At 47.7% G+C, this 60,948-nt stretch overlaps 1 protein-coding gene and 1 pseudogene across 1 annotated transcript in view; both read right to left on the bottom strand.

Moving 5' to 3' along the window:
• Nucleotides 1-1,521: 1,521 nt before the first annotated feature.
• LOC149347343 (uncharacterized) lies at nucleotides 1,522-38,818 on the bottom strand (annotated as a pseudogene).
• A 4,404-nt stretch (nucleotides 38,819-43,222) lies between these two features.
• Nucleotides 43,223-60,948, bottom strand: part of LOC149347342 (uncharacterized) — a 20,198-nt gene continuing 2,472 nt past the window's right edge. Inside the window, exons 2-3 of the mRNA XM_089541560.1 lie at nucleotides 45,713-45,832; nucleotides 43,223-43,434 (exon numbers count right to left, since the gene is read on the bottom strand). Coding sequence (XP_089397686.1) covers nucleotides 43,223-43,434; nucleotides 45,713-45,832 — 332 coding nt within the window. The remainder of the gene's footprint in view (nucleotides 43,435-45,712; nucleotides 45,833-60,948) is intronic.

The following is a 60,948-nucleotide window of genomic DNA, read 5'->3' as shown; positions in this document are numbered from 1 at the left end:
CTTGCGTATATTTATTGACATCCTATATAACATTGCACATTGCTTTTTCATTTTGCCGACCAGAAGCCTACGGCCTTAGCCATGAACAAGGTGGAGCTTTGGGCTAGTTGGCAATACTTTTTACAGAGGTTTGCTGCAGAAACACAGGAGGAGGAAAGGACACAGAATTTATGCTTGCCGAGCTACACAATTCCCCAAGTTGGTGAAATGTTCAGGGGAATCCCCCAAGGTGGAGTAGATTTGTAATAAGGGAGTAAGTACCCATTGACGTCCACCCGAGCGCAGCCATACGGCTACGAAGGAAAGCTATACAGCTTTCTCAGAAACTTCATAGTTAAAGAAAAATTCGCCCTGGTCCAGGACGAATTTTTCTTTAACTACGAAGTTCCTGAGAAAGCTGTATAGCTTTCCTTTGTAGCCGTATGGCTGCGCTCGGGTGGATGTCAATGAGTAATTACTCCCTTATTATAAATCTACTCCACCGTGGGGTATTCCCCTGAACATTTGACCAACACAGTTCCCATTTCGAGTTATTGATCAATTCGCTCTCACCCTACCATAAGCTTGCCGTCCCGGTTAGCTCAATTGGTAGAGCGACTGCTCCGGTAATGCGGTGGTCCCGAGTTGGAACCCGGGACTAGGACGAATTTTTATTTAACTACGAAGTTTCTGAGAAAGCTGTATAGCTTTCCTTTGCAGCCGTATGGCTGCGGTCGGGTGGATGTCAATGAGTAATTACTCCCTTTTTACAATTCCCCAAGTTACAGCTCACCTAACAGTTGCGCGCATGCCAGTGCTTTTTGATCCGCACTTGGTGTTTTGCGCTGCTTTCTTTTGCAACATTTCATTTTTTGCTCGCAGTGCAAAGCGCAGCCTACACAGCAAAAATTCACGCATAACTTTGTTGGCAATATTGTGACATGCAGGGAAAACAGCGAACGTGGGCTCGACGGCGGCAATGAGGGTTCCAACTTGGTCAAGGTTGGCTCTTCTCATGACGAGAGCCTCATCATTCTCTCTGAAGCATCTTTCTACGCACTCAACGAGGTGCATAACATTTTCCGACGGTGTGCAAAGTGATTGCTTGTCCGGAAGGTAGCTCTGAAGTGCCAAAAACCGGTTTTCATTATTTGCAGGCTTAGCCAATAAAGCTGTGCAGCTCTCACAGAGCTTGTGTTTTTTCATGATGTTCCGTGCCACATAGCCTGCGAGATACTGTAGAGACTGCTGTTCTTCAGGCTCAAAATCTTCTGCTTGCTCTGGCATAGTTATATTCCCTAGTTCTTCAGCCAAGTGAGGTCGGGAGGAAAGAAAATCTGTCAGTTGAACAGAGTCATCAATGTCGTATGAGCCATGCCTGCTACTTTTGAAGAATTGTGCCAGTACAATGACTCTTAAGGTATACTTGAATTCTCGAGCTCTGGGCACGGGCGACTTAATTCTTATCGTGCTAAAAAGGTTCTCGAGTGCATCCTGGCTGAGGCGACTTAACAGCAAAAACTTCAGGTTCTTGCTCTGAACTTAAAGCTGGCGTAGGTTCAATGCTGTTGTAGTCGTTCTTTTTATGCCGGCCTGGACAGGCTTCCATGCTGCATTTTTCTTGCCTATGTCAATGATGCTGAGGTCCCTGAAGACCTCCATGAAATCAGTCAGGAAGGTCACAGCTTCCTTTCCCTTTTCAGGGCATAGGTCACTCAATGCCATGGTTGGCGTTCGAGATGTCATGATGGAGAACCACTTGAACACCTGGTCCACAAACCACGTTGTAAGGGCATGCTTATCCATTTTCTTCTGCTCGACCAGAAGCCATAGGGCAGATGCCACTGCATGGTTGAAGACGGCATATGCCATGCCTACACTCATTTTTTCATAGTGGTTTGGATTTAAATGCTTCGAATTCATGCGTGGAGCAAGTTTCAGGCTGTGCTTCTCGTCTATCTCGCACAGTTGCTCAAGGTACTTGACAGACACCTGCAGAAGAATCAAATGATCATTGTCATTTCATATGTATAGGCTGATGTAGCATATCGCATGCTTACTGGTGCCTCCCTCTCATGTAATGCCCTCACAAAAAGACTGTTTGTTGAGTTATATGAATTAATAAATAAAACTGTACAACCGTATTTGTATTTATTTCAGCTGAATCCTATACATGAATCACATTGAAGTAAACAATCTTCATTGCAGATGAAAACGGCACAATATTTTTGAAATAAATAAAACCCGATGTGCCTGCTGCGTGGTGAGCAGCAAAATAAGACTGTGTGAGAGTGTTATACAGTGACTAACCTCATTGGATGGCAGCTTGTTCTTCCGCACCGTGTCGTCGCCTAGAAGGATTTTTCGTTGCCGAACCAGGTGCCCGCTCAAGTTCTTCAGCAGGTGGGGTGCATCCGCAAGGAAATGGAGGCTACGGTCGTTTCCACATGAATGGGGGCAGGTAGTCCTTGGATGACCCTACTTTGTGGCCATGATTCCGCGCAGCCTCCAGATGGCTTGATTTCCTCCACCCATGCCTGAAGTAACGCAGCCCATTGATAGACCAATGCTTTCACAGCGCCTGATGATGTCAAATATCAGGTGTATTACCTTTGCTGCGTCAAAGTATTCAGCTGAAATGAAAATGAAAGGCTGAAACCTTTTGTTTTTACGCATTCCACTCATTGCTATATGCATACTGATGCTGCATATTGACACGAGGATTGGACGTAGAAGAGGAAAAAGATCGCAGCCGCAAGAAGTAGACGACGCTGAAGTGGAGGTCCGTTTTTCTGGTGCCCTCGTTCAGCCGCTGCAGTTACTTTTCAGTGTAGCAACTGTTACACATCTGGTGGAGCAGTGCGGGGTACGCTTCCCGACCTGCGTACACCTACGAGATAAAGACGGAACTCACACCGGTCCATCAGCGCCCAAGCCGCCGCCTCCGCGGTGAGTCGCCTGAGTTCGGGCCTCTTGCCAACCCGACGAGGATGACGCAGCCTCGACCGGCGGTCCCACCGGAAATGGCCACAGACAGTAGGTCCCCGGCGCCCATCCTCTACCACACGCCGCGAACACCGCCATCTTTTCACGGTGACGTGTACGAAGATGCGGAAGACTGGCTAGACACCTTCGAGCGGGTCGCCCGCTACAACGGCTGGAGCGACGACCGTAAGCTGCATAACGTGTATTTTGCGCTCGAGGACTCCGCTAGGACATGGTACGAGAACCACGAGAGCAACCTGTCCACCTGGGAGGCATTTCGCCAAAATTTCCTAGCTACATTCCCCAACGCAGACCGCCGGGAGAAAGCTGAAGCTGCGCTTCGCTCCCGTAACCAGCGGACTAACGAAAGCGTCCGCATGTATGTGGAGGACATGACACGCCTCTTCAAGCGTGCTGACCCATCCATGGCGGAGGAGACGAAGCTTCGCCACCTCATGCGCGGGGTCAAGCAGGAGCTTTTCGCCGGTCTTGTGCGCAGTCCACCGCGTACTGTTGCCGAATTCCTCACGGAAGCGACTACAATGGAGACGACGCTCCTGCAACGAGCCCGGCAGTACAATCGGGATGTAAGCACGCTTGGGCCCGCTGTTTCTTCGATGCCGCTAGGGAGTGATGCGGCCGTTTTACGGGACCTAATCAGGTCGATCGTCAGGGAGGAATTACAAGCCCTCCAGCTGCCTCCCAGCGCGCCGTCTGTTACATCGCTGTCTGAAGTCGTCCGGGACGAGGTGCGCCTAGCAGCACAGCAGCAACAACTGCCTGAGATCCCAAGACAGACTGAGGTCAGACCTACCTATGCATCTGTCCTCTGCCGGGCCCCAACGTCAGGCTACGACGTGAATACCGCGACTCACGCAGCGCAGCCGTCTGGTCTTTCCCGTGTGCCTGATCGACCAGCTTACCAGCGGCCACGGAAGTGTGATGTGTGGCGTGCACCGGACCGGCGGCCCCTTTGCTACCACTGTGGTGAGGCGGGACATCTTTACAGGGCCTGCCCGTACCGCCGAGTGGGTCTGCGTGGTTTCGCGCCCGACGACCCTTGCCCCCGGAATGGCGAACGACCATTCGAAATTGAAGCTCATCTGTCGGCCCGTCAGAGGCCTGGGACATACGGTCGCTACGATCCTAGGTCGTCATCTCCGCTGCGTTACCGTTCCCCAAGTCCTCGCCGAGACGCCGGCTACCCTGAGCGGCGTTCTCCCAGTCCACATCGGGAAAACTAATTCCAGCGGTCTCCGGAGGCAAGGCCGCTGCTGTCGGGAAAACTGAAGATCCTCCGCCGCCGATATACCGATACGCTGATTCCTCACCGGGGCAGGGTAGCGACAGCATCCGACGCGCTACTTCTGATTTGTGTGTGACGATTGACGGAACTGACACCATCGCTTTACTTGATACTGGTGCTGACTATTCAGTGATGAGCCACACTCTCGCCCAGGAATTGAGCAAAGTTTTGACACCATGGTTGGGCCCTAGCATTCGCACAGCTGGAGGTCACCTCATTAGCCCGGCCGGAAGGTGCACAGCCCGAGTCTGCATCCGCGGTTTCGTCTACGTGGGTGAATTCGTCGTCTTGAGCGAGTGTTCGAGAGATTTGATTCTGGGCCTCGACTTTCTACAGGCAAACGGTGCTGTGATCGATCTACACGAGGCGCGAGTCAGATTTTCGACGAAGCAAGCCGTGGCGCAGAGTGACACAGAAGGCCCAGGAGTCAACGCTCTGCGTATAGTCGAAGACGGCGTAATGCTGCCACCACGGTCCAGTGTACTGGTGTTAGTGAGGAACGACTCGTTTCACGACTACGAAGGTATTGCGGACAGTCACCCTTCGCTGTTGCTCGAGAAGGGTGTGGCTATCGCGCGCGGTCTTGTCGAACTGAATGACGGCTGTGCGACAGTTTTTCTGACGAATTTCACGAATGAAATTCAGCACCTCGCCAAGGGAACGGCCGTCGCCTTTCTCGACGACGTGGATAGGTTGCCGAATCTGTGCCCCGTACAGGTGAATCTTCACGACGATGCCGCACCAAGTAACGCCCTTCAGAAGGTTAAAATCAACCCGGAGTTGTCACCTCATCAGAAGAACCTTCTGTCTTCGCTGCTACTTGATTTTAAAGATTGCTTCGCGGCGAGCTCCAAGGTCGGACGTACGCCGGTAGCCAAGCATCGCATTGTCACCGATTCGACCACGCCACCAGTTTGTCAGCGTCCATACCGCGTTTCGCCTAAAGAGCGCGAAGCTATTAGAACGCAAGTCGATGAAATGCTTGCAGACGATGTTATACAGCCGTCAACAAGTCCGTGGGCGTCGCCGGTGGTCCTGGTGAAAAAGAAAGACAACACGTTGCGATTCTGTGTTGATTACAGGAAACTGAATAATGTTACCAAAAAGGACGTATACCCACTCCCGAGGATCGATGATGCCCTCGACCGACTCCGGGACGCCAGGTTCTTCTCTTCCTTAGATCTGAAAAGCGGATATTGGCAGATCGAGGTGGACGAGCGAGACCGCGAGAAAACGGCTTTCGTGACACCCGACGGTCTGTACGAATTTAAGGTGCTCCCATTTGGACTTTGCTCCGCTCCGGCCACATTTCAACGCATGATGGACACTGTTTTAGCTGGTTTGAAGTGGCAGTCGTGCCTTGTGTACCTGGACGACGTGGTCATCTTTTCGTCTAGCTTCGAACAACACTTGCAGCGATTGCGCATTGTCCTTCAAGCCCTCCAGTCTGCACAACTAACTATCAAGCCAGAGAAATGCCATTTCGCCTTCGAGGAGCTCCGTTTCTTAGGACATGTTGTTAGCGCACAAGGTGTTCTTCCAGACCCCGACAAGACTTCCGCCGTCTCCCGTTTCCCACGCCCAACCGACAAGAAGGCCCTCCGACGTTTTTTGGGCCTCTGCTCGTATTACCGCCGCTTTGTTAAAGATTTTTCTCGCCTAGCTGAGCCATTGACTGCCTTGACTCGAGATGATACACCCTTCGTATGGGGAAGTGCCCAAGACGCAGCCTTCGAGGAACTCCGCTGCCGCCTTCAAAGTCCACCAATACTAGCTCATTTCGACGAGAATGCAGAGACTGATGTCCACACTGACGCCAGCAATGTCGGCCTCGGAGCGATCCTCGTACAGTGGCAGGACGGCGCAGAGCGAGTAATCGCTTATGCGAGCCGCACACTTTCTCGATCGGAACGGAACTATTCGACGACAGAAAAGGAGTGCCTTGCCGTCATCTGGGCTCTGAGTAAGTTTCGACCTTACATCTACGGCCGACCGTTTCGTGTTGTCAGCGATCATCACTCGCTATGCTGGCTAGCCAGCATTCAAGACCCTTCCGGCCGGTTGGCTAGATGGAGCCTCCGTTTACAGGAGTACGACGTTACGGTCGTCTATAAATCGGGTCGGCAGCACCAAGACGCGGACTGTTTATCACGAGCGCCCGTGGAACCGGCTACGCAAGACATCACCGAAGATTGCCCTACTCTTTGTGCCATTAGCATCTCCCGTATGGCGCAGCTTCAACGAGCAGATTCTGAGTTGGCGCCACTCGTTAAGTATCTGGAGGGTTTGAATGCTCATGTACCTCGTGTGTTTCGCCGTGGACTACAGTCCTTCATTCTGCGGCGTGGAGTCCTCTACAAGCGCAACTTCGACAGCAACAAGGAGACGTTTCTGCTTGTTGTGCCATCCCAGTTACGCTCCGAAATCTTAAGCGCTTGTCATGATGAACCATCCGCCGGCCACTTGGGGGTCAGTCGCACACTGGCAAAGATTCGGCTTAAGTATTACTGGCCCAATTTACTACAATCCGTGCGTAGATACGTAACAACATGCCGGGATTGCCAACGGCGCAAATCTCCTCCTCTAAAGCCAGCAGGCTTTCTGCAGCCCATAGCACCACCAAAGACCCCTTTTCAGCAAATTGGCATAGACCTCCTCGGCCCTTTTCCGAAGTCGTCCAGAGGAAAACGGTGGATTGCGGTCGCGACAGATTATTTGACCCGATACGCTGAGACCGCGTCACTTGCAAACGGTACTGCTGCTGAAGTCGCCGACTTCTTCGTCCACAACATCGTCCTGCGTCATGGCGCTCCTGCAGCTATCATTACTGACCGTGGAACTGCATTTACGGCCCGCTTCACTCAGGCTGTACTCAAGCTCACGCACACCAGCCATAGACGTACAACGGCCTACCACCCGCAGACAAACGGCTTGGTGGAACGCCTCAACAGGACCTTGACCGACATGCTTTCCATGTATATTGATATCGAGCACAAGACATGGGACGAAATTCTTCCATACGCAACATTCGCGTATAATACCGCGCAGCAAGAGACGACGCAGTTCACTCCGTTCGAATTAGTCTTCGGTCGACAGGTTACCACCCCCCTGGATGCTATGCTACCCGTGGACCCCCCTGACAGTGAGAGTGAACTTGATGTCGACGTCGCCACCTATGTTCAGCGTGCGGAAGAAGCGCGGCAACTGGCCAGACACCGCATTCATCGTCAGCAGCAGATCGATGCTGACCGCTACAACCTTGGACGCCGCCACGTTACCTACAACCCAGGCGACTATGTGTGGGTTTGGACGCCCGTTCGTCGCCGCGGGCTGTCCGAAAAGTTACTGCGCCGCTACTTCGGCCCTTACCTTGTTGTCCGCCGCCTCAGCGACGTAACGTACGAAGTTGCACCAGCCTCGCCAGCTCGTTCATCGCACAACGGCAAGCGCAGCGACGTTGTGCATGTGGTGCGAATGAAGCCGTACTACGAGCGACCCCCCGAGTGACTTTCCGGCTGCATGTAGTCATATTCCGTGATGTCAGACTCGTGGTGCAACTCTTGAACACTTTTTCTTCGGTATGACGGTACCACCGCATCGGGGCGATGCTCCTGAAGAGGGGGCAGTGACACGAGGATTGGACGTAGAAGAGGAAAAATATCGCAGCCGCAAGAAGTAGACGACGCTGAAGTGGAGGTCCGTTTTTCTGGTGCCCTCGTTCAGCCGCTGCAGTTACTTTTCAGTGTAGCAACTGTTACAATATATTGCATTTTGCTGCCATCAGTGGTGCCTTTCACCCGCTTCACACTTGGCTGGCACATACGCACAGCGGCAACATGGCAGGGCACAAGGCCAAGTCGATAACAGCTTTCTTGAAGCCTCAATTGCTACAATTTTCATGCTACCTTCTTTCACTCGAGAGCTACTTAGGAGGTTTAGCAAGCAAGGAAACCAGCAACGGCAGCATGTCACCAGTAGTCATGCCAAGGATGCTGCTTTAGTTCGTTATTGTGCAAGACATCACTTCATATACCTATGTAGCATCCTACAGTACTTTATTTCGGCTTTATTGTGTGAGTTGTCCTTGCCAGTAACACTAAGTGGTTTAATAAGGGGGCTTCTTAACCAACTGCACTTTCTGTAAGTCTTCCCCCCTGCATCAGCCCGCTATCATTCGCGAAAAAGTAGGCAGCTCAGTAAAGATTCCCGAAGGCACGTTGCCAGTCGATCGACGTTACGCATCGCCGGAACGCTGGGATGGGAGCTGTTACGGAAACGCCGTACCAACTCCCGGTTAGAAATGCTGTATAAAATCTTTCACCGAAAAATAAAAATAGATAAAGAAAATTATTTACTTCCACCGCATTTCAGGTCAAACAGACTTGACCATGGGTGGAAGACTAGAGAAATTAAATGCAAAACTAACACTTATCAAAACGCATTTTTCCCATCTACCATTCATGACTGGAATCGCCTGCCCCATGAAATTGTTGAGTGCCGTTCAGAGTCTATGTTCCGCGCGTTGCTGTCGGATGTATGAGTGCGCAGTTGGCTTTTTTTTTTTTCGTCATGTCTTTTTGTTGTTTCATATTTCATTCATTTTGTACTTGCTGTGTCATGCCTTGTTCTATTGCTTTTTTTCTTCTTCCTCTTTTTTTCCGACCTAATCTCCTGTTATGTATCCTCATCCCCCCTGCAATAATGCCTTCGGGCGCTGCAGGTATTTCCAATAAATAAATAAATAAATAAATTGTTGTGTCCCCTTATTGCTTTTGTGTGTGTGCGCCCTCGCACCCTCCTCCTAACGACCACTCGCATCCTCCTCCTAACGACCACTCGCATCCTCCTCCTAACGACCACTTGCCCCTCGTCGCACGCTGTCGCCAGATGCCCCCCATGGTGCGCCCCCGCATCCTCCTCCTGTTTTGGGAAGCCACTCCCTCCCGTGGACGCTTCTCCGCTCCCTCCTTTCTTCGGGCGGCCAGTTCGGCTCCTGCCTCGGTCGACGCTGGTCGCACCCTCATCGGCTTAAAACAAACGAAGTCTTAAAGTACCGTGTGCGTCTTTCGCTGCATTCAACACAGCGACCGGACACGACAGTGGCGACGAGAAAGTGGATTCGACCCGCGCTACGCAACGCTATTGACAAGCCATGGCTACGCGAGGGTTTCCCAATCAGATACCAGAGTTCAACGGCTCATCGTGGTCATCGTGGGTTGGACGCCTTCAGTTCTACTTTGAAGCTAACAACATCACAGACCCAGCCTTGAAGAGGGCCAACCTGCTGACGCTGTGCGGGGAGCAGACCTACGATACTGTCTGCGCCCTTATTCAGCCAAGCACACCAGCGGCAGTGTCTTACGACGACATCGTAAAAGCGCTGCAAAAGCACTACGACCCAAGGCCATCCGAGGTCTACAGCCGGGCTCGCTTCCAACGACGAGATCAACTGGGAGGAGAAACTGTGAGCGCCTACGTAGCCGCGCTCAAGAAGCTCGCTGCCGACTGCAATTTTGGAACGCTGTCGACAACAGCTACCGGGCAGGAGGGAGACGCAGCTTCTTCTGCTAACACCACCATGCTTCCCTTGGACGTGATGTTACGCGACAGATTTGTGTGCGGACTGAGTGACGAGTCACTGCAGCAGCGCCTGTTCGCTGAGAAGGACCTCACATTCAGCAAAGCTTACGACATCGCCGTTCGAGCGGAGAGCGCCGGTCACCAGCAGAGAGGGATTCGCCGGAACACCGAGCCGGTACACCAGACAAGCAACCAGGTGCGCAAGCCTTCTGTTGTTGTTAAATCGGTCAAAAAGGCACAACGCTGCTGGCGGTGTGACGACCAACACAACCCCCAGGGATGTCGATTCCAGTCAGCCACGTGTAATTTTTGCCACAAGCGAGGACATATCGAAAGAGCATGCATTACGAAACGGAGACTTGCCAAGATAAAGTCACCTTCCCAGCCTAATCACAGCGTCAACGCCTCAGAGAATACGCCGCTATCTGATCTCCATGGAACAACATCAGCAACACCATCTGTGTTGTACGACCTGAACACCATGAATCTCGGCACGCGACCGAAGATTTTTACAGAAGTAAGCGTACATCACCAGCTGATTAAGTTCGAGGTGGACTCCGGCGCAGCCTGTACTCTGATCAGTGAGGACACGTTCCGAACTTCATGGCCATCTGACGCACCCGCCCTGCAACAAGACGACACGCACCTGCGAACGTGCTTAAGGGAAATAAATAGCGCACAAGAGAAGACGGGACAAGCGAGGAGACACAGACAAGCGTAGGGTAGGGCGCCATAGGTGGGTAGGGCGCCATAGGTGGCGTGAGTATTCAAGCCTTCTTGTCCACTCCACTGAGGCCTACTGGCAACAGGCACTGGTCGCCCTTCGTCACCTGGTTCCCCCGAAGAAGACCAAGGAATCCAGTTACAAGATCCACACAATTGGTAAGGTGGATTTACCGGATGAAGTTAGCCGGACTTTGCGCTTTGGTCCCAAGTACGCTGTCGAGCCAAAGAAAGACGCTGCGGAACTACTGGCCTGTGTTCGTAAGGTGGCTAGGCGAGCGGACGCTGATGAGAAGGACGCTTGTGTGTCGCAAGGTGTCTGTGTGCTAGAGCGCTGTAAACTGGAGCGTCCTAAAGTTCGGTTTCAACGTTTGTCGACCCTCCTCAAAGACAACTCGTTATGTGTGCTCCCCGCCGACAAGGAAGGGGGTTTTGCTGTGCTTGGACACGATTTGTTTCGTGTTAAGGCGTCTGAGGCTGTACAGACTGTGTTCAAGTTAGCGCTTGTCTGTGTCTCCTCGCTTGTCCCGTCTTCTCTTGTGCGCTATTTATTTCCCTTAAGTATGTCATACCAACATGCCCAAGCCTCGTCTCTGCGAACGTGGTCAGGACAGAATCTGCCACTATTGGGCTCTGCCAACGTGCAGGTTAACTACAACGGCCAGACCCATACGCTACCTCTGCTTGTTGTGAAGGGCACAGGATCAAGCCTTCTAGGGAGAAACTGGTTTTCTCCACTAGGCGTGATGATATGCGGCATACACCAGACGCCGAGCCAGAACATGGTTGAGCAACTGCAAGAGAAATACGAAAGAGTATTCTCGGAAGAGATTCCAGGAAACGAAGGGCCCCCGGTCAGACTGGAGTTGTTGGACAACGCGCAACCCAAATTTCTGAAGGCCAGGCCGGTGCCGTTTGCTCTCCGAGATTCAGTTGAAAAAGAGTTGGACAAACTGGAGCAGCAAGGTGTCATCGAGCCGACGCAGCATTCAGAATGGGCCACACCACTTGTCGTAGTTCGCAAGAAGAACGGAACCATACGCCTCTGCGGAGACTACCGGAGCACCGTCAATCTTGCGACTAAAGCGTCCTGTTACCCGCTACCGACACCTGAAGAAGTATTCAGTGTACTGCGTGGCGCAAGAGTCTTCAGCACATTGGACCTCACCCAGGCGTATCAGCAGCTGAAGGTGAGCGAGTCAACTGCTGAATTATTGGCAATTAACACACTGAAAGGCTTGTACAAAGTCAAGCGACTGCCTTTTGGCGTAGCTGCAGCCCCGGCCATATTTCAAAAATTCATGGAGACAGTGCTTCAGGGCATCCCAGGAGTTTGTGTCTACCTTGACGATGTCATCATCAGTGGCACTTCTTCTGAAGAGCATGCAGCGCGCCTAGAGCTCGTTCTCGAAAGGCTAGCAAACGCTAATTTATGCATAAGCAAATCGAAATGCTGTTTTGCGGTGCCAGAGGTGCAATTTCTGGGACACCGAATTGATGCGGAAGGCATTCACCCTACCGAGGACAAAGTGCGAGCGATCACAGAAGCACGAGCTCCAACAAACAAGCAGGAGCTACAGGCTTTTCTCGGACTCTTGACGTTCTACGACCGGTTCTTGGAACAAAGAGCTACCGTGGCCAACGACTTATACCAACTCCTTCGGAAAGATGTGACATGGACATGGTCGCCACGCCATCAGCGGTCATTCGATGCCCTGAAAGACCTGATTCGAAGATGTACAGTCCTCCGCCACTACGACGAAAGGAAGCCTCTGCTTTTGGCTTGCGACGCATCACCGTACGGAGTCGGCGCGGTTCTATCGCAAACTGACGAGCAAGGAAGGGAAGCTCCCATCGCCTTCGCCTCACGTACGTTGTCGCAAGCAGAACGCAACTACGCGCAACTTGACAAAGAAGGGCTAGCCATCGTCTACGCGGCGACACATTTTCACCAGTACATTGCCGGCCGGAAGGTGACCTTTATAACCGATCACCGACCGCTATTGGGCATTCTGGGACCACAAAGGCCTATGCCACCAACTTTGTCTCCGCGAATGACACGTTGGTGCATCAAACTCTCAGCGTACGACTACGCTCTGGTCTACCGCAATGGGAGTAAACATCAAAACGCCGATGCGCTAAGCCGTCTGCCACTAGACGCAACTGTTGACGAACCATTTCCACCAGGAGACGTTCTGATGTTCGAAGCACTGCCAGAACCTCCGCTTACAGCAGGCACAGTTGCAGCATCTACGCAGAAGTGCGCAGCTCTCCGGCTAGTTTACACAGCTGTTCAACAAGGCAACGTGCATAAACTCAAAGGGGACAACTTCGACGCTTACCGCAGGCGAGCTACAGAGTTGAGCACCCATCGCGGCTGCATCATATTTGGGTCCCGAGTTGTGATGCCGAGAGAACTACGCGCACAAGCTATGTCTCTCATCCACGCCGGACATCGGGGCATCGTTGCAATGAAAAAGTGTGCCAGAAGCTACATGTGGTGGCCTGGCATTGACAACGACATCGAAACAGTGGTGCGAGAATGCAAGCCTTGCCAGAGCAGCCGGAGCGCCCCGCCGAAAGCTCCTGTCCCAGAATGGGAAAAGCCAGACACACCATGGCACACACTGCACATTGATTTTGCAGGACCAATTGAGGGCTGCACTTTCCTTGTGGTCGTAGATGCCTACACAAAGTGGCTTGAGATAAGGCAAATGGGACAGACGACTTCGGCAGCAGTCATTGACAACCTCCGATCACTATTTGCAACGTTCGGCCTGCCGCGCAAGGTAGTGTCGGACAACGGAACACCGTTTGTGTCTGCGGAGATCCTCAAGTTTTATCGCGACAACGGGATCTCATCAGTTACATCGGCCCCCTACCACCCAGCGACAGACGGACAAGCCGAGCGCTACGTAGCCGAGCTAAAACGCGCCCTTGAAAGAGATCAGACAGGCTCGCTGCAGCGCCGCCTTGCGCGCTTTCTCTTCAAGCAGCACACGACGGTTCAGAGCACAACAGGCGAGACCCCCTCGAAAATGATGTTCGAGCGTGAAATGCGAACCCAGCTCACAGCCATCCTCCCCGAGCCAAAGGCAGAGACGTTCCGGGAAGAAAAAGCAATTCCGCGCTGCGGCACGCTTAATGAGGGGCAGCGCGTCCTCGCCCGACAGTTTCTGAAAAAGCCACGCTGGGAGGAAGCTACAATTGTCAGACGCATAGGCCTGCGCTCTTGGCTCGTCAACATACATGGCACAGTAGCACGCCGACATCTCAACCAGCTGCGTAGATTTACGACGCCGTCTGAGAGCTGTCCGCCAGCGGAGAGAACACGTGCACCATCTTCCCACATAGCCTGGCACCTCTTCCCGGAAGAAGAGACTTCGCCCAGGACAGACCTAGGAGACACAGCGAACAACAGCCAGCCTACAAGTGTTTCTCCCCCGAGCGCACAAAGCCAGCGCGCCTCCACGCGTGAGCGCCGACCCCCTGCACGATACCAGGCAACTTTCTAAGGGGGAAGGAAGTGTTGTGTCCCCTTATTGCTTTTGTGTGTGTGCGCCCTCGCACCCTCCTCCTAACGACCACTCGCATCCTCCTCCTAACGACCACTCGCATCCTCCTCCTAACGACCACTTGCCCCTCGTCGCACGCTGTCGCCAGATGCCCCCCCATGGTGCGCCCCCGCATCCTCCTCCTGTTTTGGGAAGCCACTCCCTCCCGTGGACGCTTCTCCGCTCCCTCCTTTCTTCGGGCGGCCAGTTCGGCTCCTGCCTCGGTCGACGCTGGTCGCACCCTCATCGGCTTAAAACAAACGAAGTCTTAAAGTACCATGTGCGTCTTTCGCTGCATTCAACACAGCGACCGGACACGACATAAATAATTCTTTAGGAACCAGCCAAACAATCTCTGCAGTTGTGCACATATGAAAAATGAAAACATAGTGTTGTTCCCAACATTACGTGCAAAAATTCACTTAATACTGTAACTTCCAACTGGTACTTACCTGTGAAATTATACGTTATGGTCTGCTTCCATCTTGATGCAATTCCACCAAGCATAAAAACAAAGCATGTGCTGCCAGTACAGGCTCTGCACTTGGGTCCGAGGACGGGAGAGTGGAGCGGCCTGAAGAATATTTTAGGAATGTTATTTGGGGCATAGCAGTACACAGTTGTCAAGTTTACATTAGGTAGTAAGCATGCACTGTACTTTATTAGCATAGGAAAGCGCCAAAATAAAAGCAAAACAAACGATGATGTGTGGGGCTTAGTAGCACCTATGTATATAAGCCCGTCATGCTCCAAGCTCTAAGGAATTAAGTTAGACATCACTTTTATAACTTTTTTATAAGGTATAAGAGATTTCTTCCAAAACTACACAGATAGGGTTTGCCAAGATAAAAGCTTGGGCAAGTTGCTGGTTGAGCATTTTAAAACAGCACAAAAAAGACATGGACAGCGCCCGTGTGTACGTCTCTTCCTGTTGTCCATGTCTTTTTTTGTGCCATTTTAAAATAAAAGTATAAGGTATCGGAAGGCTGCTTGAATGTCTTTCTGTGTGTACCATTAACACACATTTAGTCATTAACCTTAAGATATTGAAATTAGCCCAGTTAAAAAATTAGTTTCATCTAATTTTTGCTTCCACACTGCTAAATTAAGGACCGCATGTCAGTGCTCATTACTGCATTCATTTTAGCTGCACTATCTGGTATGTAAAAAGCAGACCGCATTTGTTTTCGACGAAGCCTTACCGATGACAGAGCGTGTTGTAATATCATAATCCAAACCAGGTGTCAGTTGGATTTCATCCAGCATTAAGACTGCATAACGCTCTGCAGGGTTGAATGTCGACACTTTTGACGCTAACGGTGCAAATACTTCCTCAAGAATAACTAGAATGGCAAGAAAAGATCATTTTATTATGTTTGATAGCTTTATCATTAGCCCAATGGTATTGTAGAATGTATAGCTACAATATATCTTTGCTAACAGACATGCATGCTGGAATGATCACTGCTACTTTTCTTTCAAATTCAAAAGTACTAGCTTTATCCCAGAAAAAAACAACCTGTCCTGCCTTGATAAAATCTTTCCATAAAAATCAGTGCAAGCATTCTGCTGCAGCCGGATATTTGTAGCTATGCTTGCTATGCGATCATCAGTAAAGCCAATAGCTAATCCTGAGTTGCACCTGCAATTTTGAGAATGTTTACTATAGAGCTAGCATTGTTGCATACCTGGGGTAAACTTGATATCTTCAATATGTTTTTGATACGTGCGTTCAGCAGGAAGTGGCCAGCCGTTGTCTCCGAGGTACTCGTATCCTCTTCCCCCACAGGCAAGTCTGACCTTCAGAGACTCCTGAATTGTCTTCTGAGTCCAGGATGACCTTCTCATTGTTCCCTTCTGCAGAACACGCAGCTGGTCTTCTGCAAGCAGTCCACTAAATGATTTTCTGAGGGCGTCGCACTCCACTTCCGCCCTTGCACGCCTTTTCCTTCCCAAGTTAAGTTGGCGCTTTAGTATTTCAACTTCACTGAACATGTTGGGAGATACGTCCTCTTCACCTTCGTGAAAATCAGAGGCTTTGGGTGCTTCTGTTGGCTCATCAGTAGACTCAGTGTGATCCTGTGGCTGTTTTGATGCGTTCGGACCACCTGCTTTGCTGCCAGCAGCTGCAAAAGTTTTCATAGCAATTTGTTGGTTTCCACCATTTTTTGTATCCATATATGAACCACATTACTTTAAAGTGCTACATTTAATGGCAGTGCCAATGAAAGAAAGTGATGCTTCTGTGTTTGAGCATACTGGCTCATCAGCTCGCCCGTGACACACTTTTCCGGGCACCGTTGATCCCCTGGCCCAAGCCCTCAGAGGACGGTGGGAGACTCAACCTTCGCCGCACCATAAAAGAGGTCTACCTCGAGCTCCGCCTCAACAAACGCCTTTACCCTCCCCCTCATCCATCACTCACAGTGCCGGAGGCTCGCCTTCTTCGGCACGTTCAAATGAATGCAGTCATCACCACGTCTCGCCTCTTTCTCTATGGCTATCGATCGGACCCTTCCTGTCCCAACTGCCCCTGTATCTATGCGGACCTTGCCCATTGCTTCTTCTATTGCCCGTCTGCTCAGCAGTCGGGTTCCTACCCCCCACATTCTTTATCCATCATCACCTGGCTCGACTGGCCTGGCGTTGAAGGGGAGGAAGAACAGCGACTTCTGGTCGCCCAGGCGGTCGGCATGCTCGGCCTGTAAATTTTGGCCGAATAAAGGTCTTCTACTACTACTATTATCAGACCATGATTCAAATCATAAAAGCTACAAGGTCATTGCCAGTATACATTCAGGTACAAAATTGTCTATTTTGCATTATTTGTGGCTACATAACTAACCGACAAAGCAATACTGGAGTGTATCTATGAAAAAAAAAATTGATTTGTGGAAAATTACCTATTAGCAAGCCTTCCTCTTCAGGTTCAACCTCCCCTTCGAGAAAGATGCCTGGTGGTGAACACAGCGCTCGTGTTGTCGTGTTTGTTCCGTCCTCGTGTTTTTTCCGCGCTGTTTTACCATGGATAGTGAAAGGCGGGCTAATGGTGCCTGTCTGATTTTTTTTGGTGCACGGTGCGCAAAAATGCTTGGCACTGCTTTGTTCTTTAGCTTCTTCTTCCCATCCACTCTAGGCTTCTCGAAGTCTTCATCACAAAAGTGGTCCTGCAAATGTTTGCTGTACAGTTAGAAGAGTGATGCTGGTCACCCGAATGCTGGGCTGCCCAAGGAGGCTCCCAGGGCTTTTTCGAGTGAAGCCCTGTTTCAAACATGTGGAACAAGAAAAAACATGGAAGATAGCTGCAATAATAAGCTGAAACACCCAAATAAAGAGGGGAATAAAAAGAATACGTTATAAAGGTTTCTAAGTTTACGCAGTGACACTTGAAATAGCTCATTTGGGATGTAAACACGCATGTGGCCGCCATCACGCAACTTCAAGGATTGCTAACATTTGACCCATTTCTATTTTTCTACCAGTCCCAACACAACTGCACAGAAAGCGGCCGTTATGTGGACGCAAGACATGCCCGACCATGCTTTTATTGACTGTGATCGTCACGGTCCGCGAAAAACAAGTGCTATGGGTCGAATTACTCGAGGCGCGGAAAGATCGTGCGAGTGCTTGCTTGGTGTACGTTACGACGCAGAATTCTCGCGCGACAAATGTGCCTTTGCGTGCCACAAGCACGGAATAGTCGGAAGAGCCGCGTGTGTTGAGTAACAAGCGCGTACATGTGTACCCGCGTTAAGCGGGCAACCCGCGAACGATCCCTGCACGACATGCGCGACGGTCTTGCTATGAACTACTATTTTTTTAGCATCCTATCGCTAACACCGTGCGCACTGCGCTTACATACCTTCTAAAACAGCACCAAAAGCACGAGCAAGGTGCACTTACCTCGCACAAGCGTGTGTTTTTTGAAGGCTTAAAGTTCTCCCGGCCGATTGTGCGCAACCACGCAGAACGACGCTCTCGGTCATTTTTCCCGGTCGGAATCGAGAAAAAAGTCTTTCCGGACTCGGTTCGGTTGCTGCATCTGAAGGCGCAGCAGCCAGGAATGATTTCTTTAGTATCAAACATGAGAGCGACAGCTGCAACACGAGAAATGTCGGGAACTTGCGCTCTTATCAGCCGGCCCGACCGGCGCTTGGAAGGTATATGGCACCCCAAGATCACGTTGTACGGTTGGGCCAATGACCGTGTCGGCGGCGCGGGGAAAAGAAATGCGGTACTCTGAAATTTTTTTCCAGTAACTCTAGTTTCGCGTGGCCTAGAAGCCGTCGAATAAACAGGAGAACCATGGCGGCAACGCTTACGCATAGGCTCGCAGACACCCCCAGACTTCACAGTTCCGGTCGGGCACAGGCATCTAAAGTTTTCGCAGATGGCCTGGCCGCCGCACGAACCGTCCTCGGAAGAGCAATCTGCGAGCATGTTCAACAGCACTTTGTTTAAGGGTACGCATATCAATTTTTTTTTTGTATGGAGCATTTCTCTCTGAAGAAAATATTAAAGTTTTATGGTGACGGGAGTCCACCACCCAGGGGCACAGCTAAATAATTGAGAGAAACTTCTTACACGGCTAATTAGTCTTTACAAAAAAGAGCAATTCGGCAGCCGCGATAGCAACAAACCTCGTTAGGGGTAGTCGCATACCCAACAATTCTAGACAAAAGTATTTTTGAGCGGGAAAACATTGATGAACGCAATTTTTTATTAGAATGTAAGATTTCACTACAACAATCAATATATCCGTGCTCGTGGCGTATCCTCTTTTTGTCGTCCCGTTTCCTGCGCTAGCTGTTTTAACCGATCATCGGATGGCAGTCTTGATATTTTTTTCTATTAACGTTTCAGCGGTCGTCAAAAGCGCTCCCCATTTAGTTCTTTATGGAAGTTTTAACAGTGCAATGAGATAAATGGAAGCATTTTAACAAAAAGCTTTTGCTGCATATCGGAAGAACGGACCCTTACCTTCAATATTTTCTTGACAGCATCTAACAGTCTTCCAATTTTCAAAACTTTTCTCCGAGAACGTTGGACATGGCGTACGTAATGCTCGCTGCTTCCGGCCGTGCCTTGTTTAAATATGGCACAAAATATTTGACACAGAGCACGGTAATCGTCTAAGACACTCTCGAACCACATAGAACAAAATTTGTGCGGCAACGAACGTGCTACGTATATCTGGTAGCACGCCCGTCGGAAACAAAGCGATAATGCGCCTTTCCGGCGGCCTTCAGTAAAGAATATTCACGGGAGGCACTTAATACTGCGGACATGCTTCGAAAGCGAAAGCGAGAATTTTTTATGTGTAAGACACACCTACTCATTTGAATACAGCAGGACGGCAACGCATACAATAGGTTCACCTTTATTTGCCAAGAAGAAATGCAGTTTCGTGGCCTACGATTGTGTGCTCATCTCGCGATGTGAGAGTTCTTTGTTCAAATCCCCGCACCTTCGGAAGAAATTTTTGTTTGCTGACGACGCAATTATTGTTTTCTGGAACACTTTTGTTGCGAAAGCGACACTACTGAAGCCCAGCTCGGCTCGTCGCGTATGCTCGTGGCGGTGCGGCTACCAAACGAATTGGAAAAACAGCGCAATCAAAGACGAGACACAAGAGAAGGACAAAACACCAGCGCTGACTAACAACCAAATGGTTTATTGCTACAGGCAAGGCAGCATATATATGAAATGGCACGAGTAAAAACACAAAATAAGCATGAGAGAAAGATACCGCACAACCACACAACTCGATTAAAAAAAGGCACGTCACTGATTAAGATACGCAAGTTCCTTTGAGAGTAGATTTATGGATGGGCTGCTGATACAGGTGTTACCGAGCTTTCTGATATGGCAAGCCTCCGAAATGAGCCTTGTAGTCTCATCTTTATAACGGGCGATGATAGTGGTCCGATTGAGGTGCGCTTCGCAATCGGACCACTATCATCGCCCGTTATAAAGATGAGACTACAAGGCTCATTTCGGAGGCTTGCCATATCAGAAAGCTCGGTAACACCTGTATCAGCAGCCCATCCATAAATCTACTCTCAAAGGAACTTGCGTATCTTAATCAGTGACGTGCCTTTTTTTAATCGAGTTGTGTGGTTGTGCGGTATCTTTCTCTCATGCTTATTTTGTGTTTTTACTCGTGCCATTTCATATATATGCTGCCTTGCCTGTAGCAATAAACCATTTGGTTGTTAGTCAGCGCTGGTGTTTTGTCCTTCTCTTGTGTCTCGTCTTTGATTGCGCTGTTTTTCCAATTCGTAAAACATGTACCAACCAGCCCGTATTTGCCCTCTTCTACCAAACGACCATGAGTCGCCGTTGCCTAGCAAGCGCTTCAGATGCGCTCCAACCCCAGTTACTACCCGAGCTTACGTAAAACTAGGATAAGTTTGGTCAAGTTCAGAGCAGCGTCGTGCCAGTTGCGCGAGAGTTTGGTAGTGGAGAGCAACATGGGTCGCCCAATCCCTACTGGTGGCTGTGATGGCAACAGCCACCTGCCAATGCAGTGGCGCATCTCTTATACGCTGCCACTGCGCCAGGAGGGGTAGAGGACTCCCAGGGATCTGTTAATGTAAAGTATAGAGTGACCTTCCGCATATATGGAAATTAACCCATTACGCTATCGTGTCATACGCATAAGGCGGAGCTAAAGTGCCCCCTCGAATTGAAGAATGGACACCTGCTTTTGCACGTGTCCTCAGTTTAACTACGTTAAACCCCCACCTATTTTTTTCAGCAGGCTGACAAGGACTCCGGGTTTCGTTGATTATGGGCCATGTAAGGGTTCCGACTTGATAACGTGTCTTTTAAAGAACCATTGGCTAAAACGCTAAAAAGCTAAGAGGCGAAAAAGAACAGAATTGTTTCATACTAAACACTGAATATGAGAAAGTGTACCACTAATATGGAGAAGACAAAGCGTCGTTTAGATCGCGTAAAAAGAACTTAGGTGCACAACATGCACATCAGAGCAGCCACGGTGCCACTGAGATACTGTGACTTCGTGAGGGACCACTGCATAGTAAAGTCGACGATTCTAGGAATGAATTTTCACGGACGGAAGTAGACGCGACAAATTATTTCACTCAGAAAACGGGAGCGAATGAGGTTCCAGATACATACACCTCACCTGGCTTCTATTCCATGTGGTGTCGGTGTAGGTTGTAGCGTCGGACGCCGCTGTGCTGCCCGCGCTAACCATCGGGAATTTTATGCACATTGAAGAGAGGGGGTGACTTCGAGGTTGTCCTCATTGATGACGTTTTGCGGCCTAGCATCGAGAGTCATCGGTGCATCCCTGCCGGAATCGAACCTAAAAGGTGTTTTCTTAGTGGTGCCCTGCACTGAGTTTATGTAGGCAAAGACGACATAAAAGACGACGACATCGCACGTTGCGCGCAGATATATAGCAAGCATGTCGGTTGTAGTTTTGTTTCAGTGTTTTTACAGCCAATTAGTCCGTGGATGATACGCAGTCGTCTTCCTGTGGCACGTTAAATCCTGCTTCAGGATTGCCTGTACGAGTGCTCGGTGGTAAACGCAGTTCCTCTGTCCGTAACAGGAACTTAGGCGGCACTTTGGGCAAGATGGACGATTCCAAGGAACCATTTGGTGACTTCTACGGCGCTACCGGAAATCGAGGCTTTCGCTTTCGCATAACGTGTCAAGTCGTACTATTATTCACCTGCTAAGGGATATCGACGTGTGCGAGGAGGCGAGTCCATGCCGATCAGCTGGAAAGGTCTGGTTGGTGCTAGAAGTGGCCGTACAATTCCTGCTGGTCTTGTTCGAAGTGTTTTGTTGAGTTGGCAGTCCGGACAACACCTGACGTAGTGTGAGACGTGTGCAACGATGGCTGCAGTTATGCTCATCCTCAATTCGATGAAGAATGCGCCCAAAGCCAAGGTGCCCAGCTATTGGCTCGCCGTGAGAGCTCTGTACAGTTGCATCGCGGAGGTTCGCAGGAAGATAAGAAGGCAGGCCGTCTTGTTAAGTACCAAGTTTTCCTTCACGTGGTCGCCGTTCCAAAGAAAAAAATAAGGTAACGCACGTTTTGAGTGCTCCTCGGGAGATGGAGACGTGCCCTCCAGGAATTCGAAGAGGCGCTGCAGCTAAGGGTCTTGATAGTTTTCGTCCTAGAAAGGTGACTTCACCACCCCATTCTGGCGACTTGTCGCCAGGAGCTCGGGAAAGGCAGTCTACATCTTCCAGACTTGTAGATTTTGGTGATTTTCACTTAATGTAGGTACAGGTTTGACTGCGCAAAGCGGTTGGAATGGGCTTTTTTAACTGGCCACCCAACACAGTGCGTCATGACTACAGAGAACTTTGAATGGACCTCCATGCAGGTAGGGGCGGAATTTCAACGGGGCTTATGTAATCGCGAGGCACATCACGGCCCTCGAATAGTAAGGCGCGCTTTTCGACGGGGAAGGGCTAGCGTAGGCGAATATTTTTTGTACATAACCGTTTTCCTGCAGGACGATCGAGGCTAAGCCCACTCTGCATGCTTCAGTATGAATTGCTGGTCTCAGCGTCTTCGTTAAAGTGTACATGGACCGGGAGCGGAATGTAAACGACACAAAACCTCGTTGAAAGTTCCCGCTTGTTGCGCTGCCGATTTTAATTTCACGTCAGCCTTTTTTAGCTGGTAAGACGTTTGGTGTTGCGTGAACAGTTCTTGGTAAAGTGTCTGTATTGCGCACACCAGCGCACAAACCTTCTGACGGCTTTCTTACTGTCAGGTTCCGGGAAGTGGACTCCAACTTCACAGCAAGTCTGTAAGGAAGACTTGATGGCGGCCAGTACAGCCTTCCGCTGATGCTGGTGTTTGTCAAATTGTGTCGCGAAATGTACGACGTTGTCGAGGTACACAGCACACGAAAACAGCGCACACTTCCCGAAGGACGCAGAAAGGGGAGACGAGATGCAGGAAACATGTGTGCTGGGCCTTTGAGCCTCGAGCCAAAAAAAACCCTTCTGTCCTTTCATTCAGCTCACTCGAAACTAGTTAAGCGAAGTGTTGTTAAATCTTGGGTCTATAACGCAGTAAAAAAATCATGCAATCATAAGCTTGAAGATATTTTTTAAACCAGACGCGCCGATTTGTGTAGGCTGGTTACCCTCTCACGCTCTTGTCATCGTTGGCCGAGGCCTTATTGACAAAAAAAGAACCACGTTAAAGGGAAAAGGGACAGGGATAAGGAGATAGCCTTGATTCCTTACTTACATTGGATCTCACATTCACTGAGAAAGATAAGAAAAAAAGTAGGAATAGATGTAGTATTTCCAGCCCCAGATCGTCTGTCAAGCCTGTGCAAGCTGGTAAATCAGATGGGTCGCAGATACGTTGGCTGCACCACGAATCGTCGCGATAGGTTTACTTCCTGTGCTCAAAGCGTAGTCTGCTCAATTCCCTCTCTTGAGGTCATGCTTATGTAGGACAAAGCGGCAGATGCTTTAACAAAAGACTGTCAGAACACAAATACAATGTAAGCACACGAATCTCAGGCCATCTGGGCGTCCACTTCCGCGATTGTAAATGCACTCCTCACTGGAATGTCACAAGCGTGCAGAACAGGTGCAGTCACCAAATCACGCGAGAGATAATTGAAGCAAAAAAAATCGCAAGCCTTAAAGACCACTGTGTCAGCACCCCATCCGTAGCCCTTCTGGTTAAGGAATTTCGTTTCCTTGCGACAGCTCAGCATTCACGATTTCCCGCTCTTTTCCTGCTGTGATTGTCTATGTTTCATGTCTTATCCCTCTTGTTGTTTTTGACGCCTTGAGTATATTTACCGATGTGTCAGAGCAATAAAATTTCAGTTGTTAGTCAGCGCCTGTGTCTCGTCTCCCCTTCCTGCGTCCTTCGTGAAGTTTGCGCTGTTATCGTGTGATAGAAAAGCAAATAGCTCGTGATGTGTTCTTCGAGATACACAAGGCAGGTTTTCCCAATCAGTCCTGCCAACACCGTGTCCATTACTCGTTGAAATGTTGCTAGTGCAAAACAAAGTCCGAAAGGGATTATTTTGAAATCCTATAACCCCTCCTGCATGATTAAGGCTGTCTTTTTGCGGTTTCGTCTGTGGACCTCAGTATGCCAGCCCCCCTCTTCAGATCCATGGACGCTGTACTTGGTGTGGCAGAGTTGATCTAGCGTATCTATTGTCGATTCGGGGTAAGGGGTACACGTCTTTTTGTTATGTTGTTCATTAGTCGGTAATCGAGGCAGAACCGCAGTGTGCACTTTTTCTCATAAGACGAACCGGTCCTCCCCATCGGTTCTGGATGAACCGGTCCTGGATGAACCGGTCCTGGATGAGGTCGCCACGAAGCATTTCGACTTAATCCCTGGTGGCTGACCCTCGCATGCACGGTAAGGCCTTTGACGTATAGGTGGGCCATGCTTGACGGTTAGGAGCGATTCTTTGCTATCGATGTTTGTCAAGCCTGTTGAGACGACGGCAATCACTATCGGCAGTTTGGAAGATGATTGGGGACTGTCTTTTCTTTTCTGAGGCAGGCCTGGATGATGTCGTAGGTTGTCGTGTGTCTTACTTTAACCTTAAGATGATCGATGGAAGAGTGCAAAGGCGTCTGAAACGTCTCACAGTTTGGCTAAGAAATAAATCATTGTGCCGCATTATCGGTCGATATTCTTCACTGACGTTTGCAAAAGAGGGGAATCTTCCTGCGATGCCACTCCCTCCGTTTTAGAGGCTCTGCGTATTCTCTTATATAGCACTGTCGATGTTCTTGACACCCTGAACTCCTAGACAGACCACGACGATTGACCGCCGTGGGACGCTCAGTTCTTAAAGTACACTGAAAACCGTTTTACTTTGGGATGTCGTGAGCAGAAATAGGACTCCATTCTGTGAAAACGGGACTGACTTAAACTGTAAGTCGCTGATTGTTCGATGCTTAGAAAGAAAGTCCATGCCTTCGATCACATCTCCTGTACAGTGATGGATGACTGGAAAGGCCGCCGGATAGTTGTGTCTGTTGGCCCCTGGTGGGGTGCATCATTCCGTCTGTGTAGTAAGGTAGCTTCCAGCGGTGCGGATTTGCTAGTCATCCCATACGATCACCACATTCATGAGCTACGCGTCGAATTCTCCGATGATCCTGCAGTACTCTTCTCCCGACTCACCAAGGGCTGCAGTTTACAGCCGGCGATAGACACTTCAAAGTCGGTAGTTCCCGTTCTCGTATTTTGATTTGCAGTTAAGCCTCGGCTTTGTGGGGCGCTTTGAATGCCGGTGGGGCAGCTCGTTCTCGTTTTTTTTGGTTTCGGCGCCATGTCGAACTTGGTTTACGTTGTCGTCGAGCTGGTCTTCGTGGTTGGTGTTATCGTAGACGCGGTAGTGAAATTCGGTGTTCTTAATTATGACTAGGATCCTCAAGTCAATGCCGCAACGCTTCACTTTTATCCGTTGATAAACCAAATACAGCACGGCAATGTGCTTGGCTACTCCTGTAGAAAGGTCATTTCACTTGCTGCCTTTGCAGACTAGCCGTATAATGTGTATTTTTCGGTTCAATGGTTTTGGACTCGTTTGGTTGATCACGTTTAACGTACAAAGCGACTGAAGCAATGAAGAAAACCGCTGGAGAAAGCTGCAGAAAATTTCTCCTGTAGTGCTTTCCTTGCACTTACAACGCGAGGTGAAATGGCTTCTCTCATTTGGCCGCCCTCGAAATGAAACTGGTGCAGCCAGGACGGAACTTGCGTCATTCGAGTCAACAGCCGCACACCGCAACCACAAAGCCACCGCAGCGGCTCAGGATCAGTGGGTTCGAGAAATGTTGTTACTTGTGATTTTCAGTAAACATACCATCTAAATAACAGTGATTAGCATGCTTTGCTCCGTAACAATTTCTTCCAATCACCAGAAAAATTTGTTTCCGCGCCGGAATCACCCATTCCAAGTTAAACGCATTTCATGCCGCACTCTTGTTGCGAAAATGTCTAACATTTCTCAGTGCTTCTATCGCTTTTTGTCATTCTGATGTATTGTTATTTTGTTCTGTACCAGGGAGCCGCCACGGTGCCTCAGTGGTTATGACGCTCGGCTGCTGACCCGAAAGACGCGGGTTCAATCCTGGCCACGGTGTTTGGATTTCGACGGAGGCGAAATTCTGGAGGCCTGTGTACTGTGCGAGGTCAGTGCACGTTAACGAACCCCTGGTGTCGAGATTTCCGGAGCCCTTCACTCCGGCGTCCCTCATAGCCAGAGTCGCTTTAGGACGTTAAACCCCCGAAACCATAAACCGAAGCGTTTTGTACCAGGCGGTGCATTGTTCCTCTCTTGCACGTTTTATTCTGTTATTCTGTTATTTCTACTATAGCAGAACGGCAGATTGGGCGAGTTGGTGTTCCATGGTGACAAGTACATTCAGCGCCAAGTCAGCGCCGTGTTTGTCGTCTCCTCTTTTTTCTGGTCCTGTTGTTTAGAGCTGCTTGATTGTACTTGTCATCATTTCTACTACTGTTATTTGTTATATATGTACATATTGTACCTTTGTGCTTAGCGTATACCGAAGCTCCCCCCGATGTAATACCTTCGACTGAGTGCCTTTGCCCGTTAAAAGGCAAGACCTACGATTTGAATTGAATACCTTCTGCCTCATAAAAACTTACAGCACTTTTATTTTTGTTGTTTTCGTTCTAGGTTTCAACGAAAATGGTCAAATTCAAACTTGTTAAACATAGTGAGCCCTAGGAAAGAAACGGCTCGGCTTTCCCATGCGCATGGACACTTGACCTTAAGCCACAGGGAAGCGGCAGGAATAATCCGGGAAATGCTTCAATATAAAACGAAAACCAACAGGAAAATTTCTACATTATTTGTATGTAGTGAAGTGTTCACAGACCGGTTCGCGAGAACAACATTAGCTTAAGAAAATGTTTTGCTAGGCTGCTTAGAGAAATGACCGGTGCCGCGTCCCCATGGCTTAAGTCGAATGCTCAAGTTCCAACGAAACTATAAAGCTTAAAGATATTTGAGGTAAAGAAACTAAATATTTCGAGGACTGCAATGAAATTTGTTATCGTAGCTAAGCATATTAGCAGAATTATTTTTACTGGCGATATCGATGATGCATTGAGGGACCTACGGTACTGTATCTGTATCGGACGCCAATTGCAGTTCTGTGTCAAGTGCAGGTATTGGAAATACAAGTATCGAGCTAAGCCTCGGGTGTGGAACTTCTAAGGGGCCCACGTACGTTGGTCCTCTGAATATCACCGGGTTTTCCGCTGACCGCGCCTCTTAACGACATTGCGCTAAAATAAGAAAAAAAGGCTGCTTTCAGTGAAAAAAAAAAATTCTGGAGCATCAAAGAAACCAAATGCATTGCAGGTATTGGCGTTAAGGGATCGTTTTCACAAGCACTCAGCGATTATGTCAATTACTTTTTCTTAGAAGATTCCTGAGAGACACCGCGCTGCAATCCACTTCCACTAAACCAATGGACACTGAAACTTCCTGGGACGTCCCACAGGTGTCCTAAACGTCCACAGGAGGTCCTAGGAAGTTTCAGTGCCCATTGGGTAAGTGACTACGGAGCCTTTGATAATCTCAGCGTTATTATCGAATTCACGAATAGGTTTTCTCGACCTGTTTGTAGAAAATAGTGTTTTAAGCTTCACATTTCTCGGCATGCAAATCCTTGCGCACGTTCCACGTAGTCACTCCGTTTGATGCGGTAAGTGGACGGCAGTGCTGTGTGCCACGTGGTGCGGTGCTGTGGCCAAAAAATTTAGGGGGCACTTTGACGATCTAAACTGCGCGAAGCGAATGCTTTCCACGCAATTTTGCCTGCACGGCAGCAGGCACAAACGAGACGGCTATGGGGCGACTTGGACCGGCTACCCGTGACTAAGTAGTCATGACTAACTAGTGATGATTGGTTAATGAGTAACTAGCCATGATTGGTTGTTGGCTAACTAGTCGTGATTGTTTAATGACTAAATAGTCATGACTAGTTAATAACTAGTGCTGAATATGTTAGTCATGCCTTACCAGTCATGACTAACTTGTATTGACTGGTTAATGACTAACTAGTTATGAGTGGTTAATGACTAATCACTAATAACCAGTCATGATTGGCCATACATGGCCGTTTAATGACTAACCAGTCATCTAACCAAGCATACTTATCCATAGCTGACTAGTTGTGGCTCGTTAATGACTAGTTGGTCATGACTTGTGAGTAGTAATGACTAGTTACGACTTTCACGTGAGTTGCAACAAACAGACGGACAGACTCATGGCGACAAGTATGAGTACTTAAAGGCTTTCGCCTCATACATGCTAGCCGTTAGCGCTTACCGGTGGGGTAAGAGCAGTGTTGTCCCATGAGGTAAGCACCTTCCTTGCAGATGCATCTTTTTAGGGTGCAGCTGCTCGTGTCTCCGTTTGGGCTGAGGTATTCTTTGCACGTCGCGTCGTTATCGCACTCTGCGAGGGAAAGACGTGGCCGGCAGTGTATTACTCGTTAGGATTGCCCGAGACCTTTTTCGAGAGTGTGTTTTTTCAGGATGCATGAAAGGACACGCACAGAGATTGCGAAGAGCGATCTGTACTAAGGGAGCAACCCTTTGCAACCCCTTCCTGCGCAGCATGTGGTTGAAAAGGTCGCTCATGTTCTTTTTTCATTTTTCCGTCAGATCTCGGCTCTATTATGCGTGATTCACATACCTCAAACACACACGAGGAGACAAAAAGATGATTGAGAGCATTCCCTTCGCACTGCGGAGTTCGTAATCCTCATGTAGCTACGAAGTGAATTCTTCAATATACGATCTGTAGCAATCTGTGTTCTGTAGCAGCAAAAGAAAATATAGCTTTGTCATTAAGCCGTTTGACATTAAGCCTCGCTTCTCAAGACTTATCATTTGAAAACTAAAGCGACCTCCTTGTAAATGACAGAAACAACATTGGTTTTAGTTTTATTTCCAGCTTTGCGGAACAGCTCTAATGACGACTGATAGAATATTTCCTTTGGATTCTGTAGAGGGTATATTCTTTTTCACGTACCTGCAGCTGGGCAGCAGAGTAGAATATGGTTCAGTTAAAGGGAAAGTGCATATGTTTTAGAAATCGACGAGCTTAAGAGGATCGAATGTGTCAAACTTGAAGGTAAAGCATGCGAAGTGTTTTTTGCCTAGCACTTGAAATAGTGAAGTGATCGCCGATTAAAATCCGGACGTCCTTCAAGCTTCTCCGCAGCGCACAACGCCAAGTGGGGCGCGCATGATGACGTCATCAAAGGTATCGGTACATTTCCAACACAAAAACGCCTGCTTTGAAGCGAAATCCAACGCCACCGGAGGCATACCATGCCGAAAGTTGTTTTGCAGCATCTAACGCATCAGGGCAGGGTGCGGCTGACGACAGCGGTAATTTGAAATCATACCTTCCGTGACATCATGCTGAATTTCTCTGCACTCCTCCGGTGCATTGAAGAGAAGCGCAAAATTCAATCGTCGTTTATGTCACTATTTTAAATGCTAGTGCAAAAACACTTGGCATGCTTTACCAACATCCTATATAGATTTGAATCCTTGAATATCGCGAAATTCTCAAAAAAGTGCTGCAGTTTCCCTTCAAGCATTAATTATCAATATATTCACCGCAGTCCTGTCGCATGACATCAATGCTCTGACGCGATATGAAATTCAACGGCCACCCTTAAACAGCAAAAAGGGAAAGGAATATTGTGCAACAGAAGAAACAACTGGCCCCAAGGGCAAGTATTGTATACTGTCACCTAGTGGTGACTGCAGTCGGGCGAACAGGAAAATAGCGAGAATGTCTTCGAAACGAAACTCTTTATTTGGGCTGACTTGCGCCCGCAAAGAACTGAATTACTCGGCGGCGGCGTAGCAACAAGCGTGCTCAGCGGTCGTCGAACAGAATGCCCGCCGCTGTCGGCCGTGCTTTTTAAAGCTGAGAGCGAGCATTCGAGATAAAGCTTGGAAAGTTACTAGAACATTCTGGTGCAAAGTAGAATCGGTTCCGCCTGGATGCGATCAATCGAGATAAATCTAGGCGCGTCTTGCGTCACAAACGAAGCGATAAGGCGGCGTGTCGGCAACCTTGAAGCATGAACAAACAAACACTACAAACAACACTTGTTGCTGCGCTAGTCGGTGCATTATTCTTCGTACAAAAGTTAGCGCAAAACACAAGACACTCACAAGAAAGGTGGACAGGACAGCGCGCTGCTCAAGACTGAACTTCGGTCCTTCTGCCAAGACCTTGAAGACTTCCTCCTGTACTTCAACATCACAACCAAGACTGAACTTCGGTCCTTCTGCAAAGACCTTGAAGACTTCCTCCTGTACTTCATCATTACACTCAAGACTGAACTTCGGTCCTTCTGCCAAGACCTTGAAGACTTTCTCCTGTACTTCAACATCATATCACAACTGAACTTCGCTCCTTCTGCCAAGACCTTGAAGACTTCCTCCTGTACTTCAACATCACAAAGCGCGTTGTCCTGTCCACCTTTCTTGTGAGTGTCTTGTGTTTTTCGCTAACTTTTGTACGAAGAATACTACAAACAAACGCTACAAAGATTCGCGGCAATATGCAACATCATAGATCTCGAAGCATCTGCAGGAAGCGGGGACTCACTTATCGGGCAGAAGTGCCTCTGCTCCTCGAACCTGGTCCCCCTCGGGCACCTGCAACGTCCGTTGGGTGGATTGCTGCACTTGTTCTTGAACTTGCGGCAGTCCCAGTCCGTCGAGCAAGGGGTATCACCGTTCACTGGGTGTAATAAGAATCGCATAAATCCGGCTTGAATGCCTTGTGCCACATTCCGACTTGCTCATGTACCCTTGAGTTGGAGGACCGAAGCCGTACGCGGCAACGTACGCGGCAACGTACGCGGCAACCCGCTCGGATTCCAGTTCTGCAGGACGCAAAAATTCTCTTGCAAACGCCCCATTGACAACCCCCGGCGCTCCGCCGCAAGTCAACGGCGCCCTAACGCTTCCTTGACAAATCTCGATGCTGCGCCGCATGGCAGCGGCATCCTATGGGGAAGTATCAGCGAGCGCTACGGCAGACATGCCCAAACATGCATCAAGATGCGAGACAACGAGGCGCCCGTTACCCTTACCTCTGCAAGTCGCCGCGCGCGGCAAATTTCAAGTGGGTGCCCGCGCGGTCGCTGCCATCAAGTACTGCCTTTGGATTCGACCGTTTCATTGACAACAGTTTCTCGGGCTTTATAGGGCCCAGCGCTGCCGCTTGGAGGGCGAGACAGATCCCCCGTGTGTCGAGTGCTACGCACGAGTGGAGTCGGATGGTGTGGCGCGTTGGAGACTCGGACATCGCTGTGCGAGAACAGTTGCGTTTTCTGGTAGCTCTCGGCCCCCGTGCCAGTCTTGTTCTATACAACGCCCTGTATATAGTGTATAAAACGTTTTTCTTAGTCTCACCGACGCCTGACTCGGAGTCTTCGATACCGCCAGGACAGCTGGCAGCGCTCAGTCATGAAACGGGTGGCGAACGCTACAGGACCACGTCTGGGGCACAACAAAGGTCTCGGTTTTTGAACATCGTGTCCAGCCATCAGGCTCGCAACGATGCTCTCATCGCCTTTGGTGCATTACAGTACGGTCGCAATTATTACAGAAGCGAACGATTTCGCGTTGGCGGGCCAAAGTGAACAACTTCCCCTGCTGTGTTGCTCAGCTCGGTCCGTATTCTAGAACCTTCAGATTCTAATATGTTCATTTCGCGGCCGTCTGGTCCTTTGTCATCGCTCACTCAGATATACCCTCGGCTTTCAAGTGTCTGTTGAAGGCGACTCAGCCATTGGGTGGTACACGACCGGACATCGTCATTGGCTGCCATTGAGTGCGATATGCAGCCAATGGTGAAGTGCATTGCAGCGTTCGGTCAACAGCTGCGAAGGGCAGCTAAAGCTGTTGTGGCCACATATCAAATCAAATCAAATCAAATCAAAGTTTATTTCCCATCTAGCACTACAGATGGAGGAATCGTAGAAAAAAGCTGCCCTTGGGCAGCTTGACGAGTCTACAATCCTAATTATTGACAGGGAGGCAACACAAGAGTTTATACAATTTAAAAAAACAAGCACATCAAGGAAGCACCGGAGAATACACGAAACAGCAATATGTATACATAATGAAACTTAAACCATGTTATTTAAAAACAAATTATGTAGTTCACGACGGAAAAAGAAAACAAATCGAGGTTAATGTGGGTATACCTATTTAGAAGAGATGGAAGTGTGTACTGAAGGCATTCCCTACCAAGATTTAATCGAGGTGTTGGCACTGTCCATTCTTCGCCACGTCTTGCTGGATAGACTGATTCTTTTTTTCCTTAGTTTTGCTAAATTTTTAAGATTTGTTACATTCTTCTTGATTTAGGGGAAACCCCCGAGGTGGAGTAGATTTTTAATAAGGGAGTATTTACTGATTGACATCCACCAAGCGCAGCGATACGGCTGCAGAGGAAAACATAAGAGTAGAGCAAAACCAGGACGACGGACGAAAGGGAAGAGAACACACACCAACACACACACACCAGAGGAAAGCTACACCGTCCTGGTTAGGTCAGTTGGTGGAGCGAGTACCCCGCTGAAGGGGTGTTCCCGGGTTCGAAGCTCACACCAGGACGAACTTTTCTCTGACTGCGAAACTTCTAAGAAAGCGGTGTAGTTATCCTCTGCAGCCGTATGGCTGCGCTTGGGTGGATGTTACGGAGTAATCACTCCCTTATTACAAAATCTACTCCACATTAGGGGATTTACTTAAACATTTGACCAACACTGTGCCCACTTCGCGTTATTGATCAGTTCGCTCTCACCCTACCATAAGCTTGCGACTGCCCCGCTGAAGCGGAGGTCCCGGGTTTGAACGCTGGATCAGGACAAATTCTTCAACTGCGAAGTTTCTGGGAAAGTTGTGCAGCTTTCCTTTGCAGCCTTACGGCTGCGCTCGGGTGAATATCAGTGAGTAATTATTCCCTTACTACTAAGGCTCTGATCCGGTTGCCAACCAGCCACTGGCAAGGTCGCATTCCATAGACACCTGAAAGCCGACGGCATATCTGAGTGTTAGTTGACAGAGCACCAGATAGATGTGAAATGGATGTTTAAAAATCAAGAGCTTATAGAACACGGCCCTGGTCTTCAAATGAACATGCACATTTGTAGACAAAACAAGCCAACTATACTGATGTATTTTGCGCCGTTTCTTTGCAGGAGATGAACTTATGCAGTAAATTTTATCCCGCGTGGGCTAAGCCTGCAGTTATCACCTAATAATTATTTTAACTGTATCGAGCGCCCATAAGTACTTGAGCGTGGTTTTTTTTTAAAGTCTGCAACAGCAACTTCATGGTGTCTATGCATGTGGATTGCGCGGAAAGGTAGACATTTACGCGTAAAGTTACATTAAATACGTTAAAATAGGTTTGGTTTGGTTTATGGGGTTTAACGTCCCAAAGCGACTAAGGGTATGAGAGACGCCGTAGTGGAAGGCTTCGGAAATTTCGACCACCTGGGGCTCTTTAACTTGGAGTGACATCGCACAGTACACGAGAAAAAAAAAAACTCACATTCAAGAAACAACTGTTCAGCCTTATTTTAGGGCCGATTACACTATGCTGAAGTTGAAGGCCAATAACATAAAAGGCAAGCTCAGTTCTTAAAAAGCCGGAATGAGCATTGCGGTTTTAGATACCGAACGTCAAAACATTCTTCTGAAAACATACAAAAATGGCGTTGTTGGTGTGCACACTAATCAAAATGCGCAGCTTGAATGTTTGATGCTGAAAACACATACGTATAATGTGGTTTATGAAGAAAAGAATGTCAACATTATTTCCGTTAGGAAATCTCATGCAGCGACGCCATACCATTATTTCTCAGCCTACGGAAGACACTTTAAATTCTGTTCAAATAGATCTTTAAGCATTCCTTATCTGGAAACATGTCACCAATTCAAAAAATTTTGAAAATGCAGTTCACTTTTTATATCGGTGGCATTCAAATACCCAATATGGCCCTTTTCTCTTAAGAAAAATTGAAGAGTTGAATAGTTATCTGTAAATATTTATCTATCATTCTATTGCACCCTGTCACAAAAAATAATGCCCAGCTTACAGTGCAGTTCACTGCATAGACCTTGCCAACGCATATTGCGTGACATTAGAAACAATCATTGCTATCGTATAATTACAAAATCCTGGTACATACAAATAAGTTTTATTGCGAAAGCAACAGTACGCGAGTCGCCGAGCCATTTTGCGGAGCTGACGAAAGGCCATACTGCGCATGCGCGAGGAGCCGCGACGTCACACGGCGCACAGCTGGCGAGCCGCCGCCGTCGCTGCGCGGGTGACTCAGGGGTGCCGCCGCCGCGCTCGCCAGTTGCGCATGCGCAGTAGCGGCGCATAGCTACCGCGCCGGGGCAGCGGCCGGGGCCGCCGCCGCTGCCATGCGCTCTCCATCGCCTCTCTCTCTCTCTCTCCTCGTTGCTTTCATAATGTTCCACGTTTAACCAGAGCTAAACTACTGCCAATTTTTTAGTGGCTCTATTACTCTCTCCGGTGTTTGCTAACCAGTTCCCACACGCTTCTTGTAATTTCATTGCTCACATTGTAATTTCATTGCTCACAATCGCGTAATGTTTTCAAAGATAACTGCTCCGTTTTTCGTCTATGCAGGTCGCAAAGATCATCTTGGAGGGAGTGGCAACGCCGCCTTGTGTCGGCTGTGCTTCTAAGATAATTTCGAACTGCGTGTCACTATCATAATACTGCTCTTTCGACGATAGTTTCAGCGACGGTTGCTGCGAGAAACTTTTGCACATACAAGCACGATTGAGAAGCAGAACCATGTCGAAGCAAATAGCAGTGGGCGAGTTTGTAAGCGTTCATATTTGCAGCGAGGGGCTCACCGGTGATTTCAAATTTGGCGCCGAAGAAATTCTCCAATGTCGGGCCTGCTCCGCCTAGGGTAGTCTACACAGCTTCTTAACAATCTGCGGTATTCATTTACTTATTTAGGATATCATCAAGTGCCCTCAGTTTGAGGGTATTACATGAGGGGTAAAACAAATACATGACAATGTATACAAAGGGCAAGCAGAAATGGGGATGAACTCCACAAGACAAACAAAAATGCAAGCATATTAAAAAAAAAATAGCATAGATATTTCCAAAGAAAAAATGATAAGCCGAAACAGCGAAAAAAAAATAATATATGTGGGCAGAAGATACGGTCTCGGTAACTTGGCCTAATATAGGGTGCTGGTCCCACGTCGGGCTCTTGTCATATAGACTAATCGGTCCCTCACTTTGACAATGTTGGCCATCCAGCTATTTTTCTAGACCATATGACGTCAGGCCAAAATAAGATGGCCGCATGTGCTCCTGATGAAGGCCTCACACAAGGTCAGTAGATTATTTCACATGGGCGGGTCGAATAAGCCTAATTCTAGGCCGATTGTACGGGAAGATGGGGAGAATGCATGGTAAGTCGTTACTGGTACTTGGTATTCACACTATATTCGTGATTCTCAAAGCTCAGTTTCTGGAAAAATTAAGGTGAATCATAGCGTTAAAGGGAACGTAAAATGGTTTTTTGACAATTCAAGGTTTTTCGAGAATTAGAATCAATGAAGCTACTTGGTAACGCGTGCAAAGTAGTTTTGCGCTAGCGTTAAAAATGGCGACGCAATCACCGATTAAAACCACAAAAATTTTTAGGCTTCTGCTCACGGCGTTGGATAACTGCGGGGAAACTCGCGGTGACGTAAAAACTGGCGAAATTTCAGATGTCCACTGCCTTCGTCTACATGCTGCCGTGTGTTTTCTGATGCCGCAAGCAATGCTTGATGAGCTTCGACGGCATCCTTTTTCATCCTTGAAGCAACCGCTTCTTCGCTGGACACTTAGAGCCGCCGTAGGTGACGTCAGCACTAGTGCCTCTGCCTGTCGCTGTGCCCTGGAGAGAACCCTGAACGCCCATGCCCCTTTAGTCGGTGATTAGATCACCGTTTCAAATCCTAGCGCAAAAAGATTTCGCATGTTTTACCTGCAAGTTTCAAGCATTCGGCTCGCTTAAACTCATTGAATTTTAAAAACCCTTCAGTTTCCCTTGAACATCGAGTCCGCTACTCTGGGCTAACACCTCCATAGGGCATTTAATTAAGATGCGCCAAACTCTGTACTGGGTACCAAACTATGTATCCGAGATTTCCTAAGAATAGTCGACACACTAGGAGCTATGATCGAATACATCGATTTCGTTCAATCATTACATCTTCGTTTATCACAATTGGCTCTGCTATGCTAAGACTGCCGACACCAATACACTCCCGTTTTCAAAGGAAATGAGTGCTGTTGCCCGGCGATGTGAACTACTGTTGTGTTCTCAGCCGCGGCTAAGTCAACCTTAGTAGTTCCATCTTCAAGAGTTAGTCGGCGGCTCTGTCATATTGCATGAACATATGATGTCCACCCTTGTACAAAGACAAATCGATAACTTCCATTGTTCGGATCCGTTAGTACAAACACACATGAAGCGCCACCTAAAAGACTGCCGGCAATGTGCATGGGTTGGGGTGGGCCATCGGCAAAGCATGAAGGCAGCCAACATATTGCATATCAGTAAATAAAAAAATTTAGACGACCATTCAAATTCAAGACGAAAATTGAAGCCCATTTTATTCACTATTCGGTCTGTTGTTGGAGAGCGACGTGATCCAGAGTTTCAATTGACTTTCGTAGAAGGCTCCCAATAACCGAGTACACTACAGTTCCTTGACTGTTTTGGATGCTGAACTTCTGATCACCTGAACACCAGCTGCAAATGGCTGTGTAAAAGTGGTATTTAATTATTAGTTAGGACTTACAGGGCACGAATTGCGACCAATCACATCATTAATTTGACCGCTACCTGCCACGGTGCGAAGCTTCTTACAGTACAATGTGCAGGTTGTGAATAGACCACTAAGTCGGATGACCGAGATGGCCTACCTCTCTCCCAGTTTGCTTCTCTTGGGATTTCAACGCTATAGCGTTAAAGACCCCGTCCGCCACAAAATCGGGTGTCGGTGTTGTGAGCAGAGCACAAAATTGCGGAGACTTTTTGCTGACGCGACTCAGCCGTGTAATGCTCTCGCCGAGGTGCAGTCGTCGTCACGGGCGCATCCTTGGGAAGTTACGTACTCGTGCGCTAAATTCTGAATCCTGTACAATTATCTTGAAGCGTTCATTAAGCAATTACACGGGCTGTTTGCTATGCAAGCAGCAGAAAAAAGTGAGCAGTAGATAACGTAATCAGCAGCCACGGGACCCGCAGAAGTCTCGTAACGCGGCTGTGTGGGCGGACCGAAGTGACGACGGGTATTTGTCGCCGCGAACAGCGAAACACCGTGTCGTGTCAGCTAAGGGCCACCGACACAGACGTCCGCCGAGCATCGGCGTCGGCGTTGTGCGGCAAGGCGAAAAAAATTGCGAAGACACTTTGGCAACTAAAGTGTTGAGAGGCGTAAGAAGAGGACACTATGCCGTGACGGCTTCCGGTGGATGTGACGTCACACTGTTGCCGTGGCTGTATCGATACCCAAATTATACACCTTTCGGGGATCTTAACTGTTACTTACGCTTAATTACACATTTTAAAATCTAATTTGACACAAATCCTACGTTTTTCCGACCATTCTATGACAATTTTCACTATGCCGTGACGACATCCGGTGGAGGTGACGTCGAACTGTTCCCGTGACTATATCGACGTCCGCGCTATTTCGGCGCAATTTCGACATTTCCGCCTATAATTAATTAACCAATTACTCTACAGTCATCAAACTTAGCTTCTAGGTTCATTTTTTCCTCTTCTATCTGAAGCAACCATTGGTTTTGTATCTTTTTTAGTTCCCGAGTTGAACGCGTGTGTCTTGCTTTGTTAACGGCCGGACGACAGTGTGAGCAATTCAAAGCTGTCGCCTTTATACAATGCGGAAACCGCGTTGGCATACGCGGTATGCGGACTGAAATCGGCCCAATTCAGCGGCTCGGTTTCTGAACTCGGTGTCGTCCCTTGCTCGCTTGGCTTTTCTCAGCGTATCACAGCACCGACCATGTTTGCCGGCATTTCGTGCACGAGAGCAGACGACAACGAAGCACTCCGTGTGTCGCAACTTCTGGGGCCCACGTGAGGGTTGCTGTTCTTCCCTGATCATGACGTCACAGCACACCACGGCACTCGGAAACAGAAACCGAAATCGTATCCCGCATACGCAGGTCAATACGCACCGTTTGACACAAAGAACACGCCAGCGAAAGCTTTGGTGTGTCCTCCTCTCAATGTGGCCCTTAAGCGTCCCCTCCATTGTGTTTTTTTCGCGGATTTTTTGCTCTCGGTCAACGACGCCGAAGAGGCCCATGGCGACGCCGGTTTTTTCTTCCTAAGAAGCTGCTTAACACTATGACGTTAAAAGCCAAGATGTGCAAGAAAAGGCGAATGCAAAGTGCAGGACTTGGGCCAGGGTGGGTGCAGACTTACCGGAGTACGGCGTCACAAGCACTGTGGCGTTGATGGACACCGTACCATTGGCGAGTGTGAACATGACTGATAGCCGGACGCTCCCGTCACCGAAGTCCATTCGTGAGCTGGCTAGTTCGTACCTCATTTGCCTGAAGGAGAGGGGTAATCAGCCGATAATCAGGTCTTCGACCACAAGTTGAACAGCCTGCCACGTGGCTCTACGATTCGTCGACTGTTCTACACGGCGATGGCCGCTGGGGCGCGGTCAAAATTAGAGTTACAGTATAAGTATTTAGGATTACGCGTTCGCTTTCCCCGAGCCTCTCGCACTTCTATTGGCCACGCGCAAAGACATGGGTGAAAAACATACATGAATTGCGGAGAAGCCAACGCCTTTGCATTGTTTAGCATCTGACCGCTGCTGACAGTAAATTCGTGCGCCTATTGTTCTCGTGCTTAGCGGCATTTGTTTTTGTCCCAGAGCGCAAGTCCATAAAGAACGGTGTTTTCTTGTCAATGACACGTAATTTTTTTCCCCAATTAATCGCTAATTGGGAACAAGAAAACGTTTGTGAGTTGTGGCGTTTACAACATACTGCGCCACCCACACACATGACGAGTATTTGTTCGTAACTCATTGATGTAGGTTTCGGTGCATCCGACGCATTACTAGGAAGTCACATTCAACGCAATAGTAATAAACCTAGAACAACGAAAGTTCGACAGCCATAAACAAACGGACTGAGCCTGCACTCGCTCTAACCACTGCACCAAGTCAGTCTCCTACATGTAAGGGTTGCGGCTTTCCCTAATATTTTGGATGCTTGCTGCGGTAACTGGGCAGAACGACGCGCAACTCTAGGCACTTATACAGTTACTCTAGTTAATATAAGGTATCCATTGTGACCGGCGACAGATGCACATCACGTTCTTATTTCCGTGTAGTCGAACGCCAGCCATTGCAAAGGTGCTCAAAGTTCGGTAAAGCGACGATGCTTGTTAACGGACACTTGCTTGAGACGACTTGGGGTCGGGAAATTGTAATGTGTTCTATTTAAGTTTGCACCTTCCAATCCATAGGCCAAATTTTGCGGTTTTGTACAAGCTCGAGTTCAGGTTTTGAGTCTAGGCTGCATCGCACCAAGAAATGCGGTGCTCTTCTTTGCACACTGTCATAGTCACTGAGGTATATTCCTGCACTCATTACTGAATTACGAATTAAAAAAAGAATATATGTTTGAATACATAAGCATGAGAATAGGTACCTTATTTCAGCATTTTGTAGGCGCAGAGATGCAAAACGCAAAATTCGGCTGACGTACTTAGGACTGCTTACGTGTGGGAATGAAAAAGCATTAGTATCCCTGTGGGCCCTGAACCCTCCACACACGCCACCCCCCACACACACACGCGCGCGTATGAAACCACCTGGAACGCTGTCGAACCGAACGGTTGCATCAAAATATTGATACGAAAATTGTTTCTTTAGGAAAGGAATTCGCGGTGTAATTACCTCACATTTTGGTGCACACCTCAACCAGGAGGAGGTGAAAAGTCTGAGAAGCCATACAATTGAAGGCGCCTATGCCATCGGTTCGAATCCCTGTCGTAGGCTAGCCTCCAACTTGACTAGCACATGTAAGCTATTCGGAACGAGAAATCATATGGCGCCACCCAGAACGCGGCATGCCCAACGGTTGCGTCACAATTTTGGTATGAATTTTGCCGGCAAAACTGGTGCTGCATTGATGTCGGGCAGTGAAAGCATTTTTTGGTTTTACTGGTTTTATTCGGGGTTTAAGGTCCCAAAGCAACTCACGCTATGAAGGACGCCGTAGTGAAGGGCTCCGGAAATTTAGACCACCTGGGGTTTTTTAACGTGCGCTGACATCGCACAGGACACGGACCTCTGAAATTTCGCCTCCAAGTATGTATCGACGAACGACATGTATATGATTGTCTGAAATGGCCATGCTTGGCTTGCTGTGTGTGTCATACGGCCGCTCGATGACGTCAAAGCATCGTTCATGCCATAGCTGGTATTCCTGTACCATCTGCGAGTACGCACGCTAACACACGCCGCCGCCTTTTCTCGCAAAAGGGCTAGTCATGGTTTTCCGTTATAAATAACAACGAAATAACAGGTATTCGGAGCCAAAGTGTTTTCCTTTTGAGAGCGTTAGCTCTCGTTCATCACGTTTCTCGGTTTCTTGTGGTCTGCTACCACCTCCCTTCGGCGTGAAATTTTCCAAGTCGGAGGAATTCAAGATGGTGGACCCCATAGTAAATCGATAGAGCAACCCAATTAGTGATTGATTGCTGCCGTCATTAGTATATCGAATTGGTGATTGGGGATGTCACTGATTTTTTGACGTCATAGTGAAACTAGTGAAATGACTATGTTTAATCGCTTTTAACTCAATAATTAATGAGGCATCATAAAACGAGTTAGATATTTGGAATCCTCTGTACGAGTAGAGCAGGTTAGGCAGCAACATTAACTAATGAATTTAATATTTAGTTACGGTTATGCTAATATTTAATTGGTTATAATTAATTAACAGATAACGTCAAGGTCTAATGGATATTCGTAATGGGCTCGATGAGTAGGATATGTTAGACACCAATATTGTCTAATGAGGTTAATATTTACTTACGGTTAGGCTTAACATGACGGACATGTCGTAAGCACTCGGCAGCTCACAATTTCATACCTCATGGCGACCGGGCACCTACCGTCTTGAGGTAAGATAAAATTGGCCCCCAAAGAGTCGAAAAATTCTTTGGGCCCAAATTGGCCAAAAATATCCCACCTCAAGGCGGTAGGCGCTCGCTGGCCGTAAGATATGGAAAGTTGATTAATCACCAGGCAATACATCATATGGATGGTAGATGGCGCAAACGAACAGCCAACGCTCGTTAATTCGACGTGTTCCAGACGGCGGCGGCATTTTTTTTCAGGAAAACACCCTTATAAAACTAAAACTAAAATGTTTGTTCTGCTTAGCCCTGACTGACTCTAGTACTGCTCAGCACTGAGATATATACAAAGAGGGAGTGGAAGCAGAGATGGTAACCTGAAAGGTTTCCGGTTGGTTACCCTGCGTTGGGAAAGGGAATGAGGGCACAACGCTTTCAACAAATCTTTCCTTCCCATCGCCATAGAGGAATGAAACAGTCTTCCTGAAACCGTTGTCATCGAAACTAATCCCACCCCATTTAGGCAGCTAATTACAGACCACTTGATCCAACTATAACTACTTCCCTCGCGATGATCTGCCTGCAATTTGAACTGCTTGTGTTATTGCGACACCCCCCCCCCCACAAGTGTTTTCCCACTTATTTAATTTCCGTACTTTTTAATGTGTAATTTATATACTACTGCTTTGCCATTTATATTCTGTTCTATTTGAATTACCTGACGCTAATTTCACGTCAAACTTGTTATTCTTGTTATTTTTTGTTCTTTTGCTATGCTTTTTTATGTTTACATGCCTTTGTATGACCGCTTCACATCATTGTATCCCCCCCCCCCTTATGTAATGTCCCAGACGGGATCTTTAAGGGTTCAATAAATAATGATGTTGATGAAGTAAAAAAGGAAGCCAACTTACGTGGTGCTGATGTTGATAAAAAAAAGAAGAAGGGAATATATACCTCCTGAGAGGGTTCAAGAGGCAGCATGCTTCGCTTGTAAAACTGGAGCTTAAGAGAAGCGATAACTTTTTGCGCATTTTTCTTAACGAGCGAAAACATTTGGTGCTGTGCACACGAGTGGCCATCGCATTACATTTCGTTAACGCCACACACCTCGATAATGAAATGCATGAATGCGGTCAGCAGCTAGTATCGCATTACACCAATCTACCAACTCCTGTGTTAAGTGCAAAATATACCAGAGTTTTTATTTTGTGTTTGAAAAATGACTCTATAAGGAGGCGAGACAGGAAGTTTACGGAGGCGCGTTATTAGCCGTAAGAGAGGTCGTATTAAGAAAGAATTGCCGCCGCAGCCGGGACCGAACCTGCGTCTTTTCGTGTCAGCTGTTATAAAAATGGTCTATAGACGGTCTATAGATTTCTTGACTATTGACATCCTATAGATATTGCTTTCCCTCTATTCATAGTCCATAGACTGTCTATAGACAAAAGTCTACTAAAAATGTATGGCCATAAATCTATAGATTGCCTATAGACTGTCTATGGAATTTGTATTGCCTATACACTGTTCTTTAGGATTTCTTTATATATAGACAGTCTATAGACTTTATACACAAAGGACTGTAGACACTCTATGACTGTCTAAAACTTTTTTTGTAAGGGAGCAGACGAGCTCCATAACCACTGGCCTACCGTGGCAGGTAACACATTTTTACTATACTCTTTCATCAATCTATTTAAAGCAGTTCCCCTATTTAAAGCAGTTCCCCTGTCTCTGAATGCGGGACTTTTCAAAAGCCCGAAAACGAGCTTCTCTGGTTGGAGTTATGTAACCGCTTTTCGAGTGAACGCTTCAGGAGATCCTACTTTTTAATCACAAGCGGCGGAATGCGCTTCCCCTTGATGGGGTCGAGGTACTCGAACTTGAGCTGGCCATTGAGTTCTTCCTGGGTGAGAATTACGGTTGCAGCGAAACGGCTCTGGTCGGACACCACCATGCGGAGGACGACGTTGGGCGCGCTCGAATTGACGATGTCGTAGGTGTCGCCGTCTTCTAGCTTGAAGCCCTTGCTTCCTGCGACAGGCCGACAACAGATGACAAGCCGAGTTACTCTCGGGGAACTATTAACGGGAGCACAAATGCGATAATCCCCAGGAACAGCAAGGTTCCATGGTGAACTTGTTATCCCAGCGAAATTTCTGTTATTCATTTTTTTTTCTTGGCGCAATTAACTACGCTTTCCGTCACTTTGCAACCATTCATTCCTTTCATTAGAATACTAGTTATCACTTCGGTCACTGAGTCGTTGTGATACGTGACTTAAGCGCAAGCATTGCTGTGCGGTCTTCTAGGCATGCGCTCCGATTGCTCCTATATAGCACTTTTCCTCGCTTATGGCGTCAGGACTATTTAATGGACGCCTGTCGGCTCGATCCAGGCGGATGTACTCACAGGTGTGTACCCGAAGTTACTTGATATGCTTCTGGCCCTGCTGCAATTTTCATTATCAACAGTCATATGATAAACAGTGCTGTTAAAGCCTCCGGCTCCTCCCGCCTTTCCTCACTCTTTTCAAGATGCCCTTTTTCAAAAAGCACGTATTCGTCCTGCCCATTTATGTATCATTTCAGTCATATCGCCGGATATAATAACATGGTCAGCCCCTCAAAAAGCTCTAAGAGCACCCATGGAATACAAAGGCGTAAAATACACAAACTGGCATAACCTGAACGAGATCCGTAGAACACATAGAACAAATAGAAGTAATTTCTCATAAGCCTCATGAAACCTATGGCAAAAGACGCACAAGCACTCATATTGCTTTCACTGGACAATGGAAGCAGTGGCGAGTTGGCACATCGCAACAACAGCAGCATCTTGGGCTTGTTGGTTTTCCATCTTGATGCTAAGAGCGCAGAACGTAAACGGGACACAAAAAGAAAAGCGTACACAACGAGCGCTGCTTTTTAAGCATGAAATGCTTAAAAAGCTCCCGTTGTCGGCAGCGTGGTGACGTCACGCCGAGACCGAGAACCAACATCCAGGCACTGAAACGAGAATATCCGGGCACTGCACGAGACGTGACGAGATTCAAAAAGACTCTCTAAGCCCTCCTACGGGGCCGGCATACAAGCGCCGGTTGCTCTCCAAACGAGTCACAAAAAATAACTGCTGCCAGTGTCTTCTCAATGTTCATCAAGATATCACTCGAGCTGTGCATTTGATAATGCACGGAATTATAATTTCCGATTTCTAATAACGCGTGAAAAAAGCACATACATGCCACGATACACTTCGTTGTCATACGTGATCTGTTAGGGGCCTTGAGAGAAGGCCGCTTAGAGAAAGAGGGGAGCTCCAGGGCGAGAAGGGCTTTCGGCGGAAAACTGCTTTCGCGCCCTCCCCAAGGATGGCGCTACGTTCCTACACTCACACATGTAAAAGAAGCGTTTTGCGGAAAGCGATCGCTTTGCGAGTGATACGCCACAGAAGAAGACTGCTCACCCATGACCTGCCGACAACGAACACTAGACCCATTAGTTTGACTAGTACCATCTACAAGCAATGTGTTATGCCCGTAAACATTTCATGCTTACTCTACTCTCGGTTACGGGAGAGGCAGATATTCTTTTGTGCGCTTTTAATCTCCTGTCCCGTCTACGTTCTGCGAGTTAACAACAGGACATCTCAACTGAATCCTGTCAGCAGCAATGTACATAAGGCACGACAAAAGCAACCGCTGTGACCTGCAGATTCATCTCGTGAGTTTCGCAAGTGCATTTCATATTTCACGCTGACTGCATTTAGTGCAGATGCGGGAACAGGCCCAGAGGAGCATTAAACCGGATTTCTTTATCCTCGGAGGTCACCTCGATCGTTTTGTATGTTTACTCTTGTAAAAAAGCGCGAACTACGACGGGCAAGAACAAGAAAGACACGGGACGAGCACTGACTCGAAACTAAGTTTTTAATAGCAGCACCTGGCCACCTGGCGCTTACAAAGAAAAAAAAATATAAAGTACTTCACATGTTACACTAAAAGCGATAAAGCAGCAGGCAGAGATGTGCGCGATGCTCAAAGACCAGCAACAAAAGCTATTTCTTTGTGAACGATACTAACTGATGGTTTGTGACGCAATTTTGTTCATTTGCGATATCGAAGGCCTCCATCAATTCCCGCTGACGAAGTATAAGTATACAAAAGATGCCCAATTTCACGCATGCGCCGTTCCTTTGGTTGCACTCCGCTGTTCTTTTACGTCTAAGCTACAAGGCGGTGGTCGTCTGATTGGTCTGGCAAATGTTCTAGGGTCTGTGAGCTCTACTTTAGCGGGAAGTTGTTCTCGCATACCTTTGGGTGTTAGGACGGCTGCGAGGAGTACACGGAAAATGAGACAGCCGAACTCGCGTGGGAAGTGTCCAATCTTCCGGCTGGTCCCAATGGCGGGGGTCTCATTGTGACCAGGAGACCCTGCGATGAGAATGTCATCGTATGGTCGGTCCACCGCTCGGATTATTCAAGTCAAAAACAAACCTTCCGAGTGCTTAAAGTTTCGAGAGAGTCTTTCCCGTTGTGCAAGGCTATGGGTAGTACCCTGGCATTGTCTGCTCATCTAGGCATCTCGGTGTATCATAATTTCCGGTATTATCTCCACGAACTAACACTAGCGCCGTTTCTATTGCCGCGCTGTGACGTCACTTTAAGAATACCGTCAACGCGGCTGGTGGCGTCGCCTGCCGTTTTAGGTCCTTATCACGTGTGATAGTGGGTAATCGTGCGATCATACTGCTGAGAGCCGCAGAGAAAGTCGCACCGAGAAGCTTATGTCAGCTCCTGCTACTACACAAACTCTTTCAAAATGTAGAAAGGCGGGATAATTACGTTAAAGTGGGGAAGCCACTGGGAACATCGGTACTCCCAGCGGCGCAATTTAAAGGTTGTAACATTCTGTGCCTGGTTGACCAGATGTTAGGTGGGTCCTCTATCGACGATTTTCCGTGCTGTTGGCTGGCGATTCTATTTCCAAGCTTCTAACAAGGGCAGAAAGTTGTTGCCGAAAGTTGCTACATTAGGCAACATTGTGTGTTCCAGCGATACGAGGTAACGTCATCAAGGATCGACGAGGCGACGGCGTAAATCTAGAAGAGCTTCCTTTGACGTTCACTTCCTGTACGCTAATGCTTGTCTGGAGCATTTATTTGAAGCACACACTTAACTGAAGTCGGCGGTACACTGTAAAAAAATTTGCTCAAGTTTACGTAGAAACCTGGAGGCAATGCGTTGCCGAGCACTTTCCGCAATTCATAAACGGACACTTTAAGAAACACGGCCAGTCCTTAAGAAGGACTCTGTGCTCTTAATCACGGATATTACGCAGAGTTTAGTGCGTACACCAACAGTAAAAAATGGTTTGACGTCTTCCTACGTTTAACCTCTTTCGGACCCTTCTCTGTGTACTCGTACGTAAACTGTGTACTCGTACGTAAGCCAACCATATAAAAATTGTTTATGTATTCTTACGTTTAACCTCTCTTGGACCCTTTTCTGTGTACTCAAGTGATGCGGCTTGTCGCCAATGGCTTGAACAAAACTTTAAAGTAAGACGACCATACTGGCAAGCCCTCTGAAGTCATACTGACACTGCTGATGCATGGTGCGGCCAGAATGATGGCGTGGAGTGTAAAGTTTAATATAAGCTGTCAACCGCATCCAGATTCTTAATAATTGTGTGACTGATCAACGTGTCTTGACTCACGTTCAATCATGTACAGTAGCAGTCCAGGTGCAGAAGAAATGAAGTACTATTACACACAAGCTCTTCCTTTATGCATGTTGAGCATTGTGCACATACAAAGCATGTGGCTTAGAATGAAAGAAGAGTGTTTGGATGAGTAAAGGCACATACGTTTTATTTTCATGACAAATTGCATACATTGTACTTCTGCATATTGCTGTCAGATTCATCTGAAAAGCATTAGAAAGACCTCACTTAGCAAACACAATCAAACTATTCACTATTGACCAACTGGCTTTTGTAGGGTCTTGCAAAAAATATTTAATGAGAACCAAACCATTACGTTTCATTGACCAAATTCATTTTTTCTTTACAGGAAAGAAAGTAAAATCCACAGGACCAGGAAAAAACACACAATGCGCTTACCTGGACAACACTGTGTGCATGAATGCCCTGAGCTGCCGAAAAGAAGGTAGCTCACGATGGGTGCCAAAAACAATTCAATGCAGATACCTTCTTGCTGTCCATAGTACTCACTGCAAACCTTAGTGAGCAAGGAACAATGCCAACATCTTAGTATGGCCGAAAACTTGCCCACAAGCAATGTGCAAGTGCACTTCCCCAAATCTTATGCTCGCTCACAGCTTCAATTATCTCAGCACGGGCAAGAAAATGTACAGGTCTCCGATTTCGAATGAAAATGCAGTCATAAATACCGGTCACTGCCCATTGAGTATTCCAATAAGTGTGCAGTACGCCTTACGAGGAGCGCATCCTCATGCTTTCAGAAGGGGCTCTTTGCAGGAATCTAACCAAATGCCGTTGCCATGTGGACCTTATCGAAATGACCCAAAAAGATGAAGTGTCCTCATGCGTCTGGTGCAAAAAAGGGCTAAAACATGAGTCTTTCTGCTTCTTCATCAGCTGTGAAATGTTCTTTATTCCTGCTGCTTCGCACAGCCTCACAGTCTCTTTTTTTGTCTTTTTGCAAAACCGTTCTATATCAGCAAAACATCTGCCTCACAAACATTTCAGCGCCCATGAAGAAGCAGAAATACCCACGTCTTAGGTATTTTTTCACAAACTACATAAGGAAGGCTCGCCTTTCTGGGCCATTATTTCGAAAAGGTCCATGTGGCAACAAACTTTGGGACATTTTCTGCAAAGAGCACTAAGTTCTGAAGCCTTAGAATTCATTCCTCATGAGATGCCTGTTGATATGACAGGATACCTCAATGATCTGCTACTGGGGCCTGTGAGTGCACTGGCACTAAAATCAAGGATTTATACCTTTCGTCGCCACGTGCTGCAACAATGTATGTTGTGAGCAAAAGCATTAAAGGTATCGAAGGACTGTGCTTCCAGCTTGCTTGCAGAGGGAAGCGCAAGAGTCTGGCCATGCTCAGCTGTAACCTTTGCTGCTTGTTCATTGAGTTCTGCAGTGAGTACTAAGGACAAAAAGAAGGCACCTGCATCAGCTAGTCTTTGACACCCATCCTGCGTGACCTTCTTCTCGTGCAACATAGCAGGCAACTCCATAAGTTCCTTCATGCACATGGTGTCATTCGAGTCAGTGTGTTGCTTCAGCTATTTCTTCCTGGTCGTGTGGTTTGTGCTATTTTCTAGAAATTCTTTAAGAAATTAAAACCTCATCCTCCACTTCTTGAAGACAAATTGCTAGACAGGGCTGTTCCACACGTTGTGCAGCAGCCTGGCTATTTTCTCATACGTCAGAGGCACTCAGCTATCAAGCAATGGTTACTGTATTCAGCAGTGGAGTGTACAAGCGAGATATCATTATTTTCAAGTTCTCGCAGTGGCATCTCATGCAAGATTATCGAAATTCTCCTCAATTTGTGCTGATATTTTCAAGGATACGCACTCTTATTAGGTGAAAAACAAAAGCTGGTCACATACGAAACAGCAGAAGCAGAGCACCAAGGTACTCACCAATTGCTTGAAGAGCTGTCTGCCAGTTCTCGTGCCATCCCAAATATGGGTACTTTTGAGTGCACTCCTGTCAATGTCTTCATCACGTCAAGCCACTCCAGAATTTCGGTCGAAAGATTTCCCTCTAAAAAAAAGGAGTTTGTTTTGTTAGACTGGTCATATGTAATTTTACTTTGCACTAGGTACATGGCATTTTACTGCCCTAGACTAAACAATACCAATGATGAATCACCTTTCGAATTTTGTCATATATGATCACAAAATTTGGTGTATGTGATACACTCTTATAAATTCTGATCAAAATAAAGCTGACATAGTTAAGTATCACTTCTAGAAATGTGGTATCAAGGAAGGAGGCTAACCAGATAACCTGCATGAATGTTTTTTAGATGGATGCAAGAGTCGGAACTCTAGCATACAAAATGTAGAGGGTCATCCACTCTTACTGCGAACACATGACCGCTCTTTTCAGACAGCCACTGCAAGTGACACAGCTGCTCATTGCAGCAGTGTGGCGCTGGAGAAGGAGCTGAATGTGGTGTTTCGCCTCATCTGCCAATTCGTTTCGATGGCCTTCCAATGAGCCTTTCAAAGAGCACAGCCATGGGCTCGCGTGTTCGCACTAAGAGTGAACGAACCTGTACAATATGGCAGGTTTCATCTTCTAAGATGTAACTTCATGCTCCAATCACGATCTAATTATGCATAAATATTTTCAACCTTCCATTCTGCATAAAGGAAAAATTCCTATGGGCTCTGTTCACCAGCCTCTGCAAGTACACGCAAACTGTGCATGTTTTACATTCAGTTTTGATAGCTTTGCTCTCTATATGACGTCTTGTAGTATAAAACAAAAAAATGAAATTTTTCAGTGGTCGAAATTTCCGGAGCCCTTCACTACCGCGTCTCTCATAGCCTCAGTCGCTTTGGGACGTTAAACCCCAACAAATCAAATCAAACAAAACAAATCAAATTAATTTTTCATATTGCCTGAGCTACTGAGGAGGTACAGAATATAAATGCAAAATGCCTTTTGTCCCTGCATAAAATTGTTAATACAGATACAGCTGTTCATAACTGAAAGAACTATTGTGCACAACTGGGCTATTTGGTATTAATTCGCTGAACCCAGAAAATGTGTGTAAAATATGGGAAGTCCTAGTTCTCTCTCGTTCTTGTGTTCATTTTTTGCTACTCGTTTCAACAAACCAAGGCTGAAAAAGCATTAAAAGATGGACATGCAAAATAGTATAAGTGCAGCAATTCATACGCCTTTACAATGTGGCCATATATCATTATGACATGTTACAGCCAGAGTACCATATCTATTCACCATGCCGGAGCACTTAAAAAAGGTGAAAGAAGTACTAAACGAAGGTTTGCTAATTCCCTAAGCACGTCGCAGAAAAAATGAGGCTGGGTGTGATGTCTCACCTCTGTAGAAATCCAAGTCATTACATTTGCTTCCCCCATGATGAACGCTCACCACATAATAAGGCGAAAGAAGGTTTGTCATTTCCAAGAAAAGGTCATGGATCCATAAATAGTGCTTCCTGCTCATAAGACAGAGCGGCACTCATTGGACATTCTAGCTGCAACGCAAAAAGCAGTACGTTTGAGTGGACGAAACTAGAAAGAAAGCATAAAATATCTATGGCCAGATGTCTGAACTGAAAGAAATTGAGGGTATTGTAATAGTGAATATGTTAATATATCGCATGCAAGATATGCATGACATTCAACTCAGCCACCATTGGCTTAGCTACTATCTTGCACATTATTATCACAAAAATACTGATATAGTACTGTCAGCATTAGTAGTAGCAGTGAAGATTTCATGGAAATAAAGGAAGGGACTTAGTGTTGGCTGTCATTTTCACAGCAGGCACCTGACCAACAGCCAGTGCAAAGGCAACGGGAGAAATGGCCGAAGAGATGACCAGGAGGAAGGAAGATAGCATAGGAGGACATGGAGGACATAGGATACAATAGGAAGGCAAGGCTTGCATAAAGCAAAATTAAGACATTAGCAAAGATGTGCAAGACCAACCACATCACTGTACAGAGTGGAAGACTTTCATTTACCATATTTAACTCACAATGTGCTCTCATATATCCTTGTAGTAAAATTGGCGATTATTAATACCATAACTCAAGGAGTGAAACCAATACAGGGGTGAAGGGCAGTGAATTAGCCATGGGCGTGATGCTTGTGCCTTCCTAGCGGGAGACAGATTGACGATTCAGTTGAATATCAGGTCTCAGATACTAATAGTTCAATATTGGCAGCTGCGCATTGTTTCACGCACCCGTCTAAAGCATATGTGCAGCATTTTTCACAAGACAGTGCATGCTTCAGTTGGGGTATCTGCTGGGTAGTGTACAGTCAGGCTGGAATGAAATATGAGCCACGCGGATGAACGAAACAAATTATTTTGCCTGTGCGCTTTCAACTGCAGTATACAGCTAGCCTAATTCATGTTTCAGGGTAAAGAATCTACCGAAGTACTAATTTCCAAGCCTTTTCTAAATGAATACCTCGCTGTAAAGTAGAAAAGTATGACATGTGTGTTTGCATTTCATTCCGCCCTGACTGTACATGCAGAACATGTCTGTAATAAGTATTATTACCAGTGATGGCTGTTACTTCCAACACTAAGCAAATAAGTGAAACCTCCAAGCCCTCCTTGAAGGAAAGAGTCTATGCAGACAAGATGCTAAACACGCTTTGAAGTATGCAGATTCGATATTCAGCACGGCAAATACTGCTACATTAATAGCGAGCACTTCAGGTCAATACACGGTGCCTTTGAAACTTCTTGCCTAAAATTTGCTCGCGGAAATGCAGAACACATGCAAAAGTGCAATCTGTAGGCACAACAAGTCATGCTGTGCAAGCAAGAAGAAAAAAAAAATGAAGGCAATGCTGTGATACTCTTTCAGTCATTCAGGAGTAAAAATGGTAATGCATGCTGGCAGATGTTGCTACTTTAACAATGAAAAATAGCGGCTTCTGCTCACTTACAACAAACGCTTTCTCTGAACAAACAATGAAATAAGCAATGCCAGTCATGCAGCCTCTCGTCATTCCTTTTGCGAAGACAGCCTTTAATGCTGGAATGCAAGCCTCCCCGCCAGTGCAGCGACACAAATACGCGGAGGTTCGAAGGCCAACGATATAAGAGTTAATTTACCACGTCGTCATTATAACGTAAACGATTCACACGCGCTCTGCACCAGGCCGCCAGTCAACGCCAACTCTTGGATCACGGTACATGATAGTTTGCACCCAGTGTGCGACGCTGCCAAAAAACACGAGTAAGCAGTGTATCCAAGTGAGCGCAAAGCAGATGTAGTCAAGCACATGCAGCAGCCGATGAGCAACCTAGATTATGAAAACGGGCGCACTAAGGCGCGCGTGAAACGGAAAGGAGCGCGAAAGGCGCGCAGGCCAAAGGTCCCTCCTGAAAACGATAATCTACGGCGATAATCGAGGCGACGATGGCTGAAGCAGGCAGAAGCTCGAACTGGCACGCTAAGCACAGCACGGACAAAATCCGACGACGCAGAAGAGTGCGCTGAGAACATGTCGAGAAGAGAGAAGAAGAACCGCGGCAGAGGCATGGGGAGGGAGGCGAGCGCTTCGAGAGACGTACCGCCATGGCCGACGTTCTGTCGGGCAGCCGCACACCCGACAGGAAGAAGAGCCACTCGGGCCACTACAGGAGCTGCGGTGAAACGTTGTCGGCGAAGACGCGCGCAAAAACAGTTGAGGGTTACTCTGGTTGCGCGTGGAACGACCAAAGTGGCGCAATGGCTGGCGTACGCCGGCGTGCACCACAACGCCCGAAAACAATTACCGTCCACCGCCAGCCAAACATATTCAGTGCTTGGCTTAGCTTGGCTTGCTCAACGAACGCGACAGTCGACAATAGAGGAAGTCGCATGGTACGGTCAACCTTGGAATGCAGGGGAAGGTAGGAAGAAAAAAATAGACCGCGGACATTCACGCCGAGGTTGAGAGGAGGATGCCCTCTCCCGAACGGCACGGTCGGCGTGCTCTCTGGTTGGAAAGGTTCCTTTACACAATGGGCGCATTCCTCCCTTCTCAACAGCCTCTAACCCTGCGAAAAAAACTTTACCCAAGGAAAAGCAGAAAGGAACTGGACGCACACCCTCCAAGTAGTTACATGCTACTCACTGCGAGACGCCTCAAAGAGCAGTTGTAGTGAGCAATTCTCTGCGTACTGCTTTCTTGTTTTCCAATGCGTTAATTAAATCAGTTTGTTAAAGTTTTGTCGTATTTATAATTGACCTAAAGCGAACGAAACATCTTTGCTTCACGAACAAAACGGGTCGTTTTTCGAAGGTTGCTGGAAGCGGCTGCAAAATAAAGTTGTTTCTCTCTCTCCGGAAGCTGCTGCACTCTGCTCGGTGATCTACGCGACGCATTAGGGCATTCCGTAGTAAGCACTAAATGAACGCGAGATTCTTGTGGGCTAGTGACAACGCTTTTGCATACCTGGGACCTGGAATGTCGTTTACGCAGGAACACCCCGCTGTGCGCGCTTGAGACAGCACCTGTCTTCGCAGCGAAAGGTGAAATACGACTCCGGCACAACAAATCGTTTGATGCAGAGCACTGAAATTACACTTACCTTTCACACATCGGTCTTCCGTGCGTCAAAGCGTACTTGCGCCACTGCGTCTACAAGAACGCAAATTGTCGTTGAAAAGAGAAGCAAAGTGGAGCCGCCACCACAGCAGCGCACTCAGTGGCGTAGGGGTATAAAGGTGACCCCAAGGCACCGACCGAGTTCAAAGCGAGTATCTCTAAAATTTCGGGGGAGGAGGGGGGAGTGGGATGAAGGGTGTATGAGCACCAGCACAACTTGCTTGGCTGCGCACATGCCCCTGGCCTCCCCCCTTTCGTTCCCAGATATCGCAAGTGTAGCAGACATGCAATTTTTTTTCTGCACCAATTTTGCAAAGAAAGGGTGCTGCGTAAGCGCATTTTCACATCTGCTGTCAGACCGTAACGCTTGGCACACCCTGGAAATGCGGCACCGTGCAAAAAAAGGCGGTCAGTTAACAAAAAGGCTTCAAGTTATAATTATCGATTTCAGAGGCAATATTGCATTTGCAAAATAGAATTGAAATTTAATTGAATGTGTTGTAACCCAAACACCACTTTTCAAAAGTCTTAGTAGGTGCTACGGCCTGGAGTATTTCGGCTCTGTGGGCAGCCCTGAACCGAAGCGAATATTAAAAAACCGCGCCAGTGACTTCTCTCCGCTCATTTGCAGCATTTGTCAAATGCTATAAAAAAGAATTTAACAGCAATGTCATTAACGTTTGACCAAAACCAAAACGTAACGCTGCTGTGATGGTTCCCGTATTAGCTGGGACGGCTCAGGGGCCCACAGAAACCGTCAGACAGATATTGCCCCCTTTCCAATAACAAATTATTATTGATCATGCAGGCATGAAAGTCAGCAGCGGCGTCAAATCATGACAACCTTTGCTCTGTTTCTGTTGTCGTTAATTAAGTTATTAATGCGTTTGGCGGTAACACAAGGCCGAAGGAGTCAACCGCTGTGTGGTGTTAAGCTTTGCTGCCTAACAGAATGTTCAAGTTTTCTTCCCTGCAACGCCTACGGGCGAATAATGACGATTCCTCCGTTATTGAACTGAAGTACGGTCTCCTCCTCCGTGTTTTCTAAAAATGCAAATCGTCCTTTTTTTCCACGTAGTAAGTCTCCGTTAAGTCACGGAATTTTTTTACAGTGTATGCAGCTGTTCAAATGAAGCACATAGCTACGTGGCCTGTGTAATAGGCATCCTCAGCTTCTTAGAGGGGCGGCTTGCCCACACTTGTTGACGTAGCGAATGATGCGCTGCACAGTAGTAGAGGTGACTAGAAAAAGGAAAAAAATTGGCCGTGGTCTAGCTCTGGTTAAACCTGGAGTGACGCGAGAGCTCCGCCGAGCCGCCTGCTTATACAATTGCGACACCTCTCCCCCTCTCCACTCCCCCTTCCCCGCTCTACAAACGCATGCGCGCCGATGTTGCAGAACGGTATGGCCGGCGCGCCGCGCCACTTGCAGCAGCAGCTGCTCCGCACCGCGTGACCAAAGAAGAGCTGGCGTAGTGTAGCTCTCGCTACAAAATGATTCGTAAATCGCTATTATCATCTAACCACACCGCTGTTACTGGCTTTGGCACAGCCGGCAGCGCTGAACGGAGTTCCTAAAAGGTTCGTCAGCTACTGAAACGTAAAAGTGCATTCCCGTTTCGGACGTTACGTTCTGTGTACAGAGTATAACATTGATGCGCATGCGGGAAACAAGATCACTCTCACAGCTTGAACTTAAATAGTGGGATCAATAAAAATGCGCGCAGCATCTGTCAGAGCGCCAAACGGACCTAAGGCTAAACCACAGAAACGCGATTTTTTTTTGATGACCACGTGTCAGCATGAAATAAACTTAATCAGGTACTGAACATAAAATCTATAAAGAAATGGAGGGGCATAAAAAAGCAGCCAAACTGCATTAAAACGCCAAGATTTTCGAACCATGACGTCAGTGCAGGAAACTTCACGAACGACGGTGAATTTGCCGCGACGTGTTCCATTGTTAGTGTTTCGAAAGCGACAATGATTGACAATCAGTGCAGTTTTGATGGCGTAAAGTGCTACCGCTGATGTTCTCGTGATCCGTAAACTACCAATGGGAAAAAACAACATGGAATCAAACACAAAAATACACAGCAGAATGAAAAGTGCAGCGGAATTCGGGAAGGGAGTCCATCCCGTCACGCCACGCTGCGTAACCGTGGAAGGGCACCGCTCATACTTCTAGGCTGTAACGTGGCACAGCACTCAATTCACGCGGCAGCTCACACTGCAAACGACGTCGATATATGAAATTAGGTCGGGCATTTCATGCCATTTTGGTTGATACTGAGAGAGAAAATTCTGTATAGCCCGCGAAAATAGATATCGCTCATAAAGAGCTGCAACGCGAGAAAATTGACAGGAGCTGGCTTCCACGGCTTTTTCGTTAACTGCAGTCACTAGAAAAACTGGGGGAACATGCGTTCCAGGAATCGACCACGGCCCCTCGCAATAATGAACCTTGCTGTCGCTATTTTCACAGCATTTTATTCGACCACGACCAGACGGGCAGTTTCCTGTATTTTTTTGAATTTTAATTCATTATTACTTTCATCACAATTAACAGCCACACTTTTCTGCAGCGACAGGAAGTGTGCATCGAGTCGAGCGTGATACCGATATTATGCAACATTTATTTGTCCAGCATTGACCGCACCTTGTTTGGTGCACTGGACAGCGAAAAGGTCGGTAGTTTTAAACACGTTGACTATTCTCATGACATCTTGAAGAGATGGAGCCATTCTATACATGACGATGTCATTGCAGCACTTCATTGAGAGTAACTCCATAGGTTTATATGAGTTGCCTATCGATAATGTTCTGCAGTTCCTGGACTTTAACTTTACCTTCCTCACATGTACACGTGTGTTGGTGCTTATGCCCCGCATAAGTCAACTGTAGCCACATCATTGCACTCGCTCTCAAACTATTAGAAGGGTTAATGATTGCTAATCAGAATATCGAGAAAGCTCTAAATAAATCTTGTACACATGCAGTGCAAGCCAGCTTCGATATGAAGATTTCAAGATTGAGAGAAGCTAGTTTTCCTGACGTGTTTTTGCTTGGAGCTGTTGAAACGCTGAAAAAGAAGTTAAAGCGGCTTTGAAAGTAAACATTGATATAGCTAGCAAAGCCAACAGGCCAATAGCAATTACCTCCACAGAAGTTAAAGCGGCTTTGAAAGTAAATAGTGATATAGCTAGCAAAGCCAACAGGCCAATAGCAATTACGTCCACAGGACTGTACACAATTTTAAGAGGCTACAGAACAAGCACGATGTCCCACTGGTATTCTCGGCACCTCACTTTGGTTCCCGCCTTGAATAACATATTACCAAAAAAGCAGCAACGTGCCTGCATCGTGAAGCACAAGAACCCCTATGCGGACTGCGAAGTTGCCGTTGTGAATCTGATCCTACTGACAAGTGGGATCAGAGCGAGGGGCAAAACGCAGAGCGCAGAGTGAGCGAGGGGCAGAGCGACGGGCAAAACGGAGCAGGTGAAGGAAGAAAAACCCGTAAAAAGGGTGAGAACAAACAAGAGCAACAGAAAAAAAAAATGTAGAGAGGATACGCGTACTTAAGCTCGACCTTGATGTTAAGGTGAGGCAGCATTAATGGGTACCTTCAGTGGCCCGGGGTTCTGTTCACGTTTTAGTTGGCAGGTATGGTCATCCTCTATTTTACATTCGTAGATCGCGGAGGGAGAGCTCATGCCACTGACGGCGCAGTAGTGCAGTGGCTATCGACGCTCCTCTACCCCAGCAGGTAACTGTTTCAAACACAGCCGTCGGTGGAACTTGTGAGACCCGCGTTACCCTTCTCGAGCGACCTCCCGTGAGCAGTATTTGATCAAACTGCCAGCTTCCCACGGTGAGTGGTTAGCTCAAAATCCGTTAAGCAGGTTGGCACCTGCCACAAAGTGGAAGTTTTGATGACGTCACCAAGGTAATGTGACCCCGGTGGCAAGCCCTGCTCTTTTCGCTCATAACGCCGGCGCGGATTTTCTACACAACGGAGGCCTTAACGCTGTCACGTTAAAACTATGGGGAAGCTTACGTCATCTTAAAAGTGGAACACGATGGCACCAGAATACACACTTTCGCAGCTTCTGTAGCAAGGTCTGTGTGTGCTTGCGTCGGTTTATTTGCAATTTTCGGCCCAACCACTCCAATATTCGCATCATTACGAGATGCAGCCACGCATGCAAATAGACCAAGGCCTAACCACAACTAGCGCAAGATTGGGACTGCTAGCTGTAGAAGCAGTTCGCTATCCTCTGAGCGTGCCCACAGTTCCATATGTGCGATTTTTTCTTATTCTGTTTCAATTTTTCATCAAGGTTGTTCTAGAGGCTGGAGGAGGACTATGGCAGTGGATTACTCGCAATCTGTTGGCATGTGATGGCGTCTCACTATGCATTAGTGGTTGGTTTGGTTTATGAGGTTTAACGTCCCAAAGCGACTCAGGTTATGAGAGACGCCGTAGTGAAGGGCTCCGGAAATTTCACCCACCTGGGGTTCTTTAACGTGCACTGACATCGCACGGTGCACGGGCCTCAAGAATTTTGCCTCCAACGAAATTCGACTGCCGCGGCCGGTATCGAGCCCGCATCTTTCGTGTCAGCAGCCGAGCACCATAACCACTGAGCCACCGCGGCGGCTTGCACTATGAATTAATTAACTAATTATTTTATCAATGCAGTGGCATTGCAACATGCCATGATGGACAGGTTGCTCACAATCTGATGACCAGGTTGAGACCTGTCGCGGTAAGCAGGTTGTGATGACGTCACAATGCCAAGTGACCTCTCACGAGCAATCAGAAAATTTTGTCTGAGACATATGGGTGGGGATTCGATGAGACGACAATGCTGATGTTTTCGCTTTAAAAACAACAAAAGTGGGGGACTGAATATCTCATGAAGTAGCAGCTCTCCTCAAAGGCCTGGCACGAGAAAACGCCGCCTTAGCAATGCGCCCTCTGGAAACATGAAAGGCAAAAAGTGAGCACAGCGGAGTGAGACTTACAAAAACGGACCCCATAGAGCAGAGTGGAGGAAGAATGCAGATCGAAGAAAAACAGGGGCCAAGCCGGCAATCTCATCCCGCAAGGGTAGGGCGAAAAGAATTGCAAAAGATATGGAATATCCAGGCTGGAAAGGACAACCCGGAAAAACCCCAACCTTAGACAGGCAAGAACAGCTCACTCATAACAATAACACAATAACAAAATTGGTTGCGACACTTACCCCCCCCCCCCCCCCCCACCTCCCTTCCTAATGGTACGACACGACAGTGTTAATGTTTTATGTACATATATGCGGAACTGTTACATATATGCACATATATGCACATATGTACATATATGTACAGTCTTTGTCAAAAGTAACCAGGCTGCATGGTTTACTTCTATCTCACGCAGTGTAGCCCTTACAGCTTAGCTGAAGCTGAAATGGTCGTCTAAGGTAAGGACTGGGAATCTTCTTACCTTCCAGCACCTTTTGATCTTTAGGAAAGCCACAAGGGCTCCAGTATACAAGCTAGAAGCAAACCATGCAGCCTGGTTACTTTTGACAAAGACGGTACATATATGCGGAACTACATATATGCGGAACTTAAATAACAGACCCATGAGAATCGTCGTACTGCTCCTTGGGCAGATGTGCGACCCAAGCTGCTGTTCTCTAGAGACCTCTAGCGACCAGCCTTTAAGCGCCACTTGCAATGGTGGCCATTTTGGTCACAATTCGATGGGCAAGCTGTGATGACGCCACTAGGTCCCGTGACTTTTGCTCACAATGCTGCCGGATTTTCTGCCATCGCTTTAATAAGAACGGAAGAAACAACGCACAGAAGACGACAAAAGAAGCAGAGGATCTGCTTTGGATTACCAACTCCATTAGAAGGAAATCACGTGTTTTCTCTTTCGTTCGAGGCGATCGAAGGGGTTCTGTTAATTCTGGAGGCTTCTAGTTTCTACCTTGAGTATTTGCTCTTATTCACGGATTATACAAGACGATCGAACCTGAGATTTATGCAGAGCGTCTTCCCCCTGAGCTTCAATAGGAGAAACGGTGATTTGGCAGCCACAAGTCCGAACCACAACCCCTTAACTCTTCTCAAAGGAATGCGAGAGAAAGCCCAGGCCCTCTTAATGAACAGCGAGTCAGCAGGGTGCCGCGGTGTTTGACGCGGAGCTGCCAAGGATCCGGTTCTATGAAGGAAACGCCACCGTGCAGCTGAATGAGCCGCTGTTGGCCATCTTTGCTGCTGTATCCACGGCCAGGCGTGAATAGGGGGATGGCGCGAGTGTGCTGAGAGGCACAAGAGCTTCTGGTGAACAGCCTACTGAAAAAGTGAGACCTTTCACGGGTACGGTGAACAAAGGGTCGTCCAAAGAATGCACTCGTACACCAGCTGAACTTAGGATAGCTCTTGTTTTGTAAGTTTCTTTTAGTTGTCGCCCACGCGTGTTGTGCAGTCGGCTGCGCCCTGGACAGGGAACATTTCGAATGTCCGGCAGAGGCACGAACTTTCTCCCGCACCGTCCTCTCAACCTGTGCATCTCGCCATCCCTCACCGTAACCCTCACAAATTTTTTAGAGCTCATCCTCACTCAACCTCACTACATCGACATAATTTCTCATGAGGTGAGGGTGCCCTCACAAGGGCGTGCCCTTGCGGGGATGTCCATGTCTTGTTGTGGGTTTGGGACCTCTGAGGTGAACTGGTTAACTGTTAAGAGGTCTTTGCGACTGAGAGCAACAGGGGTGACTCTGCAACACACCGTGTCGTTCACATCATCATCATCATCAGCCTGACTACGCCCACTGCAGGGCAAAGGCCTCTCCCATGCCTCTCCAATTAACCCTGTCTTTCGCCAGTTGCTGCTACCGTATCCCCGCAAACTTCTTAATCTCATTCGCCCACCAAACTTTCTGCTGCCCCCTGCTACGTTTGCCTTCTCTTGGAATCCACTCCGTTACCCTTAAGGACCTGCGGTTATCTTGCCTTCGCATTATATGCCCTGCCCAAGCCCACTTCTTCCTCTTGATTCTGACTAGGATGTCAGTAGCCCGCGTTTGTTCCCTCACCCACTCCGCCCGCTTCCGATCTCTTAACGTTACACCTATCATTTTTCTTTGCATAGTTTGCTGCGTTGTCCTTAAGCTGAACCCTTAGCGTGCTGTTTGACCGGACAGTGACGAAAAATTGACGATATGC

The sequence above is a fragment of the Amblyomma mixtum genome, chromosome 4, assembly GCF_055824585.1.
Source record: "Amblyomma mixtum isolate Tamu chromosome 4, ASM5582458v1, whole genome shotgun sequence".
Lineage (NCBI taxonomy): Eukaryota > Metazoa > Arthropoda > Arachnida > Ixodida > Ixodidae > Amblyomma > Amblyomma mixtum.
This window is presented reverse-complemented; position numbering and strand designations above follow the sequence as displayed.